The sequence below is a fragment of the Molossus molossus genome, unplaced genomic scaffold (assembly GCF_014108415.1).
Source record: "Molossus molossus isolate mMolMol1 unplaced genomic scaffold, mMolMol1.p scaffold_m16_p_3, whole genome shotgun sequence".
In the NCBI taxonomy this organism is placed as follows: Eukaryota; Metazoa; Chordata; class Mammalia; order Chiroptera; family Molossidae; genus Molossus; species Molossus molossus.
Genome location: NW_023425366.1, coordinates 4,931,475 through 5,003,092, shown reverse-complemented (window position 1 = coordinate 5,003,092; position 71,618 = coordinate 4,931,475). Strand labels below are relative to the sequence as shown.

General features: G+C 47.3%; 1 protein-coding gene across 1 annotated transcript; it reads left to right on the top strand.

Annotated features, from left to right (window-relative positions):
* The first annotated feature begins 34,154 nt into the window (after positions 1-34,154).
* On the top strand, positions 34,155-44,626 carry ISL1 (ISL LIM homeobox 1). Its single transcript, XM_036280109.1, has 6 exons — positions 34,155-34,442; positions 35,273-35,462; positions 38,046-38,305; positions 40,017-40,303; positions 41,500-41,667; positions 43,629-44,626. The coding sequence occupies exons 1-6, from the start codon at positions 34,415-34,417 to the stop codon at positions 43,743-43,745; spliced, it is 1,050 nt and encodes a 349-aa protein (XP_036136002.1). The 5' UTR covers positions 34,155-34,414; the 3' UTR covers positions 43,746-44,626.
* Positions 44,627-71,618: the final 26,992 nt, after the last annotated feature.

Here is a 71,618-nt window from a genome sequence, read left to right as displayed (position 1 = left end):
CTGCGAGTAAGGAGCTCAGGTCCTGGCAAACTCCTGCCCAGGCCCGCCTGCACCACCCCAGCCAAAGATGCCTTGGCTCTGTCATTCCTGCTCAGCATGGGCAGAAAGAACACGGAAATGTCCAACACTCTCCAAGGGCTAAGATCAAAGGTGTTGTAGAAGCCAGGAGAAGGAACCTTTCAAATCCAACTTGGGGTTTAGAGAAGACATCTGAGACGAGGTTATGCTCAGAAAAAGAAAAATGTAGGAAGATGATATTAGATGCCCAAAATGGAATTGGACCTTAAGAATTATGATTAAGAATGTCAGGCTTCAATGACCCCAAGCTACAAATTCAGGAGAACCACCCGCTGTTGAGACCAGCCAGGGGGAGCCATTTCGCCAGACCAGTTTCACACTAACCATCGTCCATGGAAGGCAAAAACACTGCCCCCTAATGGATTCTGGTGTCCAAGGAGGGGCAGTTTTCTCCTCTGAACCCGTAAAACAACGGGACCTTCCTCTTCCAAGCCAAGGGGCAGTTGGTGGGACATGTCCTGAGGCGCTGGCTCGGAAGAGAGGATTGGGAGGGAAGTCATGGGGGCACTCCTGGAGTGAAGTCCAATGCCACCTCACCATGGAGAGCCCCTCCACCCCTGAGTTCTAAGTGCCCTGGAGGGATGTTTCTGGTTGGAGAAGGTTAGAGTATACCCAGCACTGGGGGGAAGGACAGGGATGGCAAGGCCCTGGGTGTTGCCTGAGGTTGCGCACTGTGGTCCAGGTGGGGGAGCCACAGCAGGGAGGAGGAGGTGCCTTCATCGGAGGACTGTGACCTGAGACCTGGGGCTAGTTGGTGGGGGAAGGGGACAGTCACAGAATGTTGGGGGGGGTGATTTTGGAGCCCTCTGCTCAGTCGATCCTGTTCACACCAAGCCCATACACAAGCTAAGCAGAGTGCAGTCGGCCAAATGCAGGAGGACGGGACCTTGCCTCTGCTAAGGGCAGGCGAGCGCTCCGCGGGGTGAGTCCGTGGGTACGTGTGTGCACAGAAAGAACACACGCAGGCCCCCATCCTCGCCCTCCACCTGGAGCCTGCACTGGGGGCTTGAATCAGGTACGAAATGCAAGTCTGTTGTTTTTCTTTAATCTTCAGATGAGGGTGTTTTTCTATTTATCTTCAGATAGAGTGTGAGGGTGAGAGAGAGAGAGAAACATTGATGTGAGAGGGACACACTGACTGGCTGCCTCCCGCACGACCCTGACAAGGGCTGGGAATTGAATCACAACCGAGGTACGTGCCCTTGACTGGAATCGAACCCGTGCCTCTCTGGTCCTTGGGCCGACGCTCTAACCACTGAGCGATACTGGCCAGGGCTGACATGAAAGTTTTAAAGCGAACAGTGCTGACCCTTAAGAATTTGAATTAAACGGTCTAAATAAACCAAGGTCAGTGAGAAGCTGAAGAACCGGACCGAGACCGCACACTGGGGAGCCCTTACACTCCGAGAGGACAATCTGCTAGAACAGTCGGCATCCGTTATTAAAGTGTGAACTCATATATATCCCAAGGACTCCTAATGCAGCTACTATTTATTGAGTCCTCACGATGTGCCCAACCCGTCCTAATCCCTTCACATGCATAATTTCACCTAAGGAATAAGAAATACTTTTTCTTTTTATCCTCACCCAAGGACATTTTTGCATTTATCTGCAGATAAAGGAGGAGGGAGAGAGGGGAGAAGAGAGAAAAAAACATCGACGTGAGAGAGACACACCGAGTGGCAGCCACCCACATGACCCCAACCCGGCCGGGACACATTGCAACCGAGGTGCGTACCCTTAGCGGGGACCGAACCGGGTCTCTCTGGTCTGCGGTCCGAGGCTCCAACTGCTGAGCCACACCGGCCAGGGCAAGAAATACTTCTGAATTCTTTTCACGAATAAGGCAACTGAGAGTTGGAGGGCTGGAGCAGCTTTTCAAAGGGTCCGTATGAGAGTCCAGACTTCGACTCGGCTGCAGGCTGCGCCCACAGCGCACACTCCCCCGCGGGGCGCGGCTTGGGGAAGGACACCCCAGCACGGGCACGCGCCCAGCTACAGGAACGCTGGCTCTGTCGGTATGGAAGTGGACTGGGCGGCAGAGGGGACAAGAGCGCCGAGGCCAGTCACTGGGTGGCACGTCCATGGAGAAGCTCTGCACCGGCCTGGCTCAGGCCCTGGGCACTGGGCAACCGACCGGGGTGCTGTGGTCCGACCTGTGATTGCGGCCGGTTCTCTCAGACACCTGTTAACCTGGATTTGGCTGGGCATTGAACTTTCTTCTGATATGTTTTTATTCATTTTGGGGGGAGAGAGAGAGAGAAACATCGATGTGAGAGAGAAACATCCCTCGGCTGCCTCCTGCACGCCCCCTATTGGGGATGGAGCCCACAGCCCGGCATGTGCCCTGGCCGGAATCGAACCCGGACCTCTCAGTCCACAGAAGGACACTCCCTCCGCTGAGCCACACCGGCCGGGCAGGATATTGAACTTTTAATCTTCACTTGCCAACTTTAACATTCCTTTGGTAACAAGGAAAACCAAGCAAGAGCCAGCGGGAGGTGCGGGTTCACAGCCACGATCCGCCGGACAAACATCTCACGACATCCCAACAGTGCGACTTAGTCCCGAAGGCGCGCGCCCCTTGCCCGGGACCTGCCCGTGCAGAGCGGGTGGGCCGGCGGCCGCGGGTCTGGCGACGGTCCCTCCGCGGGACAGCTCGGCCCGCGCGGCTCCGAGCCTTCGTGCCTGGAGTTTCACGGGACTGACGCCAGGTTGTACTTCGGAGCTGCTTTGGACATTCTTTTCCTGTGGCTCTTTCGACATGATAAAATGAAACGTAACCTTCTAACACTCTGAAATGCCTCTGCCCTGGGGGTCTTACCTCCTACCACAGGCAGCAGCACATCCTGGGGCACGGATTTCAAGCCCCGGCTTTCGAGGAAAATTAGCAAACATTGCGAAATTGATTAGAATGTCACCCAACACGTGTAACACGTAAACACTTACGGGTCATAGAAGCAAAGGGAAGCGAACTCAAGTCCTTGGAAATAAGCCAAAATGCAATCATCTCTAAATTAATCAGAATTCTGATTTTCAAGACGACATACTTAATAGTAAGAAGTAAACCTAAAAGGAGATATATCCAACTATAAAAAAATAAAGCAGACATTTGATGTTTCGTATTCATATATAATTTAATATAATTTTCAGTTGCTAAAAAGCGTGCCATACTATTTTCTAGTGTTTTAATGTATAGAGGTTTAAAAAAAGAGAGAGAGAGAAGTCTAACGAAAGGAACCCCTCTTGTAAATACACGGAGATATTTATAATTTTCTAGGCACCATGAAATGCATGGCATTTTGGTTGTAGCATTGAAATCATAAAGTAATATCTTTCAGATGACATGTTAAATCAAAGTTTTCCAGAGATTAAAGATTACATGGTAAATCTGGCAGAGAAGGGGTAATAAATCGAGGATCCTGAAAAAAAATGTCTTCAAAAATCTTCTTATCCCCTCCCTAAAGCAAAGACCCCACTATAACATTGACTTGCAAAAAGATTTTCTGTCCCAAAAGAGCTGCCAAGAGATTACTGAATATTTAGTGTTGTAATACACATTTATAATTTGCAATTTATGGAATGCTACAGTGTCATAGTTACATTGAATCTCAATTTGTTGCTTCTCACAGCATACAAGTGGACATGGGTCTGTGTTACTCTGTAGCATCGACATGTGTAGTGTGAGAGGAAAGTACTGAAGAATCCTGATGAAGTTGTAAGTTGTACGACTTGTGTAGGAATCTTCCTAAGAAAATCATTTTCTTCTTTTACTTTGGAAAACAAGGTAAACGTCATGAAAAGCATGATTTATGTTCAGATACTATAAAAGAGAATGCTGTAAACAATAAAATATTCAGGACTCCCAGGCATTTCTTTTCCACTTAGTAGCACTGGTTTAGCTAAACAAGATTTACAAGAGATGTAACAACTCTTTTGCAGCCTGGAAACATTAATTCGGGGGTAATAAGGACGTGTGTGCTGAATGTGAGTGGAGTCTTCATAATGATTGTTTATGCTGAAAGAGATCTGTTTCGAAATTAGTGGAAACAGCCAATGAATTATTGTGAAATACTGGCCTCAGGTCTTCTCACTTTTACTAAAAGGTAGATCAGTACCGGTGTCCTCAAATTCTGGATAAACCATGTATTTTTAAGTTATTTGGAAAGCACTGCTGAGCTGATAGGAAAATAAGGGGTGTTTTCCAAGGTCAGCAGCAATGGGGACTCTGATACAAAGGGCAAGTCAGCTTTGGAGCCAGAACACCTTGTGGGGGTAGGTGACCGTCCCCAGTGTCCCTGGACTCCCATTTCAATAGGCACCTCAGAGGACAGAAGACAAACCCAGGGCCCATTAGGGAGAGAGAGCAAAACAGAAACCTCTGTCCAAAGTCAGGATTCCCAAAAGTAATGCCTTTAGTGGGAAAACCAGAAAAACACCTGCCTCACGGGGAACTGAAGGAAACGTTTGTCTGATCTTGGCTCTAGGTAGAGAAAAAACAAAATTTCTTCCCAGAAAATGCCTTCCAACAAAGTGCTCATTTAGGCCGGCTGCAGGATTGATAGATTCTCAGGCCGCACGTTGGATGACCGGGTCCTCCCACCGCCTCTCCGTCCCCCTGCCCCCCTGGGGGCCTCTCTCCGCCCACTGCCTACCCTGGGGGTGCAGCCTGAACCCGCTCTCCGGGCGGGCTGAGCGCCTGCTATTTCCGGCGTCCTCAGGCCGAGTCGCTGCACAGTCCACCTTGAAGATGTACTGAATGTACAGCTCATGTTCATCAAATGTCCCTGTTTCTGCTTTGTGTGGCCTCGGCCTACTGGATATTACACCTTGCCAGCTACTTCCGATTTTTTTTTTTTCTTTTTAAATTTAAATAAGGAGGATTCTTTCCCATGGAAAGGATTAGTATAATCACATATTTGGAGGGAGAAACAGTAGGCACTGAGCCGGAGGGGAGGGTGCAGGTGCCACCTGATTGCATTTCCCACCCACGGTAAAAGCTTCCCCGGTCACGGTAACGAGTCAACAAGCTGCCCACGGCGCCTTAGCCATGTCGCTTCCCAATCCCGGGTCTACCGGAAAAGACAGAGAAGAGGGGAGCGAAGGCCAAAATACACACAGGAAACACATCAACCTCCGAGACCAACAAAAACCCCCAAGCCCTCTTACCACACAAGGCATGAGGTCAAAGCTCACAGTACAAGCCCAGTCGGTGTGGCTCAGTGGTAGAGCATCTTCCCGCGTACCAAGAGGTCCACGGTTCGATTCCCAGTCAGGGTACATGTCTAGGTTGTGGGTTCAATTCCCAGTGGGGGGGCATGCAGGAGGTGGCCAATTGATGTTCTCTCATTGATGTTTCTATCTCTCTCTCCTTCTCCCTTTCTCTCTCTCTAAAACCAATAAAGAAAAAAGAAAGCTTACAGTACAGGATCCCCTTTAAACAGTGGAAGAAAGTCAGCCACAGAGACCTGTCCCAGAATTTCCACTTGGAGCCTTTGTAACGTGCCGAACACAGGGCCCTGGGCCACTGCCAGCATCTTGAGGCCGCCCAGTAGAAATATTTGGAGTTAGGAATAATAGTCAATAATAGTACATGAGGATTTTTAAGCTAAAACATTTTCCCAATTTTGAGAACTGTAGGTTGGAGAGGAAGAAAAGTGTCCAGTGAGTAAAATGCACATAGTTCACTGGCTGTAAAGACTGATGTGAAAACAGTCCGTGCTCAGGACGTGTGGAGCCCCTCGAAGACGGGGGCAGAGGCAGGCTGGAGAGGAACGGAACGGGAAGCTTGAGTTCATCCCCTGATATGTCCACTGACGGAGCTTTGGGTGGATTTTCCCATCCACGTGCTCCTCCGAACAGAACCGGTGCCTGGCCAACAGAAGGCACAAAGGTGGAGGGAGAGAAAAAACGTTTCTGGGTGTCACTGACTAGGTCTCTGTGGGGAAAGGAAAGAGAAAGTCTGGAAGACAAGTCACACTTTATAGTGTTTATAAGTGACGTTATGAGGAAAGAATAAATAGCACTTTTCAAGTTTCTAGAAAAGGGTAAATAGCAAATGACAATGAGTGTCTTATTTTTTTTATAAGATCTTTAACACAAACTACAGAGACAGAGCTGTAATGGAGGGTAAGAAAAACCAACAGTTTCCAGACCGAATGCCAACATTAAGACGATATTAAGTGCATATAAATGGAGGTGGTTTGGCCCAGACAGGCTGGCAAATATAACATTTAAGTGAAAAGGGCACCAAAATGCTTCCTCCTCTATTAAAACCCCAAAGAATTTTAATTTAAACTTAATTAGAGTTTTAAGTAAAACATTACACATTAATTATCCAGTCTCCAAGGACATGCAAAATAAGGTCCCTCTGCAGGAAGCTGCTTCAGCATCGACTAGTTGCCAACTGTTAAACTGAGGAATTTTTAAAAGGACTTGTGTGCAGAGGTTTAAAAAGGTGCGGGTATTAAGATAATACATACATGTATAAATAATTGGCATAACTTATTATAACTCTGTGAAACTAGACCTTTTTAATGAAAGAGAAGCACATTGCAAATGGAAAGTATGCGTTTAAATCTGCTAACGAGGAGAACATATATTATTCTTTTACAAAAATAATCACATTTTTTTCTGTTTCAAGGGAACTAGCTACAATTAAGAAAATATTCAAGTTTAGAGAGGCTCGTCCTTGCAATCCACAAAATTTTCTAATGTATTCTCAAATGTCTATCTGTTTATTCAAGCAAACAAACGATGCATCTATAAATGAAACACACCTATGATAAGTAGTGGTATCTAAATGTATTTATAGGCTGAATGCAGGAATTTTTCACATGCAAAATGTCATTTACATTGATTCTCTCCAAATTTTACATGTACATAATACAAGTAATTGAACTCTAAACACAGAAGATCATCATTACTAAGGTTTTTAGGCTGGTTCATAGATCTAGATGTTGGCCAATCTCAAACAAGTAACTTTTCCTCGAGGGCCATTCACAGAAGTTCCAGACTACCAGTTAGCTGTTTGAATAAAAATTAAAGGAAAGCTTTCGTGGGGAGGACTTCATGTTGCTGGAATGTCTTGCTGCTGGGAAAGTCAGAATGTAGTACCTTACCTCATCTTCAAATGGTGTTGTGCATATTACCATAGAGACATTGTTTTGAAATATGAATTTTTACATGTAGGCAGAAAATTATATTCAAATTAAACATTTGGTAAGAATAATAAAATATATATATATATTTTTAAATACTTATTACATTTCCCTTCTTTCTGATTCCCTTTCTATCACCAGCCATTCTAAACTGTTTCATGCATAACCTTTCATTTGTAAACATTCTTGTAAGATGCATATTGTGGTTTATGTATTTTAAATTCATAAAAGTATTTTGCTCTAGAGTTCCTTCTGCTACTTTGTTTTATCTTAACACACTCTTTTCAAGATCAAGAAATGTTTCTGAATTTAGACTAAGGCCAGCTCCCACGATGACCCCAGTGATTCACACTTCTTGGTAACAATGTTCATGTGTGACTGTCCCCATGTTAACCAGAGCTGGCCCTGTATGCGACCAACAGGACGCAGTAGATAAGACATTGTGTGACTTCTAAGACCGGGTCAAGAAAGCAGTCTAGCGTCGACCAGCCCCTTTCTCTCGGGGGCCTCAGAACCCAGGAGTGGGGAGGACAGGCCACATGTCATTTCAGGGAGTAACCTGGCCAAAGTCTCAGCCGAGAGCCACCTGCTCGTCAGAAATGTGAGTCGCTCTGCAGGTAACTCCAGTCCCCGCCTCTAAGCAGCTTCAGCCGAGGCCAAGTGCAACGCGGTGCCTGCCCCATCATATTTCGGATCTGGGGGTGTCAGGCAGGCAGGTGCCAAGAATAGACCAGCTGTGGAAAACGCCTGACGGATGAAGGAGGACCGAGCAGGAAGAGGGACCTGCGGGTTGGGATGACGTAGGACATTCTGAAAAGAGAGGGAAGAAAGGAGAATTGGGTAGGAACCACTTCAGACTGCACTGCATTTCTGGGGGGAAAGTCCTAGCTAAGCTGATGCAAGGCCCCAAGAACAGCCTGGCCACGGACGAGAGACAGAACTGGCCAGAGACCTGGCTGTGTCCCTTTGCCTTGCCCAGTCACTGACCGTGAGGAACCTGGGAGAGGCTGACCTTGGCTGTGACCGGCACATGTAGATTCAATGGTATGGCAGCTGAAGGTCCTCCTTTATGGCCGCAACAATCCCTCCAGGGCACAGGTCCACTCCTCTCTGATCTTTGGGAAGCAACCCTCACATACTCCCATGGACTTCATCTGGTGGAGGACCTTCCTTCTTCCAATGTTCTCTTATGGTGCTGATGGTGCTTCACACCACTGATGTCCCCTGGTCACTCCTGAGTCTCCTTGAGGATTCATCTTTCTCTGCGTAACCTTTTTATTTTTTCTCTCTCTTTAATTTTTATTAATTTAGTTTTGTTACAGAGGTTTCTCCTTTCCCCCCCTAAGCCCCCTCCTCCCTATCCGCCCCCAGCATTGTTGTCTATGTCCATTGGTTACGCACACATGCATATAAATCAGTTCTTTGGTTCATCTCATCCATCTTCCCCACTGCCCTACTCTGAGGTTTGTCAGTCTGAACCATACTCCTCTAATGTCTCTGGGTCTATTTTATTTGTCAAGCCCACCTTGTTCATTATATTCTACAAATAAGTGAGATCACAGGGTATTTGTCTTTCTCTCTACATAGCCTTTTAAATAAGGGTGCTCCTCAGAAATTGGCCATAGATCTTTCTCTTAAAAGATGGAAATTAGTAAGATAAACTACAGCCCCTATCATTGCCGTTGTTAGGTTGTTTTCAAGATCCCAACTGGTATTCATTATGTCCCTCCTCTGCTATCTATTATATCTATTCATCTCTCCCCTTTGTAGGTCTTAATGAATGAGTGTGTGTGTGTGTGTGTGTGTGTGTGTGTGTGTAAAAGAGTGAGAGACAGAGAGGGAGAGAGAGATTTGTTACAGGAAATTGGCTCATGTGATTATAAAGATTGAGAAATCCCAAGATTTGCAGTTGGCAAGCTGGAGAGGCAATGTGTAATTCTGTTCTGAGTTCAAAGGTGTGAGAACCAGTCTGAAATCCAGTAGGCTTGAGCCCCAAGAAAACGGATGTTTCCGTCTGAGTCCAAAGGCTACGAAAGACCAAGGTCACGATTTACGCAGTTAGGGAAGCGGAGTTCCTTCCGACTCCAGGCAGGCTGTTAAATTTATTTTTAAAATGTGGTGCCAAGGATGGGTCTTCTTCTGTGTCTGATATTGCACATGAAGTTAAATGAATTTGTTGGTGAGAAGATTCTTTGCTACTTGAAGCAAACACTTCAACGTTTTCACTATTTACTTGCATAACTCTAATCACCTCCGAGAGCTCTAAGCCGTTGTGCTTTGCACCGATCATTCCCTTAAACTTTGGAAAAGAGTCACAAGTTGAGAGACAAGTGTTTTCCATACTTTGTTCTTTATATGTTGTGATACGTTTTGTCAAAGGCTGATTGATAGGTTTTAAGGATCTTCTTTTAACATTAACACTGTTCCATAAATCTTTTAGTAAAGTGGTGTCACGCCAGATACTACACATACTATTTGAGAGACAGAAAAGGACAGTTTGATGGGATCTTTTTAATCAGTAACACTCCAGGCAGAAAACATGCTACTGAGAGAGGATGTTCCCAAGGAGCGACAATGGAGGAAAGTCTAGGAACATTATCGGTTCTCAAAAGAGGCTTGTTTACAAGAGTTCCCTTCTTCACGTATTCCATTATGAACAATCATGAAGACAATCCTTCCTATAACCATTAAACACTTGCTCAGCAAAGCACTCGTCAACAGTCTCTTCAGGGCCATGCTGCGTGGAGAGTGATAAACCAACAAACTTTTTTAGCTTAACAGTAACTCATCATTTCTACCTAAAAGAAAGGTTAGCCCATCGCTGGCTGCTCGCAGTGTGGGGCACCGTTTTGTCCTAGTTATCTGAAATACAACGGCATGAGGACATTCCTCTCCAAAGATATCCAGTTTCATTGATGTTGCAATGTGCTTTGCAGAACAATCATGCTCATCCTTAGTTTTCTGCAATTTACTGGGGAGAAGCACTACACTAGTCTCAGTATCAGCAGCAGCTGTTTCGCCCATGACCTTCAAATTTCATGGTCATGCATCGTTTTTAAATCTTCTGAAGCTTCCTAGACATACTCACACTAAAGTCTTCGGTGAGTCTCTCTCTCCTCCATTTTCTTTTTCTTTGGATCTTTGAAGATGTTTAGTAATTTCTGTTGTAACAACATGGTTCTTGATGGCATTCCACAATGACTGAGGCTATCAACAAAGGGCATGTGGTTATTTTTCTAGTGTTTTAGTACAAACACTCTTCTTTCTTTCTTCTTCTTCTTTTATTGTTCCTTTTTCATGTGTAAAAAAAATCATTGTGTGTCTGGTAAATGAGGATCAGTGCACAGGTGCGTTGCTAGGCTTATGTCTTTCGTGGGTTTTCCGCTCTCATTTCAATACTTACACTTTTTCTTCCGATAGATGGGTTTTTCTGAACTTCAGGCTCCCTTAATTTCTTAAAAGACATTTTCACTTAATAATGTATGGAAGTCAATGCGTAACACTTTTAAGCAAAGATCTTATTAGGAGAAGAGCTAAGATATAACTGAAACATGAACTATATTCTCTTATTCAAACTGTCAGAGCAATTTAGATGTTTTTTACATTTTTTATTAAATTTATTGGAGTGACATTGGTTGATAAAATTGTATAGGTTTCACACGGACAATTGCCTAAATACATCATCTGTATGTTGTAGATATTTTTCTGAGCTGTGTTTTCAGTAATGAGTGTAAGGCTATTTTCTGAGTATTTACAGTGACTGGGTGGGGAAAAGTTCAGATAACAAGAGATACACGTACATTTACAGTATCACGTTTCACAGATGACTCCCTTACACGAGAATATGATGTTTGTACTTGGACGTCTAAGCGTGTGTGAGTGGATTTGAGTCTCAGTGTGTGGGTAGAAACGTGTTTCTAAACCCAGAAAGGAGATGCTATTTACATTAAAATTATGAGACCAGTGGGAAAGAGAATGATTGATCTAGCCTGGCCGGTGTGGCTCAGTGGCTGAGCATCAACCCATGCACCAAGAGGTCATCGGTTCAATTCCCAATCAGGGCACATGCCCAGGTTGTGGGCCTGATCCCCAGTGTGGGGCATGCAGGAGGCGGCCAATCAATGTTCCTTCTCAATGATGTTTCTATCTCTCTCTCCCTCCCCCTTCTTCTCTCTCTAAAATCAATAAAAGAAAATAAATTTTTTAAAAATGATTGATCTAAAAAAGTCAGAAATCGATATGAGTGTTCTGTCATAAAATCAGACCAAAGAGAGATTATATAGTGAATTATACCAAAAGTTTGAGAAAGTATTTTATTTTCACATGGAATAGCCTTAAATGACCCTAGGTTTTTATGACTGGTTTAATTATTACTCCATATAACCTTTACACTTTTGATATATCTTAGAAAATAAGATAAGTTATGTAGTTAAATTTTGTTACTAAAGAACGTTTTCATAGAACACTTTAAATAGTTGCTTCCAAAAACTTCCAAAAAGGGAGCAAAAAATAGTTGTTTTGGGATTCTTATTAATATTATTTTGAAGTCTCGAGTCTAAGCTACCTAATAAGAATGCACCATCACCTTGTGGAAATTCCTTCAAACTACAGACACATGATCCCAAGACCCAGGTGGATTCAGGGAACAGAGTAGGAGCTGAACCTATTTCATCTCCATTTAATTGAGATTGACACTATTTCTGTGTCGCTCACAACTTGAAACCCAGCCTCTCTCTCCAACACTGGTCCTCTCTTCCCAACCACTTGGTTCACTTTCCCATCTGGTGTTTTGCTGCCCCTTAAAATGCCATAACCTTCAAACCAGATTCTTCATGATAGATCTATTTAAATCAGTGGAGACTCATATAGTGCTCAGTCATTCAGGTTAAAAACATTGGCCTTTTTGCCTTATTCTCCCATGAAAATATACTTCACCTTAAAATAAGTCACCAAGTTCTGTTAGTGCTTATTCCTAAATGTTGTCCCTACTTATCCTCTTCTTGCCTCTACTGAAAAAATCCTAGATCATGCCTTCAAAGTAACACACCGAGACCATGCTAACAGTCTTATAACAGTCCACGTCCACGCTCTCTCTTGCTGCTCTGCTGTTGCTAATATCGCCTCTCTCCCCTTGTTGATCAGTTTGGTTGGTTCACAACTGTCTTAGGCATTATGCCTCCAATACTCTTACCCTTGTCTCCATGTCTCTTGTGTTCTTCCCCAAGAGCGGGCTGAATATTTGATGTTCCCACTCTACTCTCCACTCACTGTGTCTCAAAAATGCTCTAAACTTGCTCACCTCTGCTCCTGACCTCATACGCCCTCTCTCAGGCACCCCTCATACCATATCTGGATGTCAAAATCCTTGTGAGCATTTGAACATGTTCCAGTGAAGTGTGTCAGACTTGAAAACTTCTGACAGACAAACAGTGCCCCCCCCCCAATGTGAAAAGATATTCCAATGTGGATGTTAAAGGAACACATATGGAGTCATGACATGTCAGGCAGTTAAATCCACATTGGTAATGAGTGGCAATCCAAAAAGTTGACATATGAAGAAAGAGAGTATCTCCTAACATATCTTAATTTTTATTCACTTGTTCTGTTATTTGGCTTTTGTTCCTTCTGTGTAAAATGCTGAATAAGTATCTAACTTAGCAGGCATTTTGATCTTTAGGTTTGGTAGCCCAAGTCTCCATAGTGACTAACCTTGCATTTTAATCAAATAAATTTGATATTTATTTCTAAAGAATAATGCATATAATTTTAGTTTTCTATAGATGATTTCTTCGTACTGGGCAAAATAATAGAGACTGAGTGGATGACAGAAGAACAGGCCATTGGGTGGTGGGTCTGGGTAATGACTGAAGCTAGGCAGATGTTAAAATTGGGTCAGGTCACAGTTGCAACAGGGTTTTCCAAGAGATTTGGTGGACTTGGGACGAAGCAAGATAAATCACTTCTTAAATGAGATGTACTAGACGCCAATCAGATGAGCAGCACTCAAAGGTAGATTAAACAAAGGAGGCAGGGTCCTGTCTTTTCCAAGCAGTACCAGGGAGAGCTCCCTGTGTCTGTGAGTCTCCACTTGCAGGAAACCAGTGGTCTGGTCTACAACCAGCCAGGAACCTCAGACGGACCTGATCCCAATGAGCCTACCTGGTAACATCGGTCTCAGGCCTGTGTAGTCAGATCCCAGTCGTCAGTGGAGGAGGCTCCATTCTCTTGTACCTGAAAATGACTGAGATACAGAAACCTGATTTGGGGTTGGGGTTAAAAAATTAATATTGGTGGAAAGAGTCTCCTAAAGTCATTTACTATCTAGGTGACGATGAAAATAATTCAATCGGTTTTTTGTTCTATTGTTCTTTTCATGATTCAGAAGTCAGTTCAGGATCACGTCACATCATCGTTTTATCACCATAGGCACTGTCATTTAGACTCGCCGGGACGAATGCTCAGGAAGACTTCTGATCCACCTGCTGCTAGCCTCCAGAATTATTGTCATAACGCATTTTGAACCATGCGGTCTAGGTGTGAGGATCACCGGAGATCATCATGCCATCCCTTAACTGCGTCACACAATTGAAAAGGAAAAGATTAAGGATTTGTTTCGCTTTCTCATGATAAACTAGTTGGTCAGAAGCAGACACGTGAACCTCTCCCCTCGGCTCCTTGGGCATCAGCTGGTGGGGCGCCTTCCTCAGCACCTCTGCTCACAGAAGAAGCCAAGGTTGCCCTGATCTGTTTCCTCTGAACAACTACAGCCCACTTGCTGAATTAACCAGACGGATACGCGCTATCATTCCATTGCTCACCCTACCTTGTTGTCAAGGAAACAGACATCAAGATCACTTAGGAAGTGGTGAAAATAAATGTATAAAACAACAGAAGTGTACTGTGTATTGTGGAAGCAAGTGTTCCCTTCTCCGAGGGAGAACTCGATGTGTTTGCAATGTCAGTGAATCAAACTCAAACTCACTGTAAAGCATGAAATCTGAGCACGGCACAAGATCTTATAAAGAATGCTCATTGGTGCAGACTAATAACCATGGCGAATTGGCCTTATATTTACAGATAGATTTCTTACGTAATGGACTCGTACTCAACAGAAGGTATGCTATGTCCATACCTGAAAATGGATGGATGATCTGGTTTGATTTAGTCCATTTTTCTTTTCAAACTTAGTAAAACAAGAATATAAGCAGCTGATAAAATGTAACTAATGTATTTCAAGTTGTCAATTCATTCGCTTGGGGCATGTGCCACAGTCGACATATTGAAATGAGTAAGAGCTCGGCTTCGAAGTTAGATACCCTTGCAATCAAATTGCAGCTCACTTCCAAAGGGAGGAGAAAAGATGTCGCATTCCGAGGGGTTTAAAGGGAAGTCACTTAAATTAAATCAGATTTAATGAAGGGAGGTACTCGCAGAGGGGGAAAACCGAAAAGAAACAAGGGTTGGTGCAGAACCCTGGGACTAGCGAAAAATGGAAAGCCGTTGCTGCCCCCCAAGAACTCAAGAAGCGGTATTGCCCAAATTGGGTGAGCACCCCAGGAGTGCCCAGCAGGAGGCGCTGCGGCTGGCGGGAGCAGCATTGTCTCCACGCAGCACGTCAGGGAGGGGGCGGGGGGAGGAGGGGAGGGAAGATCACACCGGTTCCCTCTTCTTCCACCCTGAAGACTCCTGCTGGTCTTCCGACAGCTGAAGCCAAGCAGAAGTCAGGGAACAGGGAGCCGAGATGAAGCAGTTTAAACAGTCCAGCCTCCCAGAGCACAGCAGAGTGGGAAATTGATCTATGGAGACTAATGGAAAATGACATCCATTTTATCCACTTCTTAGTTACATTATCTGTGACATAATTACTTACCCTATGTCTCTGTCTCATCATCTCTAAAATACCATTAATAGGAGCATCTTCCTTACAGGGAGAGTGTGGAAATAATGTAGGAAACTGGCTAAAAAATCGTAACAACTCAATAAACCTCACCGATTATTATTTTTCCAAGTCGATATTTTTATGAAAAATGTCCAAGTGTTCATCCCATGAGTTGCGGAAAGGGTAACTTGAGAAGTTGAAAATTTCGAAGGCAGGCGAAACATAAAGGTCTGAATATATGCAACAGTGTTAACGTTCAATAGTTTGACAGGTTTTACATTCTTCAGAAAAGAAAATGCTTTCCAAATTGTGCAAAGGAGCTCCCTCTTAGTTGTACGGTGAGCAAACAGTCTCTGGTTTTAACCTCCCTATCGCAGAGACATTGCCTTCTCTCGCTCTCAAAGCTAGTTGGGGTTGTGTCTGCAGACAGACAAATGGCCCCCCAAATATCCATGTTCTAACCCTCAGAACCATGACTATGCCGCTTTAATTGCAAAAGAAACTGCTGACAGAGCGAAGAACTTTGAAATAGAGATGAGCCTGGATCACCTAGGCGGGCCCCATGCAAACACCAGCGTCCTTGGAGAGGAAGCCATGAGGGGCAGCGTGGGGAAGAATGTGGAGTCCGACGTGGGGCTACAGTGAGCAGAGGAAGGGGCACGAGCCCAGGAACGCCTGTCAGTCCCCACAAGCCGAAAGGGCAACTCAGTGCATTCTCTCCTAGAGCCCCCAGAAGGGACACAGCCCTCCAGGCACCTTGAACTGAGGACTCAGTCTGACCTTCAGAACTGTGAGGTAGTAATTTTGTGTTATTTCAAGCCACTACATTTGTGGTAATCTGTTACAGCAGAAATAAGAAACTAATACGGGTGCTTCTCTCTGAGTCCCCAGATCTGAGTCTGGGTCTGCGCCTGGGAGGCTGACCTTCGGCGTCTAGCTGAGGTCAACGGATGGAAGGCATGCAGGCGACGGGGAGGCAGTATCCAACCCTGTACCTGCACAGCCTTGACTGTGGACGGTGGTTTCCTACAGTCTCCACTCATAACCGGCAGCATCCCGTCCACGGCTTCCAGGACCTTAGGTCTCGGGGGGCACAACTCCCCGGGGCTGCCACCAGCCCAGGGCACCACCTGCCTGTGGCTGCCCAGCCCCACTCACACCTCCTGCACTGTCCCTTCATCAGTGACTCTGTGGCAAGCCCTTGCAGTGTGCGTCCGTCCCTTTGATGTCTGTCTGATTCAACACACAGTATCTTTCTCATAACTTTTCCTTGAGGTGCTCTGAAGGATGCCAACGATGAGGAAGTGTGACACAGTGTAACAGTCTATTAAAATTTTAATTTGCCCCTCCTTCCAGTTGAGTTGTAACAACTGTCCCCACTTTAGAAAAACTGAATCCTCCCCCCCATTTGAACAAGCAAAATAATTTTATGGTGGTTATTCATATTTATTTACATAGAACAATAACATTTACAAAAAATACCTTCAAAATGCAAAACGCGTTTTAGGCCCTTTTAGAACTAAGCAGCGAAGGCAGAAAGAATAGAGACACTTTTCATGAAGTACCACAGTTCACTGCAATATTGAAGGTCAGTTTAGATGTAACAGATCATTACAAGAATAAAGAAATGGTAAACAGAATTTAATTTTAAAGATGTATGTATCCATCCTTTGTAGTCTATCAAAACTATTACCGTGGGTGCAATGCCAATATCGAGGGTGATCAAAAATACTTAGTCCATCTTCTGGGGATTTGCTATAGTATGAAAAATAAATATCCAAATGACTGGTACCCGAAATGCACTTGTCACTTAGTGCCTGGCTCTTTATTCTACATGTATAGATGCCCAAGTTAGAGCTGGTCCAAGTTGACAATAGAAGAAATTCTCTTCCATATGCACTTAAATCACAACCATCCATACTTCATTGAATTAGATAAATTAAGGTAAAATAATAAAATAGCAAAATTTTAAAAAACCTTCCCTGTCCCCTCCAGTTGGTTCAACAACTGTGTTTCACGCACATCATGAAATCCTCTCTCCATCACACAGAAATCAGACCCTACAGATGAATATATGCCATGCAGGCAGATGGCGAGAGAGTCCGAGAAATAAAGTCCAAGTTCCACACCACCTGAGCTTGAGATTTCCCACATTATTTAAATTGTTACCATTACGCTGCAGATTCTACCTCAACTCTTTTTTTTTTTTTTTAATTTTCATTTTTTCTTTATTGATTTTAGAGAGAGAGGAAGAGAGAGGGAGAGAGAGAGAGAAACATCGAGAGAGAACATCGATTGGCCGCCTCCTGCATGCCCCCACTGGGGATTTGGCCCACAACCTGGGCATGTGCCCTGACCAGGAATTGAACTAGAGACCTCTTGGTGCCTGGGTCGATGCTCAACCCCTGAGCCACACCGGCTGGGCCTACCTCAACTCAACATTACACATTCAGGAATGAATGTCACAAAGCAGAGCGGGGGCCCGCAGGTGGCCTTCCGCACTGTTCCTCGCCATGCCATAAAGCGTCCTGCACATAGAGACGTAACAATGTCAGTCCACATTCTCTGACACACAGATACAAGAGCAGGCTTCATTCTCTAAACAATGCATATTTTTTTAAAGCCTCCAATCAAAGGATTGTGAAAATATAGAACTAATAAAATATGCACATTGAGATTATAATTCTAGCACTTGGCATTTAGCCCTAAAGCAGGTTTCTATCTCTACAGATAAAAGAACTAAAAACATTGATGCTCATATTGTCTCAACTACCTGGCGCTGCCTTCGTAACACTGGCTCTTGTCAGTAAAACGTAGCGCGCTTGAAGTCACAAGTATGTGTGAATACTTGGGTTTTCAAGGCCAATTTAACGTTTTCCCCAATATTGAAATAAACCATTTGTACTTTACAAGAGAACTAGAGATGGAACTCTAACTAATATATATGATAATTGATCTGCCTTTGGTATAAGGTATTAGCTCCTCTTCAACTTGATGGATACTGTATTATAATATGTGTGTTGTAAACATTATAAAGCCATATAAAACATTATATCGTGGGTAGTACTTATAACATCAATGTACAATATTAATGAATGTGCTATTAGTATTTATTTCCATGATGTGTGTGTATATATAACATTTCCCTGGCATCTCTAAATAATAACAAAGCTACGTATTTCTACACAGCTAGAAGATATATAATCATTAGCAAGTTATTAACTAGCAATTAAATCCTTAGTGTATTTCCCCTCCATCAGCCTTTTGCCATTTGAACAAGAACATTTACTACTGTCACCACCAAGAGCCAGAGTGACAGTAGCCGCGCAGTCACACCGCTGCCGCCACGATGCCTGTAGACCCCATCTCCTCTGCATTTACAAATTGTTCCACGTCATTCACCTTACGATTTTGACAGCAGCCTGTAATATTAAAACATAGTCTTTCATAGCGGAGGTGCGCATGGCTGGGGGCAGGAGAGGAAACTCCGATGGGCGACGTGTCCTGTAGGTCCTGCCACCCAGACCCACGCCAGCCTCTCTGCGAGCGGACCTGCCCCGCCCGCCGTGTGAAATCCGAAGCAGAGAGTGTCAATATGCTCTTCCCACGTTGGTCCTTGAAACCAGCCCAACCTCAGGCGAGCGGGGGCTCCCCCGGCGGCATCAGCCAGAGCAGTGGGTCCCTCGGTGGCCAAGCAGCAGTAGGGAGCGAACCTCGATGCACAAACCGGGCTGGGAGAACGTCCCCACCGCCTGGCAGCCCACACAGGGCGCTGGGCACCGAGCTCAGTCAGGACCAGCACTGGCATCAGATGGACCGTCCAGAGGTCACTGACAGGATGCCTCAGCGTCCCGGGACCCGCAGGACAGCAAGCGGCAGGTGCTAGGAAGCAACCTGCTTCATCAGTCCACCTTCTCCTTTGACTCATCAGCCAACCTGGCTGATGCATTTTGGTTTACGACTGTGGGAGGGCAGTGCATACAATACCTGACAAGGAACAAGGACGAGGAAGTCGAGGAATGAGTGGGGTCCCTCTGTCTGCTCAGCTGACGATGACTTGCTTACTCACCGCAAGCAAGAACCTGATGGACACGCCTGTTCGCCTGTTCGCCGGCAGCTCCCAGGAGCTGGGGGGCGGCGGGGCTGCCGGCTCACACCTTCCCCGACCCTGCGAACTGGGAAGATCTGGGGAAGGTGTTGTCCTTTGATTGGTGAAATCCAATCCCAACACCCAGAGATAGCTTTTCATTTCTGATGTCCCCCTCCAAGGAATTACAAGTGACCGTAACTGATTTGGACGAACAACCCGCGTCCCTTTCAGGTAACTGGGTGTCAGTTTGCACGCAGGGCTGTAACCCTCACTGGAAAGACAGGGAGTGTCACAGACGGACAGACAGCCCCAGCTGGAACTTCAGAATGAACTGGAAAGGCTTCTTTCGCCAAGAGAAGGAGAGAAGCCGGGGGTTGCTCGGGTAGAATCTTGCTCCCTCCAACTTTGGAGAGAAAATCATTATGCGCCGGGTCTGTTTCGGACCAAGGACACATCGATTCCCCGCCAAGAAGGGAATCTCTGTAAAGGCTGGAGGGGGGTTGCATGTCTGCATCTGGGTCAGGAGGAGCAGTTATTTGCCCACCCAAAATGTTTCCCAAAATATAGCTTATGGAGATTATTTTAAAAAGATAAATATTTAGAAGGACACAACATACTCAACATATTTTTAGAAAATGTTGATGTTAGCAGCAGCAGCTCGTTGTTTATTTTATACAATTTTGAAACAAAGACCAATCAAGATAAATCCTGTGAGTTCTAACTATACTTATTCAGGACCTGATCGTTAATAATGCTTTCTCTTTGAAAAGTGTCTGTATTATAAACATGTGTATATACATTTCTAAAGGAATTCTTTCTCTTAAAAAGTATATATGTGTATGTATGTATAAAACTTATTTTATGTGTGTGTGTATGTGTCCCATGGATGTGAGACATTTTCAGTAACATTGAAATGTGTCTAATAAAGTCTGGTGTCATCAACGACATTACACTCCTACCTGTATAATCGTGTACGTAGCGGACGGTTATAACACCTCCATCCCCAGTTCCATGCATTAGGTCACCTGGCTGGCTTCTCCTCTTGTCTGACGGTGACTCTGGGAGGAAAACAGCAGCCTGGACGTGCACAGACCATGTGACGTTAAGAGCTGGGCCCCAGCATGGGAGTCGGTCTGGCCCACAGCCAGGGCGTGGTCGCCTGCTGGGCTCAGCGAAACGGTCACACACCGGTCCCCACGAGGCAAGCTTTCTCTGTGACGGTGCAGAATGGCATCACATCCAAGCACAAGACAAAAGCCAGGTCCCTGTGCTGACCTCAGAAACACCAAACACCTCCCTTCTGGCGAACTTAAATCACTGCTGCTTCTGTACCAACTACAGCTCTGTTTTCCTTCCACGCTCCCTTCTAGAAAAGATGAAGACGCCCAATCATAGAATTATCCTCTCTTCCTGATGGCTTCCAATCCAGAGTGAGCAAACACCCCCATTTCCTTGGGCCCACCCCTACATCACGCGGCCAGAGCACAAATTCTCTAAACCCCTTCTGACACCATTTCACCAAGACCCTCCCAGTTCTCCGCGGGGCAGACACCTCCACAGGTGTCCTTTGCTGCAATGAGCACTAAACCCACCTGTTTAACGGCAGTCCTCGGGTGGAAGGCATGAACATATGTACCACTTTTACAGTAATACGTATTGCATGACTCAATCACAGTAAATATAGATGTGTATATACATATATGATCACATGCTATTACATAAAATACATACATACAGGTGTGTGTGTGGAAATGCACAGAAATAGACTGTGGCTGAAAACATCTACCCTTAGGGGAAGGAGAGAGATACTGAAGTATTTGAAGGAGGGCTTTCTCTTTGGACTCTACTTTTAAAAAATTTTACAACCCTATGTTCTTGGATTAAGTTTGAAATTCCTTTTTTTTTTTACTTACTGATTTATTCCGTTATATGTTTTCCCTTGCACTTCCAAAGGCTGTAGCAGTCAGGAATTGTGTTTGGCTGCGCGTATCAGAGACATGCCTATGTATCTGGGGAACGGAGTACGGGATTTACCCTTTAATGGAAGGAAGCCCACGGGTAGGTCGTGAGGCCAGCAGAATTCTAAGACGGCCCCCAAGATTCTCACCTGCCCTGGCCGGTGGCCCAGTTGGTTGTCCCATACACCCAAAGTTCCCGGGTTTGATTCCTGGTCAGCACACTTACTTAGGTGTGGGGTTAAATCCCAGGTCAGGGTGCAGGCGGGAGGCAACAGATCAATGTTTTGCACATTGATGTTTTGCGCTCTCTCTCTCTCTCTCTCTCTCTCTCTCTCTCTCTCTCTTTCTCAAGTCAATAAAAATATGTCCTCAGTGAGGATTAAAAAAAAATGCTCACATCCTGCTAAAGGTGCCTTTGGAGTATGGTCCGAGCCTGGGACTAAGACGGGCTGTCACTCTCGTGACTAAGTTACAGTATTGGTAAAAATGAAAGGACTGCAGCATAATAAAGGTCCCGAGTTTGCTGACTTGGAGTTCATCAAGAGGGAGACTCTCCTGAGTGACCCCATCTCCGGTGAAGAGGTGCTGGCCCTTCCTGACCTTCTTCTTCCGGCCTTGAAGAAGCTGACACTCATATTGGAAACTATGAAGATGGCCCCACTGGCAAAGTCCTGAGAGATGTTGAGTAGTCCCTGGCCAACAGCGAGCATATCAACGGGACCTCACACAACTGCTAGGAAATTATTTCTGCCAATCACCTCTGTGAGCTTGGAAGCAGATACTTCCCCAGCCAAGCCTCCAGAAGAGAAGGCAACCTGGCTGACACTGTGATCGAACCCTGAGACAGAGGGCCCCGTTACGCCATGCCCTGAGACAGAGGGCCCCGTTACGCCGTGCCCAGAATCACGACCCAAGGAGACCGTGAGATGTAAGTGGGTGCTGTTAAGCTGATAAATGTGTAATTTGTTACTCGGCAATAGATAACTGATACCACGGTTCAGAGAAGCTGGGGTGGCTCTAGAAAATAGTCAGAGATCCAGACAACTCTCCCATCTGCTTGTTGCAGCTTCCATCCTGAAGGTCATTCAAAGACACAAGATGGCTGCTGGAGCTCCAGCCACAATGCACACATTCCAACCAAGAAGAAGGGAAATAGGAACAAGAGAGGTGCATGCTAGCTGTCTGCTATGCTTTTAGTAGGTTTTCCAGAAGACCTACACATACACCTGTATTTATACCTTACTGGCCATTCCTATGTACAAAAGAGGCTAGGAGATTGAGTATTTTGTCTGAAAAAAACATCCAATAGGCAAACAAACAGGATTCTGGTAGCAAGAAAGAAGAGGGGTGCGAGGGGAGTGACATCTGATGAGCAAATAGAGTAGTCTCTCTCACAGGGAGAGGAAAAAGGAACACATTCCTGGACCGGTCTTCCAATGTCCCTTTTTTCTGCTCTAAAACTTTTCTGGTGGAACGGAATTTTTAAAGCGGAATGCTGGGAGAAACGCAGAAGCATATTAAAAGATAAGCTTCTGACCAGAGTGGAGAAAGGCTTCTGGTCAACATGAACGCTCTGAATCTCGGGCCACCTCCCCTGCCCCCAGTGCCTCACCCCGCCCTGTCTTTCGGGCAACCTACTTGTTCACCCCCTGGGTGCATATCCTGCCCTATGGAAGACACACAGATATTAGCCACAGGCAAAGAAATTAGCCAATCCTTTCTTTTTCTTTTTTTTTAAATATATATTATTGATTTTTTTAGAGAGAAGGGAAGGGAGAAAGAACATCAATTGGCTGGCTGTGTGCCACCTCTGCGGTACCCTGCACCACTCACCTCAGCTCTGTCCCCGTACACTAGCTCGCATCCCCAGCACAAAGCCACGGTGTGTCCGTCTGAGGGGCTCACATCTTCCCCTGAGCATATTTACTTTGAGCTTCATCATGTTTAGTGACTCATCCCTTTCACTGGTGACCAGTTTTCCATTGCATGTCACTGATTTTCAGGTCTGTCGTCTTTATTTCCTTTTATAGAAACTTCCATAATAAGGAAAATGAGTTAAAAAACAAACAACAACAACAACAACAACAAAAAACCAGGCCCTGGTGTTGGTTAGAGTGTCATTCTGTGTACGAAAGAGTCACCAGTTCAATTCCCAGTCAGGGCACATACCTAGGCATTGGGATTGATCCCCGGTGGGGGCACATGTGAGAGGCAACTGATGGATGTGTCTCTCACATCAGTGTTTCTCTCTCTCCCTCTTCCCCCCTCTCTAGTTTTTGTTTTTGTTTTTTTAGAGAGAGATAGAAACATCTATTTGAGAGAAACATTGATTGGTTGCCTCCTGCACGCAACCCCGGCATGTGCCCTGACCGGGAATTGAACCAGGACCTCTCAGTCTCAACCCAGTGGGTTGATGGGAAGGCCCTCAACCTTCAGAACCACTCTGGCCAGGCTCTTCTCCCTCTTAAAAAAAAAAAAAATCAATAAACTACATCCTCAAGTAAGGATTGAAAATAAAATAAAATAAAATAAACAAATAAATAAAACAGGAGAAAAATCACCTACAGAACATTTGGTATTTGAATTAAAAACCAACCAACAAAACTAAACAAAATCTCTGGAGAGCAAGGAACCTTGAGTGCAACAAAGTAAGTCTTAGAAAGATGCATCCCTCAGAAAGATGCTGGGGGGTGGATGCCACCTGAATCTTGGTGGCCTCGGAGAGCCCTCCAGACTCTGCCAGTTAGGGCCACGGAGTCGCCCTCCCAGGCTGCCCTGCGGCGTGTTTTACTGTACAAACGGTGTCTCCTGAGAAGAGGTCATCAAATAAGGCAAGTTGCTAAATCCGGACACACCAGGGTACCGTGTACATGAAAAAGAACAGTCCTCAGGGGCCACGGGCTGACAGCAACCAGGCACCTCCATCATCGCTTCTACCCAAAGTGGATGGCATGAGACCCGGAGAAAAGGCAATTGGCTTACCGTGTGCGACCAGGAGCATTTCTACTGTTGGACCACAAGTAACTTCCCCCTTTGTTTACGTTAAAAATCCTTAGGTGTTTCCAGTGGGCTGTGGACTACACTCGGCAGCTGCTTCTGTTCGCCCAGCAAAGACCAACCTGCCCTCAGCCCACCGGCTTGTACTCTGAAGGGTGTACTTCGTGCAACATGCGAGTAGGGTAGTCTCGCTGGGCAGGATGTGCTGTCTGTGCGCGGAGCGGCTCCCGTGATTAATCCCCGGCCCCCTCCCCTGCCGCCCGACGCTGTCAGTGTCGTGTTTCTTCTCGCCAGCAGACACCTTTCCAATGTGGGGTTCCGGCTGGGTGCGACCTTTTATGGGGCACTGCTGCCTCCTATCAGGCTTTGATGGGCCTGTGGGCTGGGGCAGACATTCTGGCCCCGTGACATCCAGGACAGATCGCAGGACAACTGCATGACCTTCCCCGTGCGCGGGTGCGAAGCACGCTCCCTCGTGGGTTTGGCTCCCATCCTGCTCCCCTCAGGGGACCTGGTCTAGGGAATGTGGAACCAGGTCAGGGACGCTGACAGGACGGCAATGTTGCTGGCGGCCCTTCGAGGGGCTTGGCACGAGCCTGGGCAGAGGGCCGTGTTTCCACATCTTTCTGTTTTTCCTGCGGTTTCAGGGAGCAGTTCAAATATGTGAACTACACTTGCCGGTATAATCCAACCTGTAGCAAGGGTGAGCGGCCACTCTGCAAAACTCTGCAGACATTTGTTAAACATGCTTTTCATTTAGTTGAGAGAGGGTAAGGGAGAGGGAGACAGAGACAGAGAGAAATCGATATGAAAGAGAAACATCGATATGTTGCCTCCCGTCCTGACCAGGAATCGAACCCGAGACCCTTGACCCTTTGAGGCACGGGAACACGGTCTCACCAACCGAGCCACCGTAGCGGGGCTGCAGCTCTTTTTTAAAGTTTCTTCTCAGGTCTAGTCTTTTCTCCTATTTCAGTCCTGAATCCTGTTGTTAAGGGAACCCAGCTACACAAAACAATTGTAGGAATCCATTTTATGGCATCGCTAGGACTTTTTAGTTAGTATTTTCTATGCTAATACAGTTTACCAATGGAGAGTTTACTTTTGGTCAGCATTTCAGTGCGATATGTTTAAAGGTGCAATGCAACTTTTAGAAATAATTGCCAAATAGTCTACTTTTCTACAAAAAAAAAAAACCCTTAAATCAGTTTTGCAGTTTTAAGTGTCATGTGAAAGTAACTATAAAGTCTACTTTTCCAGATCGTCACCTATGTTCCCAGTCTCCACCTACTACTGGTACGGATCTGGGTTTGACCTTGAATACATGGGTTCGACCTTGAATGCTTGTCCTACCGGGATGAACTGACCACACGGCCCATTCCTCCTCATTTTGGAATATTTTTAAGTTTTGTAATTTTGTTCAGTTACAGTGTACCTTCAACATTATTTTGTATGAATTTCATCTGTGCAGCACAGTGGTTAGACAATCACATCCTGCTCACACTGCCCCCCCGAGAGTTCCAGTGCCCACGTGGCACCGCCCAGTTATGACAATATTACTGACCCGCTGCCTACGCTGCACTTTCCATCCCGGATTACGTTGTAACCACCAATCTGTCGGCCTGGCACGCCCTGCACTGCTCCTCAGTAAGCTTTCTCTTTCTCCGCACAAAGTTGAATGCTTTTCTCATCTTTGTCTAAAACCTACTTGCCCTCTCTCTTTTGATGGCTGATAAAGCAGGTCCCTTCCTTTCTCCACCACCCTCTGCCAAGGGGTGATCCTCAGCCCCTCACCCCTTCCTCCTCTGTTCCCATTTCCTCCTTGCTGGTGGCACAGCCCTCAAGAACATATTCCTCCTGGCAGGGCTCATCCAAAGTCATGTCAGCAGACCGCGACGCCTGGAACAGGACCCTGCAGAGGTGCACCACGGGGCATTTGGGGGGGTTAAATCCACATCTCCGCGTGGAAAGAACACGCCACCGAGACCTAAAAGACATGGCTTCCATTTCTTCCCTGCCGTGTGGGAACCTGAAGCCAGTGAAGGTGTGCCCAGTGCTCCGCATCACGACCACCGACGGTGTGTGCAGCTCAGAAAGGGAGCGTGTACAAGACATTCACGATGGGGCCAAGAAAATGTAACGGCACATTGTGCCACACCCTGAAGTGAAGCATAGGATAACGTGGGTCCTCTGTTTAAGTGAAAGTCGGCGGGATGCCAGTTATGGATAATAGTATAATTTTTGATTTAGCATTACCGTTCAAGATGCAGTGATCTTTCTAGGTTGTTATGTGTATCTCGGGAGGGGGGAGAGGATTTGTAAAATACTGCAAAGCATCAATTTAGCTACATTTAAGTGAGAGCACACATCATATAATAGTTCAATGTTTTTATAACTAGACGGACCACTCGGATAGCTGGGTGGAAAGCAACATATTATTACACATACGAGTCATTATTTTTACTACATTTTGATAATAGACCCTAACTAGATATTATAGTGAGAAAAGAAGTTTGTTATATTCGTTATTTCACTTTACATTAATTTCTTGAGGTGGTGATATCTAGTTATGTTAATCTTAATGTATTAATATTTACATTGTAAATAAAGATAAGCTCAAGATTGTCAAACCACAAATGTTAATTATAGTCATTTCTTTTTATTGATTAGAGAGAGAAACATCAATTTGTTGTTCTACTTATTTAAGCAGTCATTGGTTGCTTCCTGTATGTGCCCTGACCAGGGATCGAACTGCACACTTGGTGTATTGGGATGATGCTCTAACCAACTGAGCTACCTGTGCCAGGGTGAATTTTAGTTACTTTTTAAGAATTATATAGGACTTTTTCGGATTTTATTTCTTGCTCATATGAGGTGGTTGGAGATTTCAGAATAGTAAGTGGTAAAATACACGTTGCAAATACACAACTGCAATGAGATTGAGCAATCAGATGTGTTCTTGTACATTAGCCTGTAGCACCTGGTTATGACCATCATGTTCGGTGGAATTCTGGTTCATGAAGTTTCCGATTTTTTTCTTTCTATCAAAGCACCTCTGAATATTATTTTTAAGCCTGCTAATTATTTTCTTGGAAGAAGGCTGTTATGTGTATCAGAATTAACATTTCAAACTTTCATTTATGGAATTATACTGCAGTATTAAATGAAGTATTAACTTATACTGCAGTATTACATGCAGTATTAACTAACACAAATAATGTACAAAAGATAGAGTATATACTTATAATGGCTTTCATATATGTGTGTGAGGTGTACACAACCCACAAACAAAGCCAGTGAAAGAAGACCTCCATTACTGTTATTCCCTGTTCACACCGTAATTTTTTTTTTTTTTCACGTTTGGATCGAGTTTTGCACCACGGAGGCATTCTAGATACACGTCAACGGTGGGAAATTGAGGACCGGCAACAGGGCGGTTGTTATGTCTTGCCCAGGGAACTCCTAAATCAACAAAGGCCCTGCCTGGCTCTCGAGAAGCCCACGTGGGCCGCTGCCTGGCGAGCTCAGGAGCGTCCAGCCGGTGGGGGTGCCGTCTTGTTTTCCAATCCAAACGTTTGCAAAACAAAGTGAATAAAAATAAACCCGGAAAAAAGGCCAGCCCACACTTTGGGCTGGGTGTACCGGGGGCGACATTAGCGATCAGAACAGTCACTGAACGTTCTGCACCCGCGACCCTGCTGTCGTCCAGGGGGAAGGCTGTCCTTGCGTTCCTGGAACCCGGCGCCAGAGGAAGTTGGGCCGCTCGCGGGACGGCTTTAAGGGTGATCCGACAGGGTTTGCAGCAATTAGGAGGGTACCTGGATTTTTTTCCCCGACTGTATTCACTTGGGGGGAACCCGGAGGAGCGAGGGCCTGGCCCGAGAGCGGGCGACCTCAGGCGAGGGTGACCCTTCGGGGAGGGTTGCCTCTCTGGCCCCGCTGAGGTGCGCTTTCTCCCCCTCCTGGCGTCCGGGGGCGGGGCGGCCTCCCACCAGGCAGCCCCTGGCGACGGGCTGGGACCTTTCCTCCTTCGGGCACCGGCTCAAGGGATCCCCATCCGAGCTGCAGAATCGGAAACGAGGCCACGGAGCCCCTGGTCCCAAGCGTGGGCGGCAAGGAGGTTCTCAGCAAGGACGTGCGGCCTCCCCCGGCCCTGCGCTCGCCACCTGGCGCCCAGACGGACGCTGGGCCCGGGGTGTTGCTTTCCCCTGAAGTCCAGCAGGGGCTGCGGTGCGGGGTAGATTCTGCTCGGCTGCCGCTCTCCTGCGAACGGGGAGGTGGAGAGGAACGTGCCCGGGGTGCTGCACCCCGGGGCTGGGGGTGGTCCGGCCGGAAAGCTGGGAGGGAGGAGGGAGGTGGTCGAAGGGACCGAGGTGGGTGGGGGCTCCTTGCTTCCGGCTGGGCTTCCCCGTTCCCAGGACTCGGCCTGGCTAAATTTCTAGACAAATGTTTTTCGACGCGGGCAGTGGGCTTCTTGGAAAGTCCAGAAACTTGACCTCTGGGCTCTGAGCCCAAAGGACCGTAGGACAGGGGTGTCTGGGCCCTGAGAGGCCACCGGGGCAGAGAGCTCACGGCCCTGGCTGCGGGGAGGGAAGGGAGGGCGTTCTTGACCCCCCTCCCCAGCCTGTGATTTACTCTGTTGAGTTGATCAAGTGACGTTCAAAGGGGGTTCTCCTGAGCCCCTTTTCTCACTTGGTGTTTAGCAAGGAAAGTCTTCTCTCCACGTTGAAGTGACAAAGAACCGAGGACCCATCCTACAGCGTGGACCCCAGGTCATTCTAAAGGCTCACGCTCTCTGAGCTGGTCTCCTATTCACCGCTGGGGGGTGGGGGTGCGGAAGGCAACCTGCAAAACCGCCCCTCAAGTCTTACCTCCCCAACTGACTCGCCATTTACTGGGATTTGAAGATTTTTCTCCAGCCCTGAAACCATCTTCTCTGCTCTCAGCATCTGCCTGTGTTCTGTATGGTAAACCCTGTGGCCGCCCCTCCCCTTCAGAACAGCCCCCACCCAGGACACTAACCGCCCCAGGCGCTTTAGCCACCCGTTCAATTCAGAGACAGTCGCTCTAACTCCTGACATCAGCCCACTGAGCTCTCCCACCCTGGGCACCAGCATGAAGCTCTTTCTCCAGGGCTGAATTCGGAGCCTTGGGGAAGGTTGTCTGGAGCATCCTGGTAAATTTCCGGCCTTCTGCGTCCCTCCCCGCTTGGCTGGAAAAGTTCTGCTCCTCCTTCTCCACCTCCGGGCCTCCTCCGGGGTACCTGCCTCCCCTCCCCGCTGGTCCCAGTAAACTTCCAGCAGGGCTGAAAAGGATTCCTTTGGAGCTGAACCCAGAGCTGCTCACTGGACTGGCTGCTGGGGCAGAAGGGGTGTCACTGCTCGCAGAAAAAATGTCATTGGATCAGCCACCCCGAGTTAACTTGCTCTGGGTTTGCTTGATTCGGTGCTGAAGTGGCAGCTGTCAGCCGGACTGCCGGACCTGGGAGATACGGCTTTTCCACCTCCCCGGACTCCAGCTACCCCGGGAGGACCCCACGTAGGGTTCTGTGCGTCCTTGGGCCAGAACCTCTCCGTCAGCACACTGCACTCCCCCAGCTCCAAACTGGGGCCGCAGCACAGCTCCAGTGCAGTTAAAAAGTCCTAGTCATTTAGGGCTTCAAAATGAAAATCAAGAAAACAACAACTAAAAAAAAAAGAGAGAAAAAGCTTCCACCTGACACTGCCGCCACTTTTCGGAGAGCGTAGTAAATACTTCCAAAAGCACACTTTGAAAGGGAGGTTCCAAGTTCTGCTCTCGCTGGGCGGAACCCCAGCGGGCCAGGAGCTGCGGGACCTGGCAGTCTCGGGTCTGCGCGAGGGCCCTGGCCTCCCGCCGTCTGCCAGGGAAGAAGGCGGGGAAGCCGGGACAGATTCTACCTGATTCCCGAAGGCTGGCTACTGGAAGGTCCGGGAGCAGAAGAAAAGTCTTGTTAATTCACCCAGATTGTTTTAACTGGTTAATAAAGCAACTGACACACTCAACAAAACCACCGCCACGGCGGGAGCCCTCGGCAATAAAATGACAATCACAACTACCCGTCTGTTGTTGTTAACAACTGCCTTTATTATCATCATTACTTAGTACTCTTAAAAAAAAAAAAAGAACAAGTTAAAGGACAGAAAGAGAGACACCATTGCATACCCAATGGTACATAAAGAGGACCCTGTCTCTCTCTGAAACTAGAGCGAAGATTCTCTTGATTCCTCCTCAATAAGCCACCAACAGTAAAACTGCAAGAAAGACAAATTAGCTCTCAACACCCACCGCCGTTCCCGGCGGAGCAGAAACGGTAACCATGACTCCCTTTAAATGCTCATCATTTTATCTGACTCTTGCACGGGATTGAAGATCCTGATGCTTCTATATAGTTTTATTCTCTCTACACGATTAGACTACACAGAACAAGTAAAGATAATGGGGGCGAGTAAGATCTGTTCTATACTTGTTTCTTGAGGTGGAAAAATAGTCTGTTTCATTTTGACACCCCCCCTCAATTATGTGTTTGAGATGATCAGAAAACATAAATCCTTCAGTTATATTATTTTCCATCTGAACACCTTACTTATGGAAACTGGCATTCCCACTGTGACTGTTCTCTTCCAAACGGATTCTGATGTGGGCATCAACTCATTCCCTGGAAATAAGTTCCCAAACAAATTCATCGTTGAGGGAAAGGTGATCATCCCCCTCTCCTTCCCCTTCTTTGCTAACTGGAGAGGAAAAAACGCTCTCCCTCACTGTATATAACTTCCCAAAGAACCAACTTAAAAATTCACTTATATCTGCCAGAAGTTGTTGGGGAATAAATAAGTCCTAAATCTGTAATGCTACTTTTCAATCTCAATTAAAACCCATTTAGATTTTTTTTTTTAAGTATATTGAGGACATCTTTGTTCAGGAAACTGTATCTAGCATTAAGTTTGATGTGGAATTTTTCCATTTTAATTAAAGCAACAGTATACAAAAATACAGGCATAAGGGCTCACTAGTTTTAGGTGTAATAGCTGCATTTTGGAAGGTGCACAGGGACAAATGCCACAGATCCAAGAGGAACTTGTTACATTTTAGCATCTCTTTTATATTCGGAGGAGGCACTGTAAAGTATATTTGGGTGGCCTGAAAGTAACAGGAATTATACTTGATAACCACTCATATTCTTTTGTTTCACTCATCAGCAGAAGAGCTCACGCCAGGGGATTCACAACACTGCTGCTTTGAAGGATATATTTTTTAACCCACTGAATATTCAAAGGTCAAAGTGAGTCCATTTTTGACCAGAAAGGGTCTAATCCCTCCTCTGGACACAAGAGGTCGCTCCTGTGACCAAATACTGGGGGGAATATTGCTAATCACTATTTGATCCATTCTACAAAAACACAACAATTCTTTACACATATATTTCATGCATTAAATGCACATATCGGCTAAGGAAAAGGGACTAATCTGTGACCATATGTGAACTTTAAGGTGAAGAGAAACAATAATACCTGCTATCCAAACTTAGATTTTAATGCAAAATGTATTAGCAACAGACCCAACTCCAGAGCACATCCATCATGAAACAACATAATTATTGGGTTCCCTCAAATGGCTCCCTCGGACAGGGCATATCGTCTGCTTAATCTTCACATCGGCCCGGGAACTTATTAAGGAAATTCTGTTCACAGTGACAGCAGGCTGAAGCAAGCAAAACACACCGTGTTCGCCATTACTATGAAAGGGCCTTTGCTAACGGTTTTCCTCCAAGGTACATGCCAGCTCCTCTATTTGGAATTGCTATCAACATCAGCAGTAACTCTTTGGAATAGCTCATTAGTGTAGGGAGTTCCGAAGCCACGCGGAGGGTGTGGCTGGTGTGAAGGAGGAAGGATGGTGAGGGTGCTTTGTGAATTTCAAATGTAAGTCCTCAGGCTTCTGTTCTGGCAGCTCCCCTTGTTTAATTCCATGTTTTAAAGGTGGCATGATCGAATATGATTGGTTAAAATCCTCTATTTACTTCCTGGCATTATAGTGGTCTCTCTCTCTCTCTTTTTTCTTTACTAGAGTCAACTTGGTTATCTATACAGGAAACATGCCCCTGTACTGGGAAGACTTGCTTAGCTTGTGATTATCAGCATCAGTTTTGCAAAAGCCGCTGACAAAAGGCTCCATGCATATAATTCCAGAGACTAGAAACTACAACCAAAAACCCAAACCAAATCTCTGGTAAGTTTATCAGCCTCTGTGCATCAGACGGCTGATCTCTCTCCTCTCTGTCTCTCTCTCTCTCTCTCTCTCACACACACACACACCACACACAGACATAACTTATAATAAAAGGGATAAGATCCAGTTAGAGATCTTCCTTGAGCGAAAACAAAACACAACACACGCATGTCCTTGAGAAAGCCTCAGTGAGGGCGGAAACTCGGGCAGCCTGGCTTCCGAGCTCTGCAGAAGCCCATCCCCGCGAACCCAGCCCCAGAGGCCGGCTAGGCGCTCACAGCTCTTATCAAGGGTGAGATCTGGCGAAAGGTACAAAGAAAGCAGTTTCCTAACCCCCGCCCCCCGCCCCCCAGCTTTACTCCAGGCAACAAGACACCAAAATTACCCCTTCCACTGCTGCTTGGGTTGTGGGCCTTTTCAGATAAAACTGGCAGCTGCGTTAGGTAAGGAATCGCTCTTTCGAAGCTTTGGCAAAAGTGTGGGGGGTTCTTCTGGCCTCGCTGTGACTTTGTTTTAGGGAGACTGTAAGATGCCGGGAACACGTAAGAAATTATTGGAAAGGGTTGCTGGCGAGCTGCAGCCAACATTCTTCCCTCTCCAGGTTGTTTTCTGAGAGAGAGAAAAAAGGATCAGATAAACACACGGGGTTAAAGAAAAAGGTATTTCCCTGTACCTCTGTCTCAGACCCCTCCCTATTCACGCCCCTAGACTAACGCATTTTTAAAACTATCTCACAGAGACGTGGAGACTTGGCCGTATAACTACCACAACGCCACCACCTCCTCGTACACGTTTGCTCAGAAACAAAGGGCAGGAGACCAGCAGAGGAAGCAGCTGGGCAGGACATAACCTCTTTACAAACTTGAAACGACTGGAAGAGCATTTCGTTCTGGGCTCGTGTTAGCACAGTTCCTAATTCCAGGATTAGACTGCAAAGCAGATACTGCGGGTCGCTAGGAGACAGGAGTTCGCGGAGCCAACTTGGAGTTACCTGTGCAACTCCAACCCCATTCTCCGCTGAAGCCAGAGCGCCCCTTCCCTCCCACCCCGCCTTTCTGGAGATCTGGGGTCGCGGGGAACGGGGCCCTGGGGGCGGGGGGGCAGTAGCGAACAATTCCTCTGGGTCCATTCATCCCATTCCCGGTCCTTTTCCCCGAGGCGGCTCCCAGTGCACCACGCGCAGCCACTTAGGGACCCACCCTCCCCGACGGCCAGGCCCGGAGCTGTGCGCCCAAGTGCGAGATCAAACCGAGCCAAATCGGCTGTTCCAAGTGGCCCCGTGCCTAGAACCCGGGAGGGACCTCATCATCAGGAAGACCTACCCACCAGCCACTCGCCACCGGCGGCAGAAAAGTGAGGCCCGCGCGCACCACGGCCAGCCGGACGGCGGGGACCCCAGGAGCGCAGGGCGGAGGAGCGGCGCGCCGGGCGGCGAGGGCGCAGGCGGCGCGGCCGGGAAGGAGCGAGGGAGGGGGCGGGAGGAGGAGCAGCAGGAGAGGGCGGCCCGCAGCCTGGCGCCGGGCAGCGGGCGCCGGGGAGGCCGATCCCGAGCGAGTTGCCGGGGAGCCCTAATCCCGTCCCGCGGGCTCGCCGCGCGGGCAGTGGCGCACGGCCGCGGCGGGGCTGAAATATGATAATCAGAACAGCTGCGCCGCGCACCCCGCAGCCAATGGGCGCGGCGCTCGCCTGACGTCCCCGCGCGCTGCGTCAGACCAATGGCGATGGAGCTGAGTTGGAGCAGAGAAGTTTGAGTAAGAGATAAGGAAGAGAGGTGCCGAGCCGCGCCGAGTCCGCCGCCGCCGCAGCGCCTCCGCTCCGCCTGCTCCGCCGGCTCCAAGTGGACTCCCGACCCGCCAGGGCGCGGCGCGGCGGGCAGCGGCTGCTCAGCCTCGGCAGCCCCGGGCCACTGTCTCCCACTTAGCCACAGCGCCAGCATCCTGTCCGTGGGCTGGGCACCAACTGTCCAACCACCATTGCACTGTGGACATTACTCCCTCTTACCGATATGGGAGACATGGGAGATCCACCAAAAAGTAAGAGGCTCTTTTACCTTGTGGGGCTCGGTGTGCTGGTCTGTGCGGGGGTCTCTCAGGCACGGGTGCCAAGGGCTCTTCGGAGTTGGAGTCATCGCCTGGAGAGACCGAGAGAGAGAAGGTGGCTTTTTCTCGTCGCCGCCACGCCTGCATGCTTTGCTGTCGGTTCTGATCTTCGGGAAACTGGTCGTACCTTGTGTTTGAATTCGCCTGTGTGCCCTCCCAAGCCCTGGCCTTCTGGTGCTCAGCGCCGGTTCCTCCCCAGGAACCTGAGCTCTCTGCAGGTTATTCTGTGGCAGAGGTCTGCCTGCACGTACAATGCCCGGAGACGTGAAGTAGCATTAGACTTGCAAAAGAGAACGAGTGACAACTGTATTGAAGTGTGCTCTTGCTAACAATATCCAGTCCTAGGTAGTATTTGAGAGCGTGCTTCATGGAAAATAGAGACATCCCTGTGTTCACTTAACGCTTCTAGTCAAAACCTTTTCTTTGACTTGACTTATCCATAATCTTTCAGAGTGGTTATGGCAAAGAGGGAGGAGGGAAAGAAAACACAAAATGAACGGGTTTGATTGTGTGCTAGGCTTACAAATGTAGACTATTCAAATCTGCATTTTACATATATTCCACCTCCTTTTTAAAACGAGTCAGGGTTTTGATAGCACACTTCAATTACCATTCCGGAGTGCAGTGCTCTTTAAAGAAAAAGAAGGAAAGAAAAGGGGGGCAAAATCTCCCAGAGTACGCCCTATAAGAGAACGACACTAAAAGTGTGTTTATCTCTGTAGGAAGTAAACGGTTAGTCAATCATGTATTTATTTTCATTTCAGAAAAACGTCTGATTTCCCTATGTGTTGGTTGCGGCAATCAAATTCACGATCAGTATATTCTGAGGGTTTCTCCGGATTTGGAATGGCACGCGGCGTGTTTGAAATGTGCGGAGTGTAATCAGTATTTGGACGAGAGCTGTACGTGCTTTGTTAGAGATGGGAAAACCTACTGTAAAAGAGATTATATCAGGTATGCCATTTATCTCCTGCTTTCTTAATTTTGTGCGATTCCCCTGTCTCTCCCCACTCCTTATTTTTTATTTGGTGTGACTTTGCCCTTTTTTCGAAGTTTGCGGTAGTGGGGTCTGGCGTTCAAAAGTTATCCTGAACGTATATTACATAAATTAAACTATGCTGCTCATCTCACTTTTTTAGGGGGAAAAAAACCCCACAAAATTTGATAGTGGTTTTCTTAAATTGTGTGATATTGAAGCTTGTTCAATTGCTCTTGGAATTTGTGGTGCCCAAATTATTTTTCTTTTTTACCCTCCCACTTCCAAAACAAACAAAAAAATTAAAGATGGATAATTTGGGGTTTCTAAATTTTATAAAAGATTGATTTTGATTGTATTGTGCAGTGTTCTCCTTCTCTATGTATTTATTTTAGTTCATTGTTTTCTTAGCAACTTACAAATTCTTTGGAGTTGTCAATGTAATGGACGAAATAAAAGTTTGAGCTAAACATATTTAAAGATGCATTTTGAAAGAGCAAACAGTCTTTTACTTTTAGGCTAAGAGTTTATACCTGGAAAATTTAAAAACCAACCCAAATATTCTCTGCAAAAGGACCGGAAATTTAATCTTTTAAAATATTAACCCTTTGGTGACATCTGACTGTCTTTTCTTTCTTATCTTATCTGAGCTGATGAATTAGACAGAGCAGATCAAATTGCCCATCATCTGTCTACGAACAATTGGTATATTTAGATAATTGAACAGCTTCCTTTCTCACATTAAAATCTGGTAACTGATAAAATGAGCGAATTGTCCATATTGACAAGACTAAAACCACATAAGGAAATTTCTGAGTCTATTTTCTTTTAATTTATTCTGCGTTTAAACTTCGTACTTTGCTAATCTCACATTTTCTCTGACCTGTGTATATGTGTCAGAAACTTCACTTCCTGCCTTAGGAAGCCAGTCGAATTTCTAAAGAAAATTTTATTGTTTCAATAACAAACAGAAGAAAAGAGAAACACCTTTGCTATTATGTTAAAAAATATCAAAAGTATATGTTTTTTAAATTTTTTTCTCTAGTGGCTATTAACAAGAAAATAGCTTTTGTAAGTAATGGAGATTCTGTAGCTGAGAACTTAAAGTTTAGTCAAGATTTAAGTATGCACTTATAATTTTTTCCTGCTCATTTAGTGTCCAGAATTTTTTATTCTTATTTTACAGGCATGAAGTGGAGAGTAGAATCTTGATAGATACAACTGAACAGTGCAAAAAAAAAAAAGTTTATGAACACTTTGATGGAGGTGGGGAAGAGTGGGAGGAAATGGGGAAGAGGAGAACCTAGAAAGGGGGAGGGGTTTTCCAAATTGTTTGGTCACAAGCAAGGTAAAGCCCTCATCCTATGAAATGGAAGATCTCACATAGAGTAGGCGGAGGGAGGCAAAACTTTTGAATCTACCTTCTAACCTCTGACAAATGAGCCTTTTTCATTGTTTACTTGATTGGTGTGTGAACTGGAGATTCTGGCGAGGGAGAGCTCACTTCCCACCTCCTGGAGCCTATCTTTCCTCCCCTGGAGATAGTGTTTTGCTCAATTGCATACAGACCTACTTGTGCCTAATTCTGGATACCAGTTTGTAGAAGGAGCCAGTTGCTTTTACCTTTTCCTCTCCACTCTTCTCAACTCGTGTGTGTGTGTGTGTGTGTGTGTGTCCTTTGAAACCCTGTTGTAAAAGCAGAACAGAGAGGTCATTTAGATTTCCCACTGCCTGTCTCCCCTTGGGGGAGTGAAGTGCTCCCCTCACTGCTCTCGGTGGGTGTTTTGGCAGGAAGGCCCCAGCTCCTGTTGTTGCTGATGCAGGGGGCCCAGGGCAGGGTCGCAGAGATGGAACCGCCAAGGAGAGGTCAGCACGGGGGAGACCTCAGAAGTGGGTCTTTTCATTTTCCTGCCTGGTCATTGCTCTCAGGCAAACTGAAACAGGTAGATAATTCGGCCACTTGAAAAAGATTGAGGGGAGCAGAAGCAGATTTAAAATACAAGAACGAAAAGAAGACCGCAAAGGAAACTTTGTGTTCGCATTGTTGCCTGCGGGAAATCCCGAGTTCCGGCAGCACTGCCGTGGGCTCGTGCAGAAATGGATCTGGAAACCCTCCGGTTTCATTTTGTCGTTCTGCTGGCGCATTTGTGTGTTTGCACACCGAGTGGGGGGTGCCGGTCTCTTTTCCACTTGGATGGGGGACTTACGGTTGCAGGCTTAGATGCATTTCTGAAAAGTGTGGGGCCAGCGGGTACCCACTGTGTGACTGCTCGCTCGAGCCGGCCCGGCTTCGGAGTACATCAGACAAATGTCCTTGGCGCGGACTCAGGGAACTAGAAGGTCCGAGTTGGATACAGAGAGAGGTTCAAAAGAAGGAAAAAGGACAGAAAGAGCGGGAGCGAGACCTAATCACATCTGTTCTGTTCCCAGCTTGCCTGCTTAATGCGGATTTCGGGGGCTCAGGGCCTTGTGGCCGGGTAGTCGGCGGTCCGGGCGGGGCAGCGACCGCCTGAAGTGACCGCTGTCCCTGTGCTTTTCTCCGGCCGGGCCGGCCCGCGCAGGTTGTATGGGATCAAATGCGCCAAGTGCAGCATCGGCTTCAGCAAGAACGACTTCGTGATGCGCGCCCGCACCAAGGTGTACCACATCGAGTGTTTCCGCTGCGTGGCCTGCAGCCGCCAGCTCATCCCCGGGGACGAGTTCGCGCTGCGGGAGGACGGGCTCTTCTGCCGCGCGGACCACGACGTGGTGGAGAGGGCCAGCCTGGGCGCCGGGGACCCGCTCAGCCCCCTGCACCCGGCGCGGCCGCTGCAAATGGCAGGTACTCCTCGCCCTCGCCCGGGGGAGGCCGGCTGGGAGGCAGGCGCCCGGCTGGGCCCGCCGGTCCCTGCTCGCTGGCGGCCGCTGCGGCCCTGCAGCCACCGGCCTCTCTGGCGCGGCGGTGGCCGGCCGTTAGCTGAAGTGCAGGGAGCTCAGGTCGCTTTGCTTTCCCCGCGAGGTTCAATGCGCGCATTGTCCCCTTCCCTCCGCCAGCACACCTGCAGGGCTGCGTGTCTAACTATGGTACACATGAACGTACACCGCTTGTGCACACACGTACACACACGCCCGAACAGTACTTCAGTTCACCTTGGCCTTCAAGCCTTGGCTTACCTACAGCGGGCAACAACTCCGCCAGGTATGCGCCCTGCTGCTGCCTAATTAAAGGGGTGGAGTTCTGGACCTCGGGGCTCACTCCTGGCCAGGCCAAGGGAGTTTGGGTGGCCCCAAGTCCTTCAGCTTCTGAAATCCCCTTTCCTTGCCAATTGCCCCACACTCCAAAAGAGTTTTAAAATTTATTTTTATCCTTTTGTGAGAAAATGGACATGAAAAGATAGTCTTCATAACTGCACGCCCTTGCACAGGGCTGTAATTTAAAACTGTCAACAAGCTAATCTGCAGTAATTGCCTTTTAAAGGGAGCCTGCCTCTTTAAACCATTCATTTTAAGTGATTTGGTGAGAATTTCATCTTTGGGCCTGTGGCTATAACACTAAATTGACCCCCTAGGTGTTGACCTGACCCTAGGGAGTTCAGGAAGGTGTGGGATTTGTACCCTCCGGATCAGAGAGCCTTTTCCCCGGGAAGGAGAGTAGAAACAGGTCGCCCAGGGGGCCGGGAAAGAAGACAGACAATGTTTCCAATCCTGCCTTCCGGTCATGAATAGATCTGCCCTGGTACATTTTTAAAGTATCAATTCCCACTAAACACTGGCTGAGAAAAAGACAGAGAATTCCACCAGGGGTGGGGGATTGTCACTTGCTGGCAGGGGGCTGTGCCAGAGGGCGGCAGCTTCTGTTCGGAGCTACCTGTCCTCTGCTTGTAGGAAAACAGAGGAGGCTGGAATACTGGGACAGTCAGCAGAGGACACTTCCCAGCTGTCCTTGTCTGGAGCCAGGCAGCCCAGTCAGTTTCCTTCGCTTGGGCTCAGCCCGTGTTAGGGACAACCAGGTAGATTTAGCACCGAGAAAGATCAGGGAGCAGAGAGAGGGCCAGAATACTGAATCTCTTTAGCCTTTTGGCCGGAGTGGCGTCTGAGACTGAAGGTCAAGGCTTTCTGCTAGCCTCTTCCCCGGCCTTCGTGTTGCACACATCCTGGCTGCTTGTGGTGTCTCTGGCTGTCACTGGAGTGTTCTGCCTTCCCTTCCCTGGTACCCTCTGACCTTTGCCCAAGAGCCCAGAGGTGGGGGGGCTCCAGTCTGGGTACAGAAAAGGCCAGGAAGGAGAAGCCACGCGGAAAGATGCCAGTCCTGCTGCGCGCAGCGGGGGACAGGCCTGAGACGCGCTCCTTTGCGACCCCTGTGTTGACAGAGCAGGGGCGGAGGCTGCGTTCCGGCGCGGATTACTCAGTTTGACCTCTGAGATTAGAGAGCGAGGTTTTATTCTACCTGTGCTGCTCCTGCTTGGTCCGGGCTTCAAAGCTCTGGCCATTGCCCGGGCGGGGGCGGGGGGCCAGCACCCCGGCTTGCGCTCACCGCCACCCTTACCCCGCAGCCGAGCCCATCTCTGCCCGGCAGCCGGCCCTGCGGCCCCACGTCCACAAGCAGCCGGAGAAGACCACCCGCGTGCGGACTGTGCTGAATGAGAAGCAGCTGCACACCTTGCGGACCTGCTACGCCGCCAACCCCCGGCCCGACGCGCTCATGAAGGAGCAGCTCGTGGAGATGACCGGCCTCAGCCCCCGCGTGATCCGGGTCTGGTTTCAGAACAAGCGGTGCAAGGACAAGAAGCGGAGCATCATGATGAAGCAGCTGCAGCAGCAGCAGCCCAACGACAAAACCGTGAGTGCCAGGCCCAGGGCAGGGGACCCAGAGAGGCAGCCGAGGAGGCCAGGTGCCTGCTGGGAGCTCCGGTTGGCTGGCAGGCGCCCGTTTCCATCCTGCTTGTGCTTCGGACCAGGAGCCCTGACAGGCAGCTCCTCACTCCGACTCAAACCCCAGGGAGAGGCAACCCAGGACGGCCTGGGGCTGGGGACCCTTCTTCCGGTTGGAGTGGCCACCCACAACCCCAGTCTGCATGGGTGGGCTTCTGCCCTTCATCCTCATCCACACCCACAGGGAGCCCTCTCTGGGCAGGCATCAGCAGGACCTGGCTCTGGTTTGGACATTCAGGTCCTTGGTTCTCCCTGCACTGGTGAGGAAGGACAATTCCTTTGGCTCCAATGAAATCCAGGGTTCCACAGGGTGGGTCACCCTGGGACCCCCTGTCCCCCCCCATGCCTGGCTAGGCCTTCTGCAGCACTTTGAGGCCTGTGAGGTCCCCCAAGGTGACCCACAAAAATAGAGCACTCTCTATTCAAGGTCAAGCCCAGGCCTCCGGAGAAGTCAGGCCCCTGGCTCTAGTACCCACTCTTCTCCCTGGTCCCCAGCAGCACCCACCCCACAGCCTTCTGGTGAAATTAACCTAAAGAGTTCCTTCTCTTCCTTTGGCTTTTTACTGCGGTGGCCCTATTTTTAAATGCCATAAAACCCGCCGTCATTAAACTTGGCAGGCTGGCCAGGGCACTTTCTAAGTTGGTTAGTGCTTAACAGCGCCATAGCCGCCAGACCCACAGGCAGGAGGGCGGGGGTGGCCCTGCAGGGAGTGCGGCCTGGAGAAAATCTCCCTGAAGCTGCCCTGGATCCCCAGTCCAGCGTGAAGGGAGGCCTCCCTGCCTCAGCTCTCGGGGCCTGGACGGGAGGGGGAGGGGGTGGGATAAGCTGAGAGGAAGGGAAAGAAGCGAGTCACAGTAGGCTTTGGTTTGGTGAGGTCCTAGCAGACCTCAGTCCAGCCCACAGAAGCAGAAAAACAAAACACAGTAAAACAAAACTGAACTCCTGCTAATATCCATACACGCAGCAACTTTGCTGAGTCAATAAAGGCCACAATATAGATAAGATAATGCCTGGGTATATTTGTTTAGCCTGTGCGGACAATGGAGGGAGGGAGTTTGCTCATTAACATGTTGGGATTGGGGGGTGGGGGTGGCTATTCACAGAATATCCAGGGGATGACAGGAACTCCCATGGTGGCTGCCAGCCCGGAGAGACATGACAGTGGCTTACAGGCAAACCCGGTGGAGGTGCAGAGTTACCAGCCACCTTGGAAAGTACTGAGCGACTTCGCCTTGCAGAGTGACATAGATCAGCCTGCTTTTCAGCAACTGGTAAGTGTCAGCTCCCAGTGTGAGGGGCTGAGGCTCCACCAGAAAGGAGATTCTGGTCTAACTGCCCCCTGTGAGAGGTTGGGGTGGGGGAGGGCCTCCCAGGCCCTGGATGGGCAGAGCTCGGAGGGCTGTGTGGTGCTGAGGACAAGGAGGCAAGCTGGCCAGCAGCCTTCTGTGAGTCTCTTTAATGAGAGCTCATCATTTGACCATGCAGGTAGGATTTTCCATCAGTCCTGCTCGAGGCATTAACTCCAAGGTGCCTGACCCAATGGACATGCATGGGGAGGTGACAGGGCTGCAAAATCCTGTGTACCCCTTGGACTTGAGAGTGGGGAGGGGCTGGAGAGAGCACCTTGACGTTTTAATCAGCAGTTAGCACGTTTCCCCCTCCTCAGCTCCTAGAGAACGGAGTACGTAAGGACCTAAATCAAAGCAATTTTAATGATGTTGACATGCGTAATCATCAGTGGGCAGCAGGCATTTGTGTAGGTGCCTTTGTCATGCTTTTTGTTGTTGTATCTTTTACTGGGACGGTCTTACTCTAAAATGTAGGACTGCTTAAACATTTTTCAGTGTATGAGTCCAAATGTCATACGTCATGACAAACTGCTGTGGCCCGTGTAGATAGCAAGAGGAACGAGTGTTCTACCTATCAGAACGAATATGGGAAAATCTCTCTAGCACCAATATGTTTGACTCATCCAGAAAAGAAAGGGCGAAGTCGCCTTTTGCCTACAAAAGGCTTAAGGGTCAAAATAAATAAGACTCTTAAATATATGTCCCTTGTGATGTATGTGCACATAAGATCTGTTTTCTTAAAACAGTAAACAGCCCTAGAGAATCTTGTTCCGTAACACTAGATCTGTCCTAAAAAATGTGTTCCTTTCCAAGGGAATGCAGGTTTTGTTGAGGTGAGCATTTTACACTCACATTTACCTGGAGGGCATGTCCTTCCTCTGTGGCAACACTTGGGTAATGGGCCAAAGCCAGTGGTTACAAAGGACTGGCCCAGGTGGATGTTTTTAAGTGGGTCAGCCTGGGAAAATTTGAGAAGTCCCTTGACCTCACAGTGGGAAAGTTTAATAGGGTAGGTAGGAAAGTAGACCCTGGGATTAGGAAAAATTACTTATTTTAAAGCCAGGTTCATCTTATGACTTATTTGCATGAAACCCGGGTCCTCGAGGGGAGGGAGGGGAGGGTGCTGGGCAGTCCTGAAACTTCAGCGGCAGGTTGGTGAGCGGAAGTGCAGACCCAGCTGGAGGCGCGGGTGGGGGCTGGGGGCAGCGGGAACCTCACAGCAGCAGAGTACATTCTCAGCTCAAAAGGAGCCAGATATTTAGAACGCGATGACGTTATAATATATGGGTCTCCTCTCGGAAGGAAGAGCCTGATTTAAAGGGAAAGAGAGAGAAAGAGAAAGGCCAACAGACAGCAGGACCAACAAGGAAGCAAGCCCCAAGCTGTGAGCCCCCCAGGAGTTCATCATTGTTCCGTGGAGCCCCCTCGGAATCAGCCGACACACGATCCCAGCGTGTGTGACGGATTTTCCAACTCAAGAAGAGAGGCTTTGATGCCTGGAGACTGAGAACTCGCCTGCTCCCAGGGCAACACGTAGCCAGCGGGATGGTTGTTTGGAGCATGCGTGGTAGAGTCGAGATGCCATTTTACAGTGGGAAACACATTTGTTCTTAAATAATTTAATGCAACATAATGTTGGGAATTCAGTTTCGGTTAAAACAGGTCTCTTGGAAGATGGGAAAGCGAGAGGATTTCTCCTCGGCTTCTTTCCTGTGTAGGCTTTCTTTAAGCCTGTAAAATTGAATTATAGACCTGGATGTCTCTGTCTACCTATCTGTCTGCACACACAGATGTTTGTGTGCGCACACACGTGTGACGACTTTATGATCCTTTAATGAGTATGATCAAAGCCTCCTTTATTCATATCTCAACCTTCTGTGCAGGTCAATTTTTCCGAAGGAGGACCGGGCTCCAATTCCACGGGCAGTGAGGTGGCTTCCATGTCCTCCCAGCTCCCGGACACCCCCAACAGCATGGTAGCCAGTCCCATTGAGGCATGAGGAACACTCACTCAGCTGTATTTTTTTTTTTTTTTCCCTGTTGGAGACAGTGGGAAATTATAATGTTGAACTCCGAAAAACAAACGTATTTAACGACCCAGTCAATGAAAACTGAATTGAGGAATGAACGCTCCATGAAATGCACGGTCTGTTTTAATGACAAGGTAATATGGTAGCAACACTGTGAAGACAATCATGGGATTTTACTAGAATTAAAAACAAACAACAAACAAAACCCAAACCCAACATACACGCTATCCAGTGACCTTAGGAGTACTGAAAAAAAAAGAAGAAAAAGAAAAGAAAAAAAAAAAAAGACGTTTTTAAAACGTAGAGGATTTGTATTCAAGGATCTCAAAAAAAGCGTTTCTTTTCACCGCACACGCAGAGGAAGGCAGAAACAGATTTCCTGGTCCATCCTATTCTGAAGGGTGCTGTTTCTATGCTGGTGGTTGGCTTGCCGAACAGGAGCCCAGCAGAGGAGCAGGAAGGGAAACTGGCTGAAAGAGCCCTTTCAGGAAGGAGCTGCGCGGTTGGCCATGTTTTCAGTTGACTTTAACAAGGGGTTAATTGAAATCCTGGGTTTCTTAGCTTGTCCTGTAGCTGGTTTCTTTTTTCCTTTTGCCCCCGACTCCTCCCTTCCCCTCTTTTCTTTTTTTTTTTTTGAGATCCATCCTCTATCAAGAAGTCTGAAGCGACTTTAAAGGTTTTTGAATCCAGATTTAAAAACCAACTTCTAAAGCATTGCAACAAGGTACCTCTATTTCGCCACAAGCGTCTCGGATTGTGTTTGACTTGTGTCTGTCCAAGAACTTCTCCCCCAAAGATGTGTATAGTTATCAGTTACAATGACTGTTTTCTCTCTCTCTGGAAATAAAGAGGAAAAAAAGGAAACATTTTTTTTTTTTGTTTGCTCTTGCATTGCAAAAATTATAAAGTAATTTATTATTTATTGTCGGAAGACTTGCCACTTTTCATGTCATTTGACATTTTTTTTTGTTTGCTGAAGTAAAAAAAAAAAGAAGATAAAGGTTGTACCGTGGTCTTTGAATTCTATGTCTAATTCTATGTGTTTTGTCATTTTTTTTTTTCATAAATATGTGAAATCAAAGCGCCATATGTAGGATTATATCTTCAGGACTATTTCACTAATAAACGTTTGGCATAGATAAATAAATAAACTCAATGATCCAGGGTCCCTCTTTTATATGTTTACAAGTAAGCCGTTCAAGTGTCTGAAATTAAGAACTGCATGGGGATGGGGTAAACTGACAGGCCTCCTGAGTCCCTGCAAATAGTTACGTTTGCATTTGTGAGTTTGCATTGCTGGCGGGACCAACCCTACTTGGAAGCCCTGAGCTCTCAGCTGTAAAAATATTACTGGTTTTTGAAAATAAGATGCTGTTCTCTGGCCTCCCCCCTCCCCCCCACCTTTCCTTCCTCCTGTCTCTTTTCTTGCCCTACCCCGCACCCCACCCCAAATAGGAAGAGGGCCCTGCTTCCAATGGGGTTTGATTGAGTCACTATTTTATTTTCTTAGAGTAAGTGCGTTCTTTATACCAAAGTCTCCTGCTTAGGATTGTTGAAATGACCCATATTTCAAGCATAAGCTCTTGCTAAAAGAGGCTTTCTGCCTAGCCAGTGAGGTATGACCATTATTTACCCGTGGCGGCTGTCAGCCGATGGAGAAATGCTGCTTTATTTGCGAAGGAAGAACAGGCCGAGAGAGGAGAGTTTTCTCAGCAATTCCCAGACCAGTCAGCCTGTGCGTCTTCTGGCCTCTCCCCCACCCCCCACCCCCTGTCCCCAACTTGTTTCCTATACCCCCACCCGTCTTCTCCCCCAGTGCCAATTCCAAACCCTTGGAGGGGTGACTGGGTGTGTCCGAGCGCAAGGCGGTGGCTGCGTTGGGGAACCGCCTTTTGCGGGATGGGGGTGGGGGGTCGCGCGCCCTGCAAACCCAAAGGACTAGCTCTTTGAACGAGAATCCCCCCGGAATTTAGCAGCAGTTCCCGTGCCCCAGAGCCAGCACACAGGGGTGGGTAAATGTTCCCGTCCAGAATCGGTCTTCCAGGTGCTGCTTCGTTTGCGGGTGCAGAGTTAGCCCTTGGGGTTCCAGCTTGTCCCCCTCCCCCATGGTACTTTGACTCTAGAAACTGGGTTCATTTGTACTGGCGAGTGTAATGCGGCTTTAGATATCTGACAACTCGTAATAAATACCGAAGCTAACGTACCCTAATCATGTCTCTGTGGCTTGTGCCCCTCCGACTCCTTCCAGGGAGCAGGGCAGAGGCCAGCCCACCCCACCCCCACCCCCACCCCCGAACGGGGCTCCCGGCTCCCAGCTCGCTGTCCCCCTTTCCAAACCTGCGCAAGTGAGGGAAACGAGGCTCAATTAGGCTTTTGTTTGGCATCGGTCTACAGAACGGGTTAATTACAGGCTCTCACGTGGGTGCAGAGAGAAAACAAACTTTGCATTGAAAATGTTGCAGTGCATTAGACATGCCCGTTGATTACTTTGATTGTTGTGTCTAATTCTTGACAGAGGGGTAATAATTTGGCCCGAGGTAATAATGGCTTGTAGTCTGTTGAGAAAAACAGGAGTTATGTCTTATCTCACACAGATCTTCTCCAGGAAAGCGCCCCCGCCCTGCGCATTATTTGCTTTTTCTGTCCTGTCCCTTCTCCATTTCTTGCGCTGGACTTGACTCTCGGCTTCCCCGTCACAATCTCTATTTGTCTGCCTTTTCCGTTTTCCTCACCATCACACCTGGACGGCCAGGAACTGGAAGGACAGCAGAACCCACGTGAAGTCTGATGTCCCCTGCACCACGGCCCTAGCCTTCCCCTTCCCCAGCCTCAGCTTCTCCTGACAATTTAGGACCTGGAAATGGGAAAAAACAAAACTTTATTTAGGATTTGAATGCAATGGAGGGACTTGCGTGAGGCATACGTCTTCGTGATGCTTTATCATCCTGACATTTATTTCTAAGATTAGGGCTGGGGGTGGGGTGGGGAGGAGGTGATGTTTTACATATATAGATGTCAGTCTCTTCTGAAGTCCACAGCTTGAATTTAAGTACAGTAATTTGGGAGGGGAGTGATGAATGATTCGGTTTCACTTGCTGGATTCAGGATACTTGTTGCCTGATGGCTGGGAGTGGGTTGATGGCTGGATAGCATCCGAGTTCTTGAATTATTCATGGCAAAGGTGTGTTCCCTTCTGGACTCTGCAGGGTGTGCTCTAAAAGATGTAGCTGAAACGTCTCCTTGTGTGCACACTCGCTGTCCCTGCACACCTCTGGAGATGTGCCTGCTCATGAAATGCCTCCTGTTTGCTATTATCTTTCATCCTCCCTCCCCTTACTAGGCATTCTTCTTTCTGGACATTATGACTCATTTCCTCCAGCTTCTGCAAGCTAAAATTTAATGCAACCGAAAACATCCAGGGCGCTCCCCTTGAAGCAGGACTTGGTGTCAGTGTCTACTCTTCCTGCCGGGATTTTGCTGCTGCAGTTTCAGAGCAGTAACCTATTTCAGCCCCCTTCTTCCGTCTCATCACATGGGCCTGGCTTTCATTGAAAAAACAGCCCTTTCTTAGTTAAAATCATATACGTAATGATATTTTTTCTTCATGGGAATAATATTTCTGGTTGTTGGAGATTCTCTGTGGGTGTGTGTACCCACTTACCAATTCACAGCTTCTGTGGGGTTCCGTATTAATGACGACTTTGTATGTACAGCTCTGCCTCTGTTCACCGCGACTGGATTGCTAAACTGATCGTAATGACCTCTTTTCTGGTCTATCTTATCCTTTTGACTTCCAGCCAAAAAGACAATGTGCTTTTAAGGTACCTACAAGTACTTTGCATTTCCCTAGCACCTTGATTTTTAAGTCCCCAAATCGTTCTCATTGAAATACCTTGTAATTCGCATGTGGATTTACTTAGCATTTTCCTTTTTATTTAAAAAGGGGGGGGGGGTAAAAGTCTGTCCAAACCGTCAGAAAAGCTTAAGTTTGGATGGAACCCAGCCAGCTAAGGTTTTTAATCTCACCCCTAATGTAAGAAAACTAAGCAGAAGTTACTTATTTTCTTATTTGTAAAGTTCAGTATGGTCAACTTTTGTAAAGGAGATTTCTAATCCAAATTATGCTTGGGTTCAATTCTTTAAGGACTGTTTACTTCCTCTCTGCTAATCAACGGTTAAAGATTACACCACAACAAGGCAAGTCAAATTTTCTTTGGGGTCTCCGGGGAGAAAGAGGGAAGGGGATATATTTGTGCCTTTATTTAAAAGTGTTCCTTTGGAAAATGACCCCTAATCTTGAATCCTCATTAACTATTTAAAATAAAAACAATTAACGTATACAGTGTGAGTTGGTGTTTTTAAACTCAAATGCAAGTAGTTAATTCAGGGCGCTGGCAACCAATTCTGTTTACTGATCTTTTCTGATTGTTGTTTTCTTGATAATGGAGCAAGCCACTGAATGGCTGTTTGAGCCCAGGCGCCACAAACATAAACTTCACAGCTTACAATGTCCCAAGTCGTGATGGAGGATCTCTCCACACCTCCCGGGGACTCTGAAGTGTAGACAGAGAAGTTGGTTCACAGGGAGCAAAGGAGGGGGAGGGGCGGCAGGGAGGGAGCGGAGTGTTTGCTCTGAGCATTGTTACTATCACGTCCATTAATTTTTCTGGCTTGAGCTCGGAGAAGCCAGTTTCTTTGCCTTGGAGAAGCCAGCCTCTTACCCTGAGCCGCACTTAAGACTATATTTGATTCTTTCAATTTTTTCGAAAATTTATTTTGCAAATCTTTTCTGCTTGCTGATCCCTCTGCAAAAGCGCCAGGCGCTGATACGCAGAGCGTTCTAAAAAGAAAACCACTTTTCCCCCAAAATGTGACGCCTAAATTCGGGGAGGGGGGGTATGTGGGGGAAGGTTGCTTCCCGCCAGGTGGGGGGGGGATGCTGGTTGATCTGCCCTTTACGACAGCCCCAGGAGAGATCCCGGTGAGCCCTCTCCAGGCCTGGGATCCTCCTCCCATTCAGTTGATCAAAAGTGCCTTTTCATTGCAGGGTGACGTTGTTATTTGAGGATTTGGTTAAGTTGGCAACTTATTTTTGCCGGTGTGCCTAGTGCCCCCTCTGCTGTGTTTCCTGTGTCCAGCGGGCGGGCAGCCCGAAGGCACTCAGGTTTGGGGAGCGGGAGCTAGGAACTGGGGACCCGGCCCTGGCCTAACCAGCCCCACGACCCCCGTGGGCGAGTCCGCCCTTGGTCTCTTAAAGAAGGGACAGTCGTGGTCCGGGAGAGGAAAACAGGGTGTTGCTGGGCCCTTCTCCTCCAGGACTGGATCAGGTTGGCAGATCTGGAGGGCTAATCCAAACAAGGCGCTTGACTTGTGAGGTCGCGAGTCTAGACAGAGCTGGTGGCTCGGCGGCCCCTTATCTTTCCCTGGAATCAGCCGAAGAGGCGCTCCCGGCCCAGGCGCGGCGCAGACGGCGCAGCAAACAGCACCTGAGGCTTTACAGCCCGCTTTATTGTTTCACGGGGAGGCCGCCGCGCTGTGGGTGCTGCGTCCGCCCCGCGCCAACCTCGCCGCGGCCACGGCCACCGGGGCGCGCGGCCTCTGCTCGCTCCCGGCCGCCCGCCGCGCCTGCGGAGCCCCTGCGGAGCCCCCGCTGCCCGCTCTCCTCCCAGCCTGGAGGTGCAGGGCTGGAGGGGCCAGGGCACAGCTTCCAGCGAGGTGTCCTGTGCGAATCCCACATCTCCTCTTGCTGCCTGGAAATGACAGTTCCGCACGATGGCCACTAATGGTTTGCGGGGTCAGTGGGCTCTGACTCCAGGGCGATCAATAAAAACATTTAGTGCAGTAATAAGCTCCCCCCCCTATGGTGAAAGATGCGTCACCATCTTGGACAGAGTGTCCCCTCGGCGAGCACAAAGGGTGGCGGGACAAGCAGTGTTTGCCTGAGCATTTCCCGGCCGCACGTGGAGGCCTCCCCAGGCTCTGCAGCCGGCTGTCACCGCCGGGCTGGCACTGGCCTCCCTGGGAGCGCAGGGGCCACCGGGACCGGACTGGCAAGGCCCCATTGCAATGACGAAGAGCCAAGCCTGGAGATTCATGTGATCACGGAATTTGTGGCTCGCATTTCAAATTAATTGAGTGAAATTAAGTTAATTATAATTTTGGTCTTTCCCTATGGAAACTTTTTGTTGTTTCAGAAAAGAGGGAGAGTTCCTAGTTAGGTTGACTCACTGTTCTAGTTTGCAAACAACATCCGATGTCTGCGCGCGGGTGTCTGTGGGTGTCATTGGCGTGGAGTGGAGAATCCTGCCTCTTGGAAAGGGACCAGAAATGTAGGTGAGGGCAATTTGGTTCTGTGCTCAACGCGGTGGCAATACACACTCCACCATCTCCCAGCTTTGCAGACCCCGCAAACCTACTCCTGCGTTTCTGCCTGGTCTCAGTTGAAAAAAAGAAAACAAAACCAAACCCAAGTTTCGTGAAATTGAAGGACTTCTGAAAGGAGATTGAAAAAAAAAAACAACAACACAGCATTTCTTTCTCCAGAAAATAATCCTTCACTGGAACTCGGGCACTGACTTTTCTTTTTCTCATGGGTAAGAGTTGCTGTTTATTTTGACCTGTCACAAATACAAAGTGTTGTTTGAAACTTGTTAAACCAGCAGGTATATGGAGATAATGCCAGACAGGCCTCTGAATATGATAAAGGAAAGTCCGGTGGGAATTAACTGAAGGACTAGGCAGGATTTTACTTTTTCCCCAATAGCTTTTTAGTTAGTATTTCTTCAGAATGTTATATCACCTTTCTCACAGTTGTGTAGTAGCCAGCAGTTGTTCAGTGTACAGTAAAGATATGATTGGCAACTTGTTTTTTGTGCTCGTTCTAGACTAATTATTATGATAGTACATTCTCAATTAGTTTTAAATAATTTCTCTTTTCCCTCATTAACTAATTACCTACACAAAACATCTTTTGTCTTAACATGTTCAATAATTACTTATTAGAACAACTATTAATTTTTAAAAAACTATGTATAGGAGGTTTACTTTAAAAATAAGTTTTGCAAAGGTAAACGTATCTATAGTTGGGGGGGGGAGACGGGGAGGAAAAGGAAAAAAATTGAGTTAGATTTCTAAAAACCACATACATACTTTGAAACAGTATATTTTAAAGAACAAAGGGAAAAATAGTTGTGAGCCAAACAGTGAAAGTCTCATTTTAAACTCACAGAATATAACTGATTGTTATTTAAAACTTTATATCAGTAATCTTACAAATTTCTGTGATGGGAGAACCATTCTCAAGAAGAAACACGTGATGTAAAAACAACCTGGCAAACTGAATAACATTTACTATTTAATTCTTAAAATAAAATGAGTGACTTTATCTATAAAATACAGGAATGTGCTTTCACCGACAATGAAGACGGATGTCTAAAAAGATTAAATGTGGAAAATGTGGAGTATCAGTTTCTGGAGAATGAAAATGCTTAGTAAATTCTGAGATCATTCATTTACTTTCTTTAGTAATATATGGAAATATTTTGGAGATTACTGCTTATAATCCTGTTTTTGTATCAAAGTACATTTCATATTTTAAGGCTATGATGTATCCTTGAAGTCTACAGCTTCAAAGACACTAGCCACTCTTGAATTTTATGCAGGGCCAAATTTTCACCTACTCGCCAGAAGTTGAACCCTTGCTTGAAGGATTGTGTGTCACCCGTGAAAACTCACCTTTTAGTTCTCTTATCCCATCAATGGATTCATAAGTCTCATTCATGTTAATGGAAAATGCCCTCATGTGTTATGTGCAAAGCCGAGCTGGGCGATAGTTCACCCGGCAGTGTCCTTGTTGCAAGTATGCTAGGGCTACAAACGACCTAAGGGAAAATGTCAGTCACATGGAGACTCAGATAATATATTAGTCTCTCAGGTGGAAACAAGCATATGAAGTGGTAGGATTAAAACGGACTTAAAAAAATTTTTTTTTACTAGAAAAACACAAGGCCTGAAATATTTCCCCCCACCTTTTAGAATTTTGGGAGTAACCCTTAGTTAGTTAACTGCTGGTTCAGAAAGATTCCTGCCCGGCAGATGGGTAGCTTATGTACCGGTGAGCTCCAGGACCGAAGCTGGTATCTCCTACCTACCGGCCGTATAGGAAGTTGTTTCTACTGAATTATTTACTGGAAACTGAGCGATCTTTGTTTATTTGTTTTCCCTGTGTAGCGGTGATGGACCCGAAGAAATCATTCTCGCAGATTAATGTGCGCATCTGCGGCGTCCGGCGTCCTCTCGGGCAAAGCTCGGGGGCTAGGACAGACCCTGTGACACTCCAGGGCTGAGGGATGGTCCAAGGTGGTGCATGATGAATGCTGTCCCTCATGCATGCTGTTTTGGGTATTCACGGCAAAACCTTCTAGAATCACATGCAGACTAAGAATATCTTAAATCTTTTTTATAGGAAGTATCAGGAGAGGAGGCAGTGTTTGCTGGAGCAAGAGCTGTCTAGGGGTGGTTTCCGCAGCGACTAGCACTTTGCAGTCATTAGTTATGTATGAGAGCCAGCAGAACCCATTTCCTAATGACCCCTGTACCTGCGTCTCAGCACAGTGCTCTTCCCTTGTCGCCCTCGTCCGTGTAAGAGCAGAACAGCAAAGAAGCGATGCTTTGCCCTTGAAGACTTCAGGGAGGACTGCGCCGGGTCAGGATGGGAAGCACTTTGATAGACGTTGCCAGGGACGTCCACGCTCGTGGCTTCAGGAGCTGGGGGGCCACGCCGAAGGGTAAGCGGTGCGTCGCTGATCTGGCCCACGGCCCTTCACCTTCCGTCATGACTCGACTCTTTGATTTCAGGACCACTTTACGCTGCTTGAAATGACCGAAGATCTCAGAAGGCTTTTGTTTATGTGCGTCACATCTGTCAGTGTTTACTGTTGGATAAATTAAAAATGAGGACATTAAAATATTTATTAGTCACTTCAAATAACATACTACATGTTAACATAACGAAGTTTTTAATGAAAAATAACTGTACGTTACAAAAGAGAAATGTAGCCCGGCTGGCGTGGCTCAGTGGTTGAGTGTGGACCCATGGGCCAGGAGGTCGCAGGTTCGATTCCGGGTCAGGACACACGCCCAGGTTGTGGGCCCGATCCCCAGTGGGGGGCGTGCGGGAGGCGGCCAGTTGATGTTCTCTCTCATTGATGTGTCTATCTCTCCCTCTCCCTTCCTCTCTCTCTAAAATCAATAAAGAAAAAAAATGTATATTTTTTAAAAATGTAGTGAGAAGAGTGGCCTAGATTACTTTTTGCAAATATTTTCCATGTCTGGCTTCATAGAAGACGCCCGCGTTCTCACGTGTGCTTCCTTATTCCGTCTGTGGCAATATCACACACCGTGGGGATTCTAGAAAACTCCACGGCCACTTGTGAGAGAATGAAAGGAAAAAGGCACATAATGTCTAACATGATTATGGAAAGAGTTTTAACCTCACAGCCACCACCCGGGGGGGTGCGTGGGGGTTTCAGACACACCCCTCAAAGGTCCCCAGAACACATGCCTTAAAAATGGGCTTTTACGAAAGGATTACAGAGAAGCTGCTGCTTGAGGGAATTGAATCGCCTCTGTGAGTGCTCTACAGAGATTCTCCACCTTTGCCATCTCGTGGCGCACGTACGCTAATCGCTCAAATTGTACAGCTCAGCAAAAAAATAAATATTTTTGCTGATCTGACAGAAATCAGGTACCATTTTGATTCATTCACACTGCCGGGCTGTTGCAGTGTGGACTGTTGTCATTTTTTTTATTGGACAGTCTAAGGGAAACGAGGTCAGTGCCCCGACTGAACGGTCGCTGCAGGTTTCAGGAGTTCCCGCGGCTCGTCGGTGTGCCAGGGCACCGGGTGGGAACCGCCTCTCTGCAGACACGGGTCTGTTTTCAAGTCAAGGCCAGGCCGCAGTTTTATTTGGTGACTTTTCCATTTCGTCATCAAACACGGATCTGAAAATCACCTCCATCCATGGCCTTGGAGGAAAACCAGAAGTGTGTGGCCGGAAGGTCAGCTCCTCTCTGAAAGTTTGCGGGAGAGACAGGCACGTGGATGTGGACCGGGTGGGTCACAGGTGCTGGCTCCGTTCCCTTTCAGAGGTCTCTTCCGTTACCCTTGTGAAGCTGGGGAGGATGAGGGGCGCCGAAATCCGTAGCAAATAACTCATCGTCGGCACGAGACAGTTGGTGGCCACAGTATTTTGAGCCCAGGAAGGAAAAGGGACAGTTGTAATTTGGAGAAATTTCTTGGCTTTCGGGATGAGATGAGCTTGTGAGATTGAAGACTGACAGGTGGAGAAAAGAACAAGTCAAGGACCACAGTGGTGCTGGCAGGGGGTGGTCCTTTCCGTGGTTGACGTGGAGAGAACAGGAGCTGGTCGGAGAGAGCCCGAGACACTGGCTGGTGGGGACGAGGGCAGCTGAGCCATTGTTTCCTTCCTCTGCATAAGCATACTGGTGGCTGGCACCCCTCAGCTTCCTTCACCTGTGGGCTGGCCACATGACCACACCCTTGCCCGTGGGGTCCAAGCCGAAAAAATGCCCCTTATTCTGCTGGGCATTGCTGTCTTCTTGTTCTCTTTTTCCTTCCCACTGGCTAGAACCCGCGAAAGTCCAGCTTTACCTGGGCAGAGGTGGACACGTGCTGTGGTTGGTGGAGCAACATGAGGGATATAACTGGGTCCTAAGTATCATCGGGGACTGGAGAGGTCTGCTGGCTGACTGAAGCTCTCAGCTCCAATATGAGTGAGAAATGTGTGTTTATTATTATCGTGCTTATTTATCGCACCAGCCTGGCCTTACCCCAGTGCAAGAGGGTGAAGACCAGAGCAGTGATGTTCAACCCTCTTCATCTCTGGTGTACGTGAACTCATTACTGCAGTTCTTCAGCACAACCAAAAATAGGTATTATTTTGATTGCTGTACAAAAAAACAATAGTAATTACCTACCCTTTCGCTCCAAAGTGACTTTTTAAAAAGTCAAATTCCTATACTTACATAAAAGCATTTCTGGTGCAAAGATTTAACCAATCAGACGCGACCTTATTATGCAACGTGACCAATAAGAGGCAACTATATTTTGTGACCTAGATACTCATGGTGCAGGACAGGGCATTCACACGAGGTGGCTATTGTGGTGGCTGCTGTCATTTTTTTAGTTGACAGTCTGAGGGAAGAGAGGTCGGCGCCCCTGAGTAGTCAGGTGTTCCATGTTTAAAAATGTTTGCGGCTCCCCGGGTGCCAGTCGCTGAACTACAGCACTGAGATGGTAAGGAGTCAGGATGTGTCTCCCGCTCCGAATCTGAGTGACAGAGCCTGAGTGATGCATCCGTTTATGCGCTCCTGCGTTACCCCATTCAGACATTTACCTGGTGCTGCGTGGGCCGTGCGCTATCTGTGTGCTGGTCTTGCAGGGTGAGAAGAAGTCGTTGCCCTCACAAAGCACTTCGTTTTGTGGATTCAAATGACATACGCATAAGTGCACACTGTCATGAAGGCAGAGGTAGATGCTATAAAGAAAAACCAAGCAGATAAAGGGGAGAGAGGATCTGAGATAGAGTGATCAAGTAAAGCTTCTCCAGGAGGTGACTTCTAAGGGGATGGTGAGCACGCGCCAAAGTGGAAACGAGATGTCTGTGGACTGCGTCGGTGCTACACTGTAACTGTATATCGGGGTTTCGGTGTGTCTTTGATGCATCTAGAACTGTACGAAAAAGCGTAGATCAGTGTTAGTAGAGAAGTGTCTGTGTTCACTTACATGACTCATTGAAAACAAAAGAATCTGTGTAGAGTAATAAAAGCAGGGAAACACAGGGATACAGTAAGTGATCAAAGATACATGGGAAGGAAAGTGACTGGGAAGGTGTAAGGAAAGAAGAAAGACATAAATGTAAGAAATGGGTGACGAGATCAGGGTGGTGATGAAGAAAAAGAAAAAAAACACACCAAACAATAGAAATGTCTCGGGCACTGAAGCTGGTCTTCAAAGGGGCAGGTATAAAACGCTGTGCCCCATACATCAGAAAGATCAAGGAAGATAAGGGCAGAGAAAATGCCTTTGAACTTGGCTGAATTGAGATCATTGGATACCATAAAAAGGCAAAGATGGAAGCCAGATTTAGGAGAGGATTTAGGGGGAAATATTTTAAATATAGTCCATCTAACTCTTCACCATTGTCATTGGACATTTATTGAGTGCAATGATCCCATGGCGCTCTACCCTGATAACCAAAGTATTCACCGAGCCCAGTTACCAGTCTGTGGAGGGTGGATGGCCAGAGCCTGGTACTTGCATTAAGCCTTTTAGGTGGGCTCTGGGGGACAGAAGTACCTAAAATGTTTGCCATCCCTTTAGCTGTCTGGCTTTGCTGAATTCAGGGAGACTCAATAATCCGCAATCTAGCAGACAAACCAAGTAGATGTTAATATCCCAGAGGCTACAACTAAGTTGTCAAAAGAAAGTAAGTATGGAGAGGTAATTACCTAGTAATTATAAGAATCTAGGCAAAAATCTAAGAGAAAGAGGCCAATCGGCCTGTTGTGAACTGCTTGAGAGGTTAGCAATTTGTTGAGTTTTGTTGACGCTGGGCTAAAGTATGTGATTCACCAGAAGGCAATATTCCTTGGGCTGTATGTTACCATACTATTAACAAGTCAGCTAAAAAGACTTTGAAAAACAAGTAACATATTTGAAAACCACAGGATGTAGAAAAAAACCATCAGTCGGGCCTCAGCTATTCAGGTAGCAAGAAGCAAAGTCCTCATATGTTTTGTGTTACGACCCATCGTCCGCTGATGCTTTGCCCCGTCTGAAAACACTGTGGAATCAGAGGTAAATTATTTTGCATCCTGAGGTGAGCATAGCCAGGGAAAATCAGTGATAATATCTGCCATCATTTGCCTCTCCTGGAATGGATCCCTACCAAGAATTTATAGCTTCTCTTACTCTTACCTTGCTCTGTGCAAAAGGGTAGGGGTTATGCAACTAGGTGTGCCTGTGACTTGAGCCCTTGGAGGGGAAAACAAAGACCGAGGCTGGCAACACACTGTGTTCCTTATTATCTGTAGTCAAAAAGATCACTTATCCCCACCCAGTGCTTCGGAGCAGGCACGGGAAAATAACAAGCTCTTTGGTAAAGAGGTAGGCATCAGTAGAGCAGGAAAAGGCTTGTAGGATTTTGAGGGCCCATGTGGAGGTAAGAGAAGGGAAACAGTCATCTGTTGGGTAAAGGCACGAGGTCCAGAATGAAAACAATAGACTTCAGAGAGGATAGCTAAAATACTTAGTTTTAAAAATGATTAGTCATGGTGATGTTTTAATGCTGCCCCCCCCCCCCGAATGAGAGGGATCCCATCTTCTTCTCCCTGAGTTCTAATTTTGGGGGGATTGTGTTGAAGTGTATAAAGCAATACAATGAAGACACTTCCGTCACTGTAAAGTTTCAGTTATTAAATTTCTTGTAGAATCCATAATTGGCATATAAAAGGTTTTACAATCTAATATTCGTTATTTATTTTTCCTGAATGAAATACCATTTGTGTTCACCCCATGCACTTTCTAAAATGCATATAGTATACGAAATATATTAATAATGGAATGTAATTGGCCTCTTCTAACTAGATTAGTTTCATAGCACCTGACATTAGTTGTATTTTTTTCAAAGACACTGTCTTGATTTTTTGTCTTCATGGAAAAAAAAAAAAAAAATGCCACAGCAATCCAAACTACATTTGTTTTTAGAAAATTGGTTTTCTTCTAGAGAGAAAAAAAAAACAAAACATTTTTCTTCGAATTGCATGATGATAAATTTATTTTTATACTTGAGAGTTAATGAGAATCATTTTCTTCCCTACCTCCCACTATGTCAGACGGCAGCTTGCATCACTCACTGTTGCTTAGCAAGAGTATGTAAGCACCATATTCTGGAAAGTTGTAAAGTTAAATAAGGGCTTTGGTTTTATAAGGCATAATCTCAGAAAGAAACATGCCGGGGTAAATTGACAGTTAGGCACTCAAAAGGGTCCCCAAACCTCTTGGTATGGAACTAATTAGCTCAGTCAGAAGTGGAGGGGCAGCTAGCAGTGAATGAGAACTTTTGGGACACCCTCTCTTTAGTTTAGTGATGTCCTAACTGTCCCTAGAGGCCTTATCCTGAATGGATCAAAGTTCTGCTCTGACCTGCAGCTATTGGTCCATAGCACCTACTCTTGCATCAGTGGGTATGAATGAATAGATAGGCAGTAAGGGAGAGACAAGGCTCTGGAATCATTACTACAGTCGAACTTTGCTATTAGTAGAATCATCATATATTTGGAAAACCAGTCTGGATTAGGCACCAACCCTGCACCAAGAGGTCGCCGGTTCAATTCCTGGTCAGGACACATGCCCAGGTGGTGGGCTTGATTCCCCAGTGGGGGGCATGCAGGAGGCAGCCAGTAGATGTTCTCTCTCATCGATGTTTCTATCTCTCTCTCCCTCTCACTTCCTTGCTCTCTAAAATCAGTAAAGGGGGGAAAAAAAAAAGAACAATGGAATACTATGCAGCTGTAAAAAAGAAGGATCTCTTACCCTTTGAGATGACATGGAGGGACCTGGAGAATATTATGCTATGAAAAATTAAGCCAGTCAGAGAAAGACAAGTATTACATGATATCACTTTTATGTGGAATTTAATAAAAAAAATAATCCCTGGCTGGTTTGGCTTAGCAGTTAGAGCATTTGCCCTTGGACCAAAGGGTGGCAGGTTTGATTCTGATCAAGGGCATATACCTTCCTTGCAGTTAGTCCCCAGCCCTGGTTGGGGTTGTATGAGAGGCAACCAATCAATGTGTCTCTCTCACATCACTGCTTCTCTCTCTCTCTCTTCCTCCCACTCTATCTGAAGATAAAGGGGAAAATATCCTCAGGTAAGGCTTAAACAATAAATTAATAAACAAAATAAACTCATGAACAAAACAGATCCAGAGACACGGAAGCCGGGAACAGACTGATGAACCTCAGTGGGAAGGTGGGTGGAGAAGAGATTAACCAAATAACTTACATGCACATATGCACAACCATAGACATAGACGGTAGTGAGCCGAGGGCCTGGGATGGGGAAGCAGGTGGGAGGGGTCAGTGGGGAGAAATGGGGAAACATCTGTAATCTTTTTTTTTTATCCTCACTCGAGGACATTTCTGCACTTATCTTCAGACAGAGCGGGAAGGAGAGAGGGAGGAAGAGAGAGAGAGAAACATCGATGTGAGAGAGACACATTGAGTGGTTGCCACCCACATGACCCCAACCAGGACCAGGGACAAACTGCAACTGAGGTACGTGCCCTTAGCGGGAACCGAACCCAGGACTCTCTGGACCGCAGGCCGAAGCTCTAACCGCTGAGCCAAGCCGGCCAGGACACATCTGTAACACTTTCAACAGTAAAGATTCCTATTCACAAAGCAGTTTTTATTGTTTACAAGAGATGAGAGAAAAACCTAGAAACTTTTGAGTGTTGCATTTTGACATCGTGAATAATTTTTCCTTGAAAAACAAAGCCTCCAGATGAGACTGTTCTCGGCACAACAAGGTGTTGACGGTTATTGCACCCCAGCTGTCCGGGTTACTTTCCGCTTCTGAAACCACTGTGTTGTTTCGGTTTTATCTTTCTCTGTCCCCCTCCGCCCTCTCTGGGGCTCATCTGACGGTTCGCATTCACCCCACCAGTCCCAGCTCCTCTTCCTCTTTTCCGTTCAGATGCCTGCCCGTCCAGAAGCCGAGGTCACGTGCCCCAGCTCTGTGCTGTCACAACCGCCTGCATTTGCCTGCCTGCGTGTGTGTCCCCCACTTGTCTGCGGCCCCTCACAGTCTCTGTTGTCCTCAGCTTTGCATCCCCAGCTCCAGCACAGGGCCGAGTAGGTCCTCATCTATGTATTTTCTGTGTGCAAATGAAAGTATGAGTCAGTATCAGACCTGCCCAAGTCCGGTGAGAACCGCCCTGCTCTATTAAGGGCTAAGGATCAGGGCAGGAGCAGAAAGAGGGCTGTTTTGAATGATGACTTATTTAGAATGAAGAGAGAGAGAGAGAGAGCGAGTAAGAGAGAGAGAGAGCGAGAGAGAGAGAGAGAGAGAGAATGCTATAATTCAGTGGTTCCAGGCTTGGAGTCAGGCAGCGCTGGGCAGGAGTACTTGCTGTCTGATCTTGGGCACGTTACTTGGCTTCCCTGAACCACAGTCCCTAATGCTGAAGAAAGGCTTGTTGGACTGGTTTGATGTGTGCCTACTGTGTAATAAACCTGCCTGTGGGGTCGTTATTATGAAGAAGAGTGTGAGGAAAGTATCCTTCTCTGGAATGAATAGCCCTGGTTCTTTGCATCTTGTTCTTCATTCTCTGTCGAGGTGGACGCGGAGTCTTTGTTTGTCTTGGTTCCAGGCGGGTGGAGGATGCTTCATGGTTTACACTAGTTTTTCTTTCTGTAGTTACTGTTTCCTTCCTGAGGACGCTGGTGCAGGTCTATGCTCATGGTTTCCTTGAACTGAGTAGAATATGCAACATTAAAGGGATTTGAGCAGGTAATTAAAAGACAGTTTTTAAAAATCATACCACCCTAGCAAAACCCAGTTGTTTTGCCTGCTACTTGCCAGAGCACAGATTTTTACATGGTGATGATTCTCGTGTGTGTATAATATGCTTTCTTTTTACTTAATATCCCATAATAAGCAGCATCCACGTGCACTGCCAAGATCAAAAACATCTCTGGAAAGTGGCCTTGGTACATCGGTTGCCCCGGAAGCGTTTCTCATTGGTTGAAGCCTAAATAAAACACCCCACGACCACCGCTGTTTATGCTTTATGATCTCATCGCATTTCTTATGGCGTAGATTGTTCATCTTCGAATTAGGGCAAAATAGTCACAAAGTTGATGGAACACCCCCAGAGGAGCTTCGGGTGCAATGAAGTCTGAGGCTGATTGTCCCTGGCAGAGGCTGGTTGTGTGCGGGGACAGGGGCTTGGCTGGAAAGGCCAGCGACTTCGCCCTCAGACCGACCACTGCCGCCCTCGGTGGGCTGGCTCACGTTGGCTCAGCCACTGGTAGAGCCGGGAAACAAGCCTGCGTGGAGGATGAGGGCCCAGGCTTTCTCTCTTCACTGAAATGTCAAACTACGTGACTCTGCTGGCGGCGGACGACCCCCTGCGCGGTGGGATAAGCCCCGGGCCCGCCACACGCACTGCAGTGAAAATGCCCTGAGAGGCTTCCCGGCTGCTGTCACCAACGACGGTAATAGCTCTGGGTCATTTGTCCTTTTCCTTGCTGTGCACATTCTCTCCATGGGGTGCGCTTCCCACCTACCCCCAGGCTCACATCTGGAACGCGATGACCCGCTCCGTCCTGATGCAGAGATGCTGGATATCCCTGCCAAGTCACGGTGACCTCTGGTTCTCTTAGTAACTCAGGACTGTGCTGATGCTACTCGGCGACTTCTGGTGAATGGTACCGGAAAGAAAGCTCAAGTCCTCGTGTGGGAGGGATGCCCACGCTTTCCTTGCGGACTTGATCATGATTTTTACCCCTGTCTCCTTCTAATAGAGAAAAGAAGCATTTTGAAAAATGCGTAATGTCCATGGCCCACCTTTGCTGATTGCGGGACGGCCTCTGTGTAAGGAGACACTTTCTGTCTCTTTTCTTTGGGAAACAGTTTTTCTTCCAAGGATTTACAAGAATACTAATGATAGGTTTGGTTTTTTAATTCTAACTGTAAAAAATACTTAGATAGTTAAAGAGACTGACAAAATAATTTCAGGGATAGATAAAACAGACTTCTCTGCAGCCTAGGCTTATAAACGCAGAGTGCTTGCAGGAAAATTTTAGCAATAAAAATCCTATTTTAGTGCTGCTCCCATCACAGGACTACACTTTTAACGGTGTCTTCATGGCTTGTATTCTCTGTGTGTACGCAAAAAGTAGCTGTGTTCTTAAACGTGTAAACATCTGAACATATCTTTTAGGAAACCATCAATGAGCTTAAGTTGTAAGAAAATTTTGTATTACCTTAAAAAGGTAGACTCTTCAAGCCTAGCTTTCTGTGAATAAAGGACGAATAAAAGTATCTCCATAAATTAGTATGTGGAAGATTCCCCAGCGAGCAAGAGATTTCCAGCCTTTGTGGAGGTAGAGAACCACAATATTTGCCAGAAAAAATATATGTGTACTCATTAATATGGGTATCTGAGTCAAACTGTCAAAATATTTATCAGGTTATTTCTAAATTACAAATAGACAAATTTATGGCTTTCTTCAATTCAGGCCCAGGAAGGTGCTAGCAAAACACTTTGTTTTGAGGACTAAATATCATGCATAGAAACATACAAATTATAAATTGCTTATACTGGTGAATAGTTTGTTTCTCAAAAAAATATAGATGTTATCAACATTTTTCTATAAATATCTATGGCTATAATTCATGAACAGAAAGATACTGTATCTGCCGTGTTGAGTCTCTCTTGGCACCTCTGACTACAGTCTTATTACTTAAACTTTATACCAGTTTGAAGGCAGAAGGGTTTGGGTCGCCTCAGAGTTTAACCATGAACTTGGACTACTCCAAAAAAGTCCTTCTGAACCTTCTGAATGGATGAAACAGATGAACTCTAGAAAAAACATTTTTTTTCTGACTTAGACACCCTAAGAGGTGGACATTTACCCATTTGTTTAAGATAAAACCAATCAAATTAGGGAGGAACGGCATGTCCCAGCCCCCCCCCCCCCCCCCCCCCCCCCCCGTGACCACTGCCTTCTGGCAGGTCTGAGCCTTTAGGAGGATGGCTTTCGTCGGGAACAAGCTAACAATCAGGAGGGCTGTTGGAGGGGCGAATTAATGGCAGGTGTGGTGTGCTGACCCCTCCTGGGCTGCACCCCTTGGGGCGGGATTGGGCACAGCGGGCGACTCCCATCTGGATGGCGGGCAGTGTAGGCGAGGTTGCCAGAGCAGCTGGGCGCGTGGGTTGGGATTCCACGCGGGTCTGCAGCATTTTGAATACGACAGTCTCTCACACATGATGCTTTGAAATACCTGACATAGTGAAGTATGTAAACGGGACGCATGTGATTGAGCAGAACCTGGGAAGGGTGAACCATCAGGCGGTACGTTCACCGCGCTCCTTGAGGACCCTGTGATGAGAAATTCACAGGGACACCTGGTTCAGGAGCGCCCCCAGCCGACCCGCCGGCGTGTCACCGAGCCTTTCACTGCCCAGCCAGGGCCCTCAGAGGCGGGGTCCCGACAGCTCCCGTGGTCATAGGAATACAGGGAAAGAAGCTGCAGATCCGAGAGGTTCGGTGTTGGAAGGTAGTGAGATGTGAACCCGGCCTGTCTGCCAGCAGAGCCCAAAGCGGGCTGGGCTTGTCTGGTCCTCCGACCGCCCGCCTCCTCTGCCCGGCCCCCTCCCCGGCATCTGTGGGGCTACCCTCCCAGACGAGAGTTCTAGGACCTGGAGAAGAACCAGGCCGTGGGGCTGGAATCCTGTGGGACCCAGCTGAGTGCGCTGGGGCGTCCCCCAACCTCTCCGGCCTCACTCTTCTCCACGACCGCGAGGGACCCCATCCTGGAGACTGAGCGAGAGAACCGGTGAGCTGCTGCGCTCAGCCGCACCCCACGAACTTCGTGGGGATAAGCCTCCCAGGAGAAACGGGAAGGTTATTTTTTTCTGTCCTTCAGGGATCTGAACTGGGGGTCTTGATAGAAACACACCGCCTTTCTTCGGGGGCCTCATGAAACTGAAGCACATTGATACATAAAGTCCTGTTTATTTACGATTTTATAAAACTTGGCCTCAGGATATTCAGCACTTTGGGGACACAGTTATCATATGTAAAATGGCACTTTGGGGACACAGTTATCATATGTAAAATGGTACCTTGGAACATGCTTTTTTCGTTCAACCCATTTCTTTAGTCTGTAAAAATGGTGAGCATGACATTTTGACCGAGAATGTGGTTAAGGTTTTACAGCCGAGTTCACGGATTCTTGGGAAATTCAGATAATCGTTTATCTGGAGCCCACGCCCACTGGTGAGCACCGAGGGGTGTTGCGAGGCGCCCTCGCCTTCCGAAGAGCCGGGGTCGGTGCCCCGTTGCTGTGGCGACCTTTGCGAACTCTCAGCGGTGGCCAGATCTGTGCGGCACACACTGCGGGGTTTGAAAGGCCCTTGGACCAGAGCAGCACCGGTCGAGTAGGGGCTGGAGCCTGGGCGTGAAGAAGCAGGAGCCGGTGCAGGGGGAGGAGGGGTCTCCGTGGGGGAGCGGATAGGCTCATGGGTGGGTGATTTTCAACTTGGTTACAGAGTAGGTCCAATTCCGATGAAGATAAGGGGAAGACATTTCAGGAGAGAGAAGGAAGGAATGAAATGAACCAAGAGAGGGAGCGAGGCAGGGCTGTGTGCAGGAGCAATGAGGAGCCCCCCAAGGACGACAGAACCTCACCTGGAGCTACAGCGGAGTCAGCCAAGGAGCTTGTTAATGTGCATCGTTCCAGGCCCCACCCAGCCTCCCCAAAGTCTGTTTGGTCCCTCCAGGATGAGGCCCAGGAAATGACTTATTTACGATGGATCCCATTTAATTCAGAGGGAGCCGCTGAGAAATGCAGACAAGGCTGGGAGGCCGCAGCAAGGGCTGGAGAGGAGACAGGTGGTTCTCAGCCTGGGCTGTCCGGGCCTTAGGGTCCCGTGGGGGTCGCTCTTCCTTATCCCTCCCTCCCTGTCTCTCTTCCTTCTCCTCCTCCTCCTTCTCCTCTTCCTCCTTCTTCCTTTTCCTCCTGCCCCTCTCCCTCCACCTCCTCCTCTTTCCCCTTCCCCTCCCCCCCTCCTCCCCTTCCTCCTCCTATTCTCTTCTCTTCTCTTCTGAGCCCCAGGCAGTTACATTAGAATTGTTGAGGGTGGGCCATGGTGTGAGTGTATTACTTTGTACTACAGGAAATATTACGTACCAACCACGGGCAGGACAGTACACTGGGCACCTGGGTACCCATCCCCCAGCCCCGGCAACGGGAATCCGGCCAGACCTTTCGCTCCTATTCCGACGACCCTCTGCATTATGTTGAAGCAAATCTTAGACGTTAGAGAGTTTCATAACATTTCAGTACGTATTTCTAACTAAGTACGTAAAAGTGCCAGTACCATAACACTTAAAAAAACAATTTTTAATGTCACGAATAGCCAGCCGTGGTCCAGTTTTCTACTATTTCACAAATGTGGGGGTGTGTGTATGACTTCTTATCGATGGTCCCCATCAAGTTCTTGACAGGGCCACACAGTGCAGCTGGTTGATCCGGCTCTTAATCAGTATGTCCCCTCTCCTTTTCCCCCCGCTCCCTTCCCCCCTCCCTCTCTCTCTCTTTTGTTTTGTTCAAGAAACTAGATGGTCCAAGCAGTTTCCCTCGCTCTGCATGCTGCTCCTTGCATTCCTGTGGCAATTTCTAGTCATCTATTGATAGTTGGATCTAGAGGTTTGATAAGATTTAGGTTCAAGTTTTTTTGGGGGGGTTTTGAGACTATTTTCTAGGTCGTGGTGTGTCCTCCATCAGAAGCATATAATATGTTTGTTTCTTATTGAGATTTAGCGACCACTGATGAGTAATGTCTGGAGCCATTAATTTAATAGGAATTGCCAAATGATATTCTGTCTTTTCTTCATTTAATTGCTGGAACACTTCTACAAAGAGACGTTTTCTCTCATCTACTAGCTGCTTAACAAGTTCAGCGAAGGAAGGCTGGATCCAGGGTTCTTTTTCTTATTTACCAGTTTTCAAAATAATGGCTTTGTTCATCAGCATCGTGTAATGGGATCCAATTATAGAATTCATTTCTGACTTTGGTATTATTAAGAATTTAACGATGTTTGGGATATTCCAGTCCATTGCAATGTTACTGTTATTAAGTCTCCGTTGTCCTGGTGGTCAGCTCTTCAGTTTGGCTTCTGACATCTTTTGACTGGCATGACCCAGTAGTATACAAAACATTATTTACTTTCTGCTATGACAAGATGTATCAGGATCATCGTGTACATTTCCTGCCCCAAACCTGCAACCATTTATTTTTCCAAGGAGCTCTGATATCTTTGAGTGGGGAACTATATTAAGATCACAATCGGGAGGCTAGCCGTTCTCATTGCTATTAGGCAATGTTTCCGAACCTTTCCACAGAAAAAACGATGGAAGGTTTTATTTTCTGAGATCACAAATTCATACTGATACCCTCAATTCCAATCCAGCGCTACAGAGTTCTGTTTTATATTAGTCTCCTTTTCCCAGGTTCCCCCCAAATACCTGTGCTCAGTGACACCAGGAATGTTTGAAAGATAATATTTTGTAATGAATCGTTTGCTTTGTCCTAGGATGCACACATAAAAATTCCACATGGCCCTGGCCGGTTTGGCTCAGCGGTTGGAGCGTTGACCTGCAGACCAAAGAGTGTCGGGTTCGATTCCGGTCAAGGGCACGTATCTCAGTTGCAGTTCATGCCTGGCCCTGGTCACGGTCATGCAGGAGACAACCAGTCGATGTGTCCCTCTCACGTCGATGTTTCTCTCTCTCTCCCCCTTCCACTCTATCAGAAGATAGATGGAAAAATGTCCTCGGGTGAGGATTCAAAAAAAAATTTCAGATGAACATTACTAGCACCTTTCCCGATACAATTATGACTGAGTTCATTTAGTCGTTGCCTCTTGTTCTCAGTGTGTAATGCCGCCAGGGATGTACAGTCCATTTGCTCTGTTTTATTTTCATTTGTTTATTTGTTTGTTTATTGTTAATTTTCACCTGAGGCTATTTTTCCCATTGATTTTTTTTTTTTTTTTAGAGAGAGTGGAAGAGAGAGGGTAGGGGAGACAGGAGAGAGACCGACAGACAGACAGACAGACAGAGAGAAACACCAGTGTGAGAGACACATTCATTAGTTGTCTCCCACAGCGGCCAGGATCGAACCTGCAGCACAGGTGCATGCCCTTGACCCGCAGTAGGGGGGTGGCCCTTCGGAGCTCAGGCCGACGCCCTGTCCACGGAGCCGCACCAGCGGGGCCGTTTGCTCTGTGGACTGTGACTTTGACAGTCCATCTTTTCGATCACACCAGGAACTGGGTACAAATGAAGGCGCCTTTGTTTTATTTTATTTTCATTTTTAGATATTAATTTACACATTTCAGTTTTTTAATCAGTATATAGAATGCTTTCATGGTTCCAAAGTGAACGTCACCGTGAAATTTAGCCTCCTGTCCCCTGGGCCTAGCTGCTGCGTCTGTCTGTGAGTGCCCATTCGGACAACGCTCGGCTGGTCATTCTATTGGTGGTGGTGCGCACAATTGTAAGGCTCCCCCAGTGGTCTCGGGGTGGGGGCAGACTGACAGCCTTCACGTGGAAAACAATAAGCTAGAATATTAGTCTCGTGTTTATTGTGTTTTGTTTTGTTTTTTCCCAATCCTCACCTGAGGATATTATTCCATCTATTTTCAAACAGAGAGAGAGAGAGAGAGTGCGAGAAACATCGATGTGAGAGAGACACATCAACTGGTTGCCTCCTGCATGACCCTAACCCGGGCCAGGGATCGAACCGCAACCAAGATGCATGCCCTTGACCGGAATCGAACCTGAGACTCTTCAGTCTGTGGGCTGATGCTCCCAACCACTGAGCCAAAGCGACCAGGGCCTACAGCATTTTCCAGACTCTTTCTTATGTCTAGATTAGCGGCTGGCACCCAGTGTATGTTTGGTAAATCTGTGTTGAATGAATAAATGGATGAATGAATGAAATACGTAGGAGAAGTTTTCGATCAGAATAGTGAAAGAATCACAGCGGTGCTTTTTGGAAAAGTTAATTTGACAACAGTGGTTGAGGTGGTTTGGAGGGAAAGACCGAGAGCAGAAAGACTGGGAGGGAAAGACACTGTGCAGACTTACTTGGTTAATAGGATGATAGCCATTTTCAACGAAGAAACAAAAGGCTCGTGAGTGTGCGCGCACGCGTGTGTGTGAGTGTGTGTGTGTGAATTCTGTGCACTGGCAGGCTCTGTCTGGGCTGCCCCACTAGTCAGTGTGGGGTTCACTCATGTGCCCACAGCCAGCTGGCAGGTGGCTGATCACGGACATCAGTGGCTTCTGGGTCCTCTCCTGTCTCCTCGAGGTCTTCCGTCGTCACAGGCCAGCTCGGTTCTTTCCCATCCCTGGGGTCTCAGGGTACCAAGTACAGCAGAAGGCAAGCCCCGAGGTGCGGTGTTTCTCCAGCCCCTGTGTCAGGTCTGCTAAGGTCCAGTGGCCAACGGGAGCCACACTGAGCGCCCGGGAGAGACAGACTCCAGCTGCTGTGAGAAGGGCAGGAGGTCAGCATCTTGAACGTCCCGCCGTGGCGGATGTGTCTGAAACACACATGCGAGTAAAGTCATTTACTCCTTGTGGCCCTTAGTTCTCGTTCCCTGGATGGTCGTTTCTTCCACGGTGTCCTTTTCTGAGACCTGCCGGGTCGCGTGGTCCATTTTGAGTCTAATCCTCTGCGGACCCTCCCTTCACCAATATTTTACTTAAGATGATTTCTTCAGTACCTTGGTGAGGGCCTTTGAATTACCCACTATTTTCTATTTTTACATTATTCTCTAAATTCTTTGTGAATGCTTTTTTTGAGTTCTCAACGAATTTGTGTTATTTTCTTACTGTGATGCTCAATGAATTGAGAATAGTGCTGAACCCAGGTGCTTTCTAAGGGTTGTTAATTGAATTTTAGTTTGATGGAGAGAGCCCTTCTGAACCTGAGTATTTTCCAAACTCTCTTTAATCTGCTTCCGTTGGGTCTGTCTAGTCACGGTGTGCCATGCATAAACACCACGGTTAAAGAAATCGGGGTAAATTCAGTACAATGCCCATTTTCCAGCATTTTAACAATTGGATTGAATTGGTGAAAAAGAAAATATTTTGTGTTTTTCAAATTATTTTGCATGACCAATAAGACCACTTAGAAGGAAGATGCATACAGCGTCCTGCTGGGGCGTGGATGTGGCCAGGGGGGCCCAGAGAGTAAAACAAAATGAAGCAGGCAGCAGAGCTGTGACAATCCGGGACGTGTTGGGAGACCTTCCGTTTCCTTTCGGGCCAGGCCCGTCGGTGTTGGTGTGTGGCTCAGAGAACAGGGGAAGGAAGGAGAGAGAGCAGTGGTCAGTGCCGGGACGTCAGGTTCATGCCCGTCTTCTGGCTCTGGGTTGGTTTCCCACAACTGGGGAAGAGTCCTTTGGACTTCTCGGAGGAGGAAGCACCAGGGAAGCCCTTTGGAGTGAAGCCAAGCAGGCTGCGGCTAGGGCAGAGACGGGGATGGGACAGGGATCGCTCGGGGTCTGGGAAGAGAGAGCATTCTAGGTGAAACGGAACTGGCAAAAGCCTCTTCCGAACCAGCCGTACTGCGGTTGAAGAGGTTTGCACCCAACTATGGGTGAACTAAATCCAAATGAGCACTGCCCGCAAGATCTGGCTCTAATGAGATTCCTTGTGAAATGCTCAACCATTTGGGGGCAGCTTGGTGGAGATGTCGTACATTGTGAGGTTTTTCTGAGTAACGAGAGAGGTGGGAATTGTGCTTTGCTTGTCTGGAGACTGCCCACCTAGAGCCTCGGTCCTAGACGAAAGTGAACCTTCCAAGCCCAGGTTGATCTCCTGTAAAGGAAAAGACCTACAGAGCAGTTAACATATTTCCACGGGAGGAAGGAGGCTTAGCAAAGGCATAGCAGTTCTTCCGGAGAGTGACGCTGGTGTGCAGAGTGGGTAGCAGCAGTGTTGGGTATCAGACAGCAGCTCCTGTGGGTTATCGTCAGCAGCTGGTGGAGACCTCGTCCACAGGTTGGATTATTTGTCCTGGGCATTAACGGACCGCAACATAAGGATCGTGAGCTTGTTGCATGCATTTTAAATTATTTATCTAAATATGTATACACATGACCTGGCCAGTGTGGCTCAGTGATTAGAGCATCTGCCTGAGCACTGAAGGTCATGGGTTCGATTCCTGGTCAAGGGCACACACGTGGGTTACAGGATCAATCCCTGGCCCAGTTGGGGTGAGTGTTGGAGGCAACCAATCCATGCGTCTCTCTTCCATCAACATTTCTTGCTCTCTCTCCCTCTCTCCTTCCCACTCTCTAAAAATCAATGGGAAAAATATCCTCAGGTGAGGATTTAAGTATAATAAATACCTAAATAAATATGCATGCACACATATACGTTTTTTTAATGAGACTAGTGTTTACCTGCCTTTTAAAGTCTCAGAATTTTCTAATAAAACCTGAAGTCTTCTTACTCCATGGTGGAACATAGGACATTTCTGTACTCTCACATCCGGATCATCATCACGGTTTTCATGAAAATATTTTCCTTACATATTTTGAAAGTAAAGCCCTTCACCGAATCAAAACTGACATTTTAATGTGAACTCTCCACTGTGGAAGGAGTTTGCCGTCAGAACGTGTCATAAAAACACTCAGTGAAGTGCAAACGAACGGGAGTCGGTTTCTGCATCTTCCGCGCTGCTGCTGCTGGACGTGCAGTCGGCTCTTCCGCGCTGCTGCTGCTGGACGTGCAGTCGGCTCTTCCGCGCTGCTGCGGCTGGACATGCAGTCGGCTCATCCGCGCTGCTGAGGCTGGACATGCAGTTGGTTCATCCGCAGTTGGCTCGGCTCATCCGCGCTGCTGCGGCTGGACGTGCAGTCGGCTCATCCGCGCTGCTGACGCTGGACGTGTAGTCGGCTCATCCGCGCTGCTGCGACTCAACCGGCAGTTGGCTCATCCGCAGCTGGCTCAGCTCATCTGCGCAGTTGCGGCTGGTCGTGCAGTTGGCTCATCCGCGCTGCTGCGGCTGGACGTGCAGTTGGCTCATCCGCGCTGCTGCGGCTGGACGTGCAGTTGGCCTCATCCGCGCTGCTGCGGCTGGTCGTGCAGTTGGCTCATCCGCGCTGCTGCGGCTGGGTGCCAGTTGGCTTCTTTTACCGCCTCGCGGGGAATGAAGTAGGGCAGCTCGGGGTCGTGGAATGGCCATGGCCTTGAACCCAGAAGAACTGCATTTCAGACAGAGCCCAGTCACTTATCAGCGGATGGCTTTAAGTAACTTAGTTCCTTCATCCTTAAACGTTATAGATATGTCAGAGAGGCTTACGACAGTGCTGCGTGGGAAAGTGTTACAAAGCAAATCTTACAAATGTGAGACTGTGAAGACGTACTTTTTACATTTTCTAATAAATGGTGTTTATATTAAGGTTCTATGAAATCAATACACGTTTGTTTCCGTGACCTTATTGCAGAAGCAATGTGGGGGTAAGTGAAAAAAGAAAACACAGAAAATGTAAAAAGGCAAACAGGAGGGACTGCGAGTCACCCGTTATTACTCAAATAATATCACATGTGTATGTCATTTTATCTAAATTTTTACTTACGAATATCGTGTTTAGAAGTATACCTTATTATTGCAGTGTGTAATATGCAATAGCTAATTTGTTCCTTTTCCCTTAACACTATGGTATGATCATGGTTTTATGATAATGCATGTACTATATAGAATTGCGTACGTTACTGTATATGACTTTATATGAATGAACCGTATTTATGATTTACTTCGTCATTTCCCTATTAGTTGAACAGAAACTTTAGGCTATTTCCAATCTCTCAGACAGATGAATACTCTTTTTTATTAATCCTTGTACACATCCACTAGCATTCCTGGATGAAAGCGTGAACGGCACGTCTGTGAGGGTATTTGGGATGAGATTACGTTTAAATGAGTGGACTTTGAGTAGAGCAGACT

Coding starts and splice junctions, on each gene's coding strand:
- ISL1 (XM_036280109.1), top strand. CDS start 34,415: ATGGGAGACATGGGAGATCCACCAAAAA. Junction 40,304..41,499: donor AGCAGCCCAACGACAAAACC/GTGAGTGCCAGG, acceptor GGCTATTCACAG/AATATCCAGGGGATGACAGG. Junction 41,668..43,628: donor AGCCTGCTTTTCAGCAACTG/GTAAGTGTCAGC, acceptor CCTTCTGTGCAG/GTCAATTTTTCCGAAGGAGG.